General features: G+C 45.1%; 1 protein-coding gene across 1 annotated transcript; it reads right to left on the bottom strand.

Moving 5' to 3' along the window:
• Positions 1-27431: 27431 nt before the first annotated feature.
• On the bottom strand, positions 27432-56024 carry LOC123749794 (uncharacterized). The gene is made up of 3 exons (XM_045731914.2): positions 55800-56024; positions 40136-40206; positions 27432-28145 (listed from the first exon to the last, which is right to left on the bottom strand). The coding sequence occupies exons 2-3, from the start codon at positions 40139-40141 to the stop codon at positions 27432-27434; spliced, it is 720 nt and encodes a 239-aa protein (XP_045587870.2). The 5' UTR covers positions 40142-40206; positions 55800-56024.
• Positions 56025-72089: the final 16065 nt, after the last annotated feature.

Genomic DNA, 72089 nt, shown 5'->3' on the forward strand with positions numbered 1-72089 from the left:
TCTACTGGCATGGGGTTAGTACTGGACCTGTAGCTCCAGCCCCCTCTACTGGCAGGGGGTTGGTGCTGGGCCTGTAGCTGCCGCTCCCTTATACTGGCAGGAGGTTGGTGCTGGACCTGTAGCCCCAGCCCCCTCTACTGGCAGGGTGTTGGTTCTGGACCTGTAGCTCCATCCCCGTCTCTACTGGCAGGAGGTTGGTGCTGGACCTGTTGTAACACGGGTTTGGGTTTTTCTCTCTCTACTTCTCTTATCTTCTACTCCCTCTACCCATATTCATACTTTTTATTCTCTGCCAAGGGACTCCAAAACTTTTACCAAAGCCAACTCCACGCCACGTGGTCCTAAGACGATTGACCGACTTAGGATTCTACACCCAATATGACGTGACCTAGGCTTTGAGCAAAACCCTAGAGTCGCCTCTACGCTGCCACCACCAGACCAATAACACAAGAGCAATGATCGAGGTCTGGATCGATCACGCTAATTAATCAACCTAGGGGCTTGATCCCCACTATAACCGATGACCGTGGAACCTTAAGAGTGTGAAATTAATTACACGGGAATGATTCGATGTTAGAATCGATGTTAGAATCGGCGCCCAATCCAACTTTACCTCGTGTGGACCACGTGACCAGGACAAGTTTACACATAAAACACATGGAAATAATAAAATGCAAAATATTAACAAATTTAATTTATGAAAAGAAAAACTAAAACAAAATCTAAATATGTTCACTCCCTGTCACTTTAACACTCCCTACTTGACCTGAATGGCAATGAAGACTATTCTATAAATAACCATAGCAACTATACCTCTATGTTTTACCAGCTAAAGATGTTGGGCTGGTCTCGGGGAGAGGTAAGATGTTTGACCTCTCCCAGCTGCTCTCGTATTCACACTGATCTCTTCTCGTCTGATCTAGCCCAGACTAGAACATTGTATCCTTCCGCCTAGTCAAAGTTTCACCAAGTTACTAGCCAGGTTTAAGTTATAACAATTAACCTCTGTTGTACTTAATTGATCCAGACTGGTTGAATTATCTTACTGAAATTAAATTACACAAACATCTAACGGCAGAGCTGTTCCCGATCCCCAAAATGGTTAATTGAACTTTGAGAAATAGTAGACATGTCAACCCTGATGACCTATGACCGCCGGTCACTCCGCCTTACAAGTTAGATCTGATTCGTGACGTCACTGATGGTGACTTAAACTCAATAATTAGAATACTCTTGATGTTGTACCCAGTACTATTATACAATACAATTTTAATACAAAATGAATAAAGGCTAATTTCTCAAAATTACTGAATACTATAGGATGGTTCATTATACAAAACTATGAACAAAGCGTCGGTTATTTCCACCGCGAATTCCCCTGGGGGTCAGGTCCCCAGGTCACCACGCGGGCTCAGGTTCCCGTTCTCTTTTGTCGATAAACCACTCTGGATAATTCTTACAACAGCCTAGTTTGTTACAACCCCCCCCCCCCCCCGCACAAGCACTTAGTAAACCTTGTTAATTTGTTAAAAATCACGAGGTTTAGTATCCAAACCCACAATTCAACTCATGCCACAAACAAAAGCTAACCTAACTAATAAAATTTGACAAATATTTGAGTGTCCAACATCAACATGTTCATATTTCATAAATTTCTCAGCTGTCAACTGACAGCAATCCTCTAACATCAGGAAACATACATCCTATCCTTACTGACATAGCTAAATAACATGTCCCTACTCTACCATCAAAAACTAGCTATTAAACTCTCTTGGCTCTTCACTAGCCAAGTCCATGTGTCCTCTAGAGCCGGCCACACCGTGCTCAAACAAACATTAAAGTTATAACTTCAGACTGAACTTTCAGTCATCCGGGAGCGTACTACGGAACTATCAGGTACACATCCGTGTACTACCCACTCCCCATCAATGTCAACCTTGACATGTTAAGGAACACACCTAATGTTTATTACATGTATCTAAAAATATAAAAAAAATTCCTATACTATATCACAGGTTTCAGCTGACTGTACAGCCAAGTGTTCTCACTCACTAGAAGTGTCAATGTTTATATTGGTCCGCCTCTCCTGTGTTCAAACATTCTGCAAAAAATAGCACAACATAATTTTCCATAACCGTTTGTTCTGGGCTGAGACAATTACACAGGGGCTTCGATTTTGATTACTGACCAATTTATAGAGTTAAATTTTCATATATTATACCAGAATTATTTTAAATCTGTTTGTTATCTGTTTTTTATCTGTTTTTTTTTTATCTGTTTTTTTTTTTACCTTCTGATATGGGGCCATTGTTCCTTGCGGGGAGAGCGGGTGCGAGTTATAAAGACCTTGTCCAACAGGCCGCCACAGCCCTAGACAGGCAGACGCGCGCAGGGACATCGGGCACTCAGTTGTCGCCATACGTAGAGGCGGTAAGTAAAGGCGAGGGAGCCAAGCCGAGTCACTGTGGCGCGGGTTCATCAGGCGGGAAGCAGCCCACAGCTGCAAGTTCGAGCCACCCTGCACGGGGTAACAACAGAGATCCGCGGAGGTGTTACTCCTGCGGGATGCGTGGACATATACAGAGGGACTGTAAAGTCACTATTACGAGAGCATGAAAGCAGTCTCCTAGTGATGGTAGGCCTACTTTTGAGGTGAAAGTGGAAGGTGTGAGATTGACAGCTTTTGTTGATACAGGAAGCCAGGCAACGGTAATTAAAAAGTCAGCCTTCAGCAATTTTAAGTATGCACGTCTTCAACGTTGCGCAAAGACATTAACAGCAGTCAATGGGGAAAAGATTGAGATCGTAGGTCAAGGTACAGTTAATTTTGAGATTGATGGGGAATTGCAGCCTCACACATGTACGATCGTAGAGAACCTTGATTTTCCTGGTCACATCTTAATGGGAACTGATTTTCTGTCGCGATTTAATTATTCCTTGTCTGCTCAAAAAGGGGCTAGGAACTGCAGGTTGCAGTTGGGACAGACTTCCTACCCAGTGGAGATGATCGACCATCCCCCAGTTGTAGCTTCAATTAAGAGGAAGCTGAAATATAATGCGCACTATCCAAAATTGATTTTTAAGTCTCTTCCAGACACAGTTAAGAGGTCATGCGCATTGCATGCATTGACCAAACAGAGTTGCCCACCACATTCTGTTAAATTTATTAAAGTAGCCGTGGGACGTCACATACAACCGGGTACCACCCTTCAGGTGGCTGGGAGATGTGATAGTTTATTAATTCCTCATCACTTAGTTGTAGTGCTCGATAAAGGTGCACTCATTCCAGTTGTCAATCTTTCACATAAGACTTTTCGCTTCAGGGCAGGTGATAGGGTATCTCAGGGAACCATGGTGGAGGACACAGAAATCTTTCACCATGAGTCAGCTGAGACGCCAGCCGTCACTGCACAATGTAGTGCACTGAACATGTTGAACACTAAAACACCATCCAAAGTACAATACGAAACGAGAAATGTTGCACAGAATGTAGAGGAAGTGGAAAAATTAATTTCAGCACTTGATTTGCAACATGTTGCACAGGCGGATAGGAAGGCACTGAGAGGAGTTTTACGAAAATTCCCGAAATTGTTTGCGACAGAGGATGACCAGATTGGTCTCCTTGATAAGATCGAGCACACCATTCCAACTGGTGACCATTTGCCTGTGTACACAAGACAGTGGAGGTTGCCGGAACAGGCAAAGAACATTATCAGGGAGGAGTGCCAGAAAATGTTGAGACAGGGCGTGATAGAGCCTAGTACGTCACCATGGCTCTCTCCTGTTGTGCTAGTTCGGAAACCGGACGGTAGTTATCGTTTCTGTGTAGACTACCGGAAGGTGAACGAACTAACTAAGGGTGATGTGTATCCGTTGCCCCGAATACAGGAGATAATAGATCAATTTGGTGCTGCTAAGTATTTCTCAACTCTTGACGCAAAATCGGCGTATTGGGCGATTCCGGTGGCAGAACAAGATAGGGAAAAAACAGCATTCTCGGATGGTAGGCACACTTATCAATTCCGTAGGATGCCGTTTGGTTTGACGACAGCGCCTTCGTCGTTTCAGAGGGCCATCAACTTTATCCTTAGTCCGGTACTGGGTAGGCATTCTTTAGCGTACCTGGATGATGTGATATATTCCAGGACGTTTGAGGAACACCTACAGGACTTGACTGAGACTTTGAAGTTGTTAGATCGGGCAGGTTTCAGGCTGAATGTTCAGAAGTGCACCCTGGCGGCTCAGAAATTCAAATTTCTGGGGTTCCAGGTGTGCCCGGACGGTATCCGACCTGACCCAGATTCTTGCCGCGCCATTGCTGACATGCCTACTCCAAGGACAGCAAAGGACGTGCGTAGGTTTTTGGGGGCGGCCGGATATTTTCGTCATCATATTGAAGGTTTCGCTGGCATTTCAGCACCCCTGACTGATCTGACAAAGAAAAATGCGAAGTTTGTGTGGAAATCTGAACATGACGAGGCCTATCGCAAACTGAAAGACCAACTAATCACGACACCGGTATTGGCTATTCCTGATTTTGAGAAAGAGTGGGAAGTGCACACTGACGCCAGAGGTATTGCTATTGGCGGGTGCTTAATTCAGCGAGACGCAGATAATTTACCCCATCCAGTAGCCTATTTCAGTAGGAAGGTCAAAGGACCTGAAGTTCGTTATTCAGCTACGGATCGGGAGGCACTGGCAGTAGTAGAATCAGTTAGGTATTTCGAGCCTTACCTATTTCAGCGGCATTTTGTAATCTACACAGACCATCGAGCGTTAACACACATATTTAAGAAGCGAACAAAATGCCCACGAATGTCACGCTGGTCTCACGAACTTTCGGCCCACTCGTTCCAGATTTTGTACAAGCCTGGTGCAGCCCATGTTGTGCCAGATACGCTAAGTAGAAATATAGCGGCAGTTCAGATTAATGAAAATATTGAAACCATTCCATCAGATAAAATGAGAGAATACCAGATGAACGAGCCTAGATGGAAAGAGATTATTGAGTATTTAGAGGGAGGAAAATACCCGAAAAAGAAAAAGAATTTACCTATTCATGATTTTGAAATGAAACAGGGCGTCCTGTATTATGTTAATAGCCAGAATGATAGGGCAGTATTTCAGCTAGTTATTCCGGACGCGTTGCGGTCATCAGCGTTAAAGCTTGCGCATGCTTCAAAAATTGCAGGGCATCCGGGGATCTTTAAAACGCACTTAAAAGCAAAGTCTCTATTTTATTTTCCAGGATTACTTTCTGAGGTAATCAATTTCGTGAAGTCGTGCCCTCGTTGCCAGAGGAGGAAGGGTACCCTTAAGGTACAAGCCCCACTTCAGGAATTTCCTGAAATTCGTGAACCGTTAGATCGTGTGGGGGCCGATCTGATTGATTTACACCACAGTCATTCAGGTAACAGATATGTGTTGGTGCTAGTTGACCATCTGTCTAGATACACTACACTAGTTGCATTACCTCAGAAGGATTCTCGTACGGTTGCAGATGCGTTCGTGCGTAGGTTCGTTACTGTATTCGGACCTCCTAAAGTTTTAGTCTCTGACCGGGGTCAAGAATTCAATGGGAATATATTTAGAGAAGTTTGTAAGATTTTAGAGACAACTTCGGCTTTTACAACGGCCTACCACCCACAAGCAAACGGAATGACGGAACGGACTAATCGTTCAGTCAAGGATATGCTTGCAATCCTTGCTGAACATGATGCAAACACATGGGATGAACACCTACCCTATGTTCAGCTCGCCTTGAATACTGCCATCCACCAATCAATTAACACCCAACCACTTCATTTGTTTACTGGTAATTCATGCAATTTCCCTTCAGGTCTGCTTAACAGACATAATGTTGCATACGGGGAGGACTATCCTTCAGAGGTCCTTGGAAAAATGAGAAATGCATGGAATATTGCAGCTGAAGCGTCCAAGAAGGCACGGACTCGGTATGCTCATTTTTATGACAAGAAAGTGCGCCCTCTTGAGTTGACGGAAGGAAGCCTCGTATTGAGAGTGAATGAGGCTGCGCCCGCCAATCATAGCAGGAAACTAGCTCCGAGGTGGCGAGGACCATATAGAGTAATTAAAAGGGCGGGGCCGGTTAATCTTGTTATAAAAGGAGTGTTCGAGGACCAGGTGGAAAGGACAATTCATGTGACTAAATTGAAACATTATCATGCTAGAGAGGAATTAGAACTGCCTTCAGCGGGTCTAGTTCCTGACTCAGCAGTGCTGACTCATGGCTTCACCGACGAGTCAGAAGATGAGGATGACCCTCTGTCATCGCTCATTAGTAGTCAGGTGCAGTCTCGCCACCCTATGGTGACGAGATCTCGCGCTATACAGTAAAGTAACTTCCTTGGTTAGTATAATTTAGTATTCATTAGATTTTCCTGTAAAGGCAATGAGATGTACTATGTCTATACTTGACTCAGGTAGCAACTTTTACCGTGCTCTGGGGTTCCACCTCCACCAAACCCAGAGTATATCTATGCTTCCGCTGTGTTGTGTCTGTCTGTTCCCAGGTCTGATTGGTACACCGACCCAGTTGTTCCAGCCACACGTGAACCCTTGTCTGTAAAGACCGAGGGGGGAGGCACGTTACACAAAGCCCTCCCCCCACCAGACCCAGTAACCCATACATCAGTTACTTTGGGGATGAGTGACTGTCCAAGAGTCACCCGGCCGACGCCTCACGTCATTAACGAGGTTGTCAGGGCCAGCGAGCTGTCCACATTATAGCAGTCACCGGAGGTGCCATACAACGCCGGGGTAGCTGTCTCGAGATCACCACTACCCACCTGCTGCGTCATCAAGACTGCAGCCATTCCAGCAGTGTTGGAGGAGAGGTCAAGAAATGGAAAGCACGTAGCAGTACTCAAGAATTTCGCCGGAAGATTAATGATTACGTCATCTGAAGTAACAAGAAAGCGGAAGTAAGGCGGTCACAGGAGGAAGGCACGGTTTCCCTACAGAGTACCGGGACTCGCCAATAGAAGGTCGCAAAATTGTCTCCTTTGGCCTAAAGTCGGCGGTACGAGGGTATACACAGTTGGTGTTTACGGCCTAGTAACCTGGTGACATCAAGAAACGCCTGAGATGACGTGAGCAATGATGGAAGACGAGATTCACCTGTTCTGCAAACAAGCAACCCGCCTCTACGACCTTCTGACACCACTCCTGCTAAGAGACACTGTTGGTACATCCAGTTCTGCTCTGCTGTGGTCATCTGCGCCGTCAAGTTTAACATCAAGACTGCGGTGTGAACTGTGATTGATACGAAGGCGTGTGGACTGTCGAGAGCAAGATTAATGGCCGAAGTAACAGTATTCTACAGCTGTCACTTGGCACTCCGCTCTACTACACTCTGTCGTCATTCAGGAGTACCGGATGGGAGTACAAGAGGACCAGGTATTGATGTCTACACATGGGGAGAAGCAAGATCGACACAGTCATCGTCAGCGACTACGTTCAGCATCCAGCAGCATCGATTTTTTTTCTCGTTTACTCAATATGAACAATTGATACAAACAACAAAGTTGGCTCTGAACATCTGTGTAAAGAACATCTGGACACTTTTGTTTAAATGTTGAAAAACAGAGTTAGAATCACAATCCTTTTTAAATGTTGAAAAACAGATTTAAAATAATTCTGGTATAATATATGAAAATTTAACTCTATAAATAGGTCAGTAATCAAAATCGAAGCCCCTGTGTAATTGTCTCAGCCCAGAACAAACGGTTATGGAAAATTATGTTGTGCTATTTTTTGCAGAATGTTTGAACACAGGAGAGGCGGACCAATATACACATTGACACTTCTAGTGAGTGAGAACACTTGGCTGTACAGTCAGCTGAAACCTGTGATATAGTATAGGAATTTTTTTTATATTTTTAGATACATGTAATAAACATTAGGTGTGTTCCTTAACATGTCAAGGTTGACATTGATGGGGAGTGGGTAGTACACGGATGTGTACCTGATAGTTCCGTAGTACGCTCCCGGATGACTGAAAGTTCAGTCTGAAGTTATAACTTTAATGTTTGTTTGAGCACGGTGTGGCCGGCTCTAGAGGACACATGGACTTGGCTAGTGAAGAGCCAAGAGAGTTTAATAGCTAGTTTTTGATGGTAGAGTAGGGACATGTTATTTAGCTATGTCAGTAAGGATAGGATGTATGTTTCCTGATGTTAGAGGATTGCTGTCAGTTGACAGCTGAGAAATTTATGAAATATGAACATGTTGATGTTGGACACTCAAATATTTGTCAAATTTTATTAGTTAGGTTAGCTTTTGTTTGTGGCATGAGTTGAATTGTGGGTTTGGATACTAAACCTCGTGATTTTTAACAAATTAACAAGGTTTACTAAGTGCTTGTGCGGGGGGGGGGGTTGTAACAAACTAGGCTGTTGTAAGAATTATCCAGAGTGGTTTATCGACAAAAGAGAACGGGAACCTGAGCCCGCGTGGTGACCTGGGGACCTGACCCCCAGGGGAATTCGCGGTGGAAATAACCGACGCTTTGTTCATAGTTTTGTATAATGAACCATCCTATAGTATTCAGTAATTTTGAGAAATTAGCCTTTATTCATTTTGTATTAAAATTGTATTGTATAATAGTACTGGGTACAACATCAAGAGTATTCTAATTATTGAGTTTAAGTCACCATCAGTGACGTCACGAATCAGATCTAACTTGTAAGGCGGAGTGACCGGCGGTCATAGGTCATCAGGGTTGACATGTCTACTATTTCTCAAAGTTCAATTAACCATTTTGGGGATCGGGAACAGCTCTGCCGTTAGATGTTTGTGTAATTTAATTTCAGTAAGATAATTCAACCAGTCTGGATCAATTAAGTACAACAGAGGTTAATTGTTATAACTTAAACCTGGCTAGTAACTTGGTGAAACTTTGACTAGGCGGAAGGATACAATGTTCTAGTCTGGGCTAGATCAGACGAGAAGAGATCAGTGTGAATACGAGAGCAGCTGGGAGAGGTCAAACATCTTACCTCTCCCCGAGACCAGCCCAACATCTTTAGCTGGTAAAACATAGAGGTATAGTTGCTATGGTTATTTATAGAATAGTCTTCATTGCCATTCAGGTCAAGTAGGGAGTGTTAAAGTGACAGGGAGTGAACATATTTAGATTTTGTTTTAGTTTTTCTTTTAATAAATTAAATTTGTTAATATTTTGCATTTTATTATTTCCATGTGTTTTATGTGTAAACTTGTCCTGGTCACGTGGTCCACACGAGGTAAAGTTGGATTGGGCGCCGATTCTAACATCGATTCTAACATCGAATCATTCCCGTGTAATTAATTTCACACTCTTAAGGTTCCACGGTCATCGGTTATAGTGGGGATCAAGCCCCTAGGTTGATTAATTAGCGTGATCGATCCAGACCTCGATCATTGCTCTTGTGTTACTGGTCTGGTGGTGGCAGCGTAGAGGCGACTCTAGGGTTTTGCTCAAAGCCTAGGTCACGTCATATTGGGTGTAGAATCCTAAGTCGGTCAATCGTCTTAGGACCACGTGGCGTGGAGTTGGCTTTGGTAAAAGTTTTGGAGTCCCTTGGCAGAGAATAAAAAGTAAGAATACGGGTAGAGGGAGTAGAAGATAAGAGAAGTAGAGAGAGAAAAACCCAAACCCGTGTTACACTGTAGCCCCAGCCCCCTCTACTGGCAGGGGGTTGGTCCTGGACCTGTAGCTCCAGCCCCCCCCACCCCCATCTCTACTGGCAGGAGGTTGGTGCTGGACCTGTAGCCCCAGCCCCCTCTACTGGCAGGGTGTTGGTTCTGGACCTGTAGCTCAATCCCCGTCTCTACTGGCAGGAGGTTGGTGCTGGACCTGTAGCCCCAGCCCCCTCTACTGGCAGAGGGTTGGTCCAGGACCTGTAGCTCCACCCCCCTCTCTACTGGCAGGGGGTTGGTGCTGAACCTGTAGCTCCAGCCCCCCTCTAATGGCAGGGGGTTGGTTCTGGACCTGTAGCTCCATCCCCGTCTCTACTGGCAGGAGGTCGGTGCTGGACCTGTAGCCCCAGCCCCCTCTACTGGCAGGGGGTTGGTCCTGGACTTGTAGCTCTAGCCCCCCCCCCACCCCCATCTCTACTGGCAGGGGGTTGGTGCTGAACCTGTAGCTCCAGCCCCCCTCTAATGGCAGGGGGTTGGTGCTGGACCTGTAGCTCCACCCCCCTCTCTACTGGCAGGGGGTTGGTGCTGAACCTGTAGCTCCAGCCCCCCTCTAATGGCAGGGGGTTGGTGCTGGACCTGTAGCTCCCTCCCCCCCTTCTCTACTGGCAGGGGGTTGGTACTGGACCTGTAGCTCCAGCCCAATTCTACTGGCAGTGGGTTGGTTCTGGACCTATAGCTCCAGCCCCCCTCTACTGGCAGAGGGCTGGTATTGGACCTGTAGCTCAAGCCCCCCTCTACTGGCAGGGGGTTGGTCCTGTACCTGTAGCTCCAGCCCCCCACCCCAATCTCTACTGGCAGGAGGTTGGTGTTGGACCTGTAGCTCCAGCCACCCTCTACTGGCAGGGGGTCCGTTATGGTCCTGTAGCTCCAGCCCCCCCTCTACTGGAAGGGGGTTGGTGCTGGAGCTGTAGCTACAGTGCCACTCTACTGGCAGGGGGTTGGTGCCGTACCTGTAGCTCCAGTCCCCCTCTACTGGCAGGGGGTTTGTGCTGGACCTGTAGCTCCAGCCCCCCTCTACTGGCAGGGGGTTGGTGCTGGACCTGTAGCTCCAGTCCCCCTCTACTGGCAGGGGGTTGGTGCTGGACCTGTAGCTCCAGCCCCCCTCAACTGGCAGGGGGTTGGTGCTGGACCTGTAGCTCCAGCCCCCCTCTACTGGCAGGGGGATGGTGCTGGATCTGTACCTCCAGCCCCCCCTCTACTGGCAGGGGGTTGGTGCTGGACCTGTAGCTCCAGCCGCCCTCTATTGGCATGGGTTTGATGCACCTGTAGCTCCATCCCCCCTCTACTTGCAGGGGGTTGGTGGTAGACCTGTACCTCCATCCCCCCTCTATTGGCAGCGGGTTGGTGCTGGACCTGTAGCTCCAGCCCCCCTCTATTGGCAGCGGGTTGGTGCTGGACCTGTAGCTCCAGCCCCCTCTACTGGCATGGGGTTAGTACTGGACCTGTAGCTTCAGCCGCACTCTACTGGCAGAGGGTTGGTGCTGGACTTGTAGCTCCAGCCCCCTCTACTGGCAGGAGGTTGGTGTTGGACCTGGAGCTACAGCCACCCTCTACTGGCAAGAGGTTCGTCCTGGAGCTGTAGCTCCAGCCCCCCTCTACTGGCAGGAGGTTGGTGCTGGACCTGTAGCTCAATCCCCCCTCTACTGGCAGGGGGTTGGTCCTGGACCTGTAGCTCCAACCCCCCTCTACTGGCAGGGGGTTAGTGCTGGACCTGTAGCTCCAGCCACCCTCTATTGGAAGGGGGTTGGTGCTGGACCTGTAGCTCCAGCCCCCCCCCCTTCTACTGGCAGGGGGTTGGTGCTGGACCTGCAGCTCCACCCCCCCTCCCCTCTACTGGCAGGGGGTTGGTACTGGACTTGTAGCTCCAGCCCCCCTCTACTGGCAGGGGGGTTGGTGCTGGAACTGTAGCTCCAGCCCCCCCCCTTCCTTACTGGCAGAGGGTTGGTGGTGGACCTGTAGCTCCAGCCCCCCTCTACTGGCAAGGTGCTGATTCTGGACCTGTAATTTCAGCCCCCCTCTACTGGCAGGGGGTTGGTGTTGAACCTTTTGCTCCAGCCCACCTCTACTGGCAAGGGATTGGTCCTGGACCTGTATCTCCAGCCCCCCTCTACTGGCAGGAGGTTGGTCCTGGACCTGTAGCTCCAGCCCACCTCTACTGGCAGGGGTTGGTGCTGGACCTGTAGCTCCAGCCCCCCCCCCCCCCCTCCCTCTACTGGCAGGGGTGGTTGGTGCTGGACCTGTAGCTCCAGCCCCCCTCTAATGGCAGGGGGTTGGTTCTGGACCTGTAGCTCCATCCCCGTCTCTACTGGCAGGAGGTCGGTGCTGGACCTGTAGCCCCAGCCCCCTCTACTGGCAGGGGGTTGGTCCTGGACTTGTAGCTCTAGCCCCCCCCCCCACCCCCATCTCTACTGGCAGGGGGTTGGTGCTGAACCTGTAGCTCCAGCCCCCCTCTAATGGCAGGGGGTTGGTGCTGGACCTGTAGCTCCACCCCCCTCTCTACTGGCAGGGGGTTGGTGCTGAACCTGTAGCTCCAGCCCCCCTCTAATGGCAGGGGGTTGGTGCTGGACCTGTAGCTCCCTCCCCCCCTTCTCTACTGGCAGGGGGTTGGTACTGGACCTGTAGCTCCAGCCCAATTCTACTGGCAGTGGGTTGGTTCTGGACCTATAGCTCCAGCCCCCCTCTACTGGCAGAGGGCTGGTATTGGACCTGTAGCTCAAGCCCCCCTCTACTGGCAGGGGGTTGGTCCTGTACCTGTAGCTCCAGCCCCCCACCCCAATCTCTACTGGCAGGAGGTTGGTGTTGGACCTGTAGCTCCAGCCACCCTCTACTGGCAGGGGGTCCGTTATGGTCCTGTAGCTCCAGCCCCCCCTCTACTGGAAGGGGGTTGGTGCTGGAGCTGTAGCTACAGTGCCACTCTACTGGCAGGGGGTTGGTGCCGTACCTGTAGCTCCAGTCCCCCTCTACTGGCAGGGGGTTTGTGCTGGACCTGTAGCTCCAGCCCCCCTCTACTGGCAGGGGGTTGGTGCTGGACCTGTAGCTCCAGTCCCCCTCTACTGGCAGGGGGTTGGTGCTGGACCTGTAGCTCCAGCCCCCCTCAACTGGCAGGGGGTTGGTGCTGGACCTGTAGCTCCAGCCCCCCTCTACTGGCAGGGGGATGGTGCTGGATCTGTACCTCCAGCCCCCCCTCTACTGGCAGGGGGTTGGTGCTGGACCTGTAGCTCCAGCCGCCCTCTATTGGCATGGGTTTGATGCACCTGTAGCTCCATCCCCCCTCTACTTGCAGGGGGTTGGTGGTAGACCTGTACCTCCATCCCCCCTCTATTGGCAGCGGGTTGGTGCTGGACCTGTAGCTCCAGCCCCCCTCTATTGGCAGCGGGTTGGTGCTGGACCTGTAGCTCCAGCCCCCTCTACTGGCATGGGGTTAGTACTGGACCTGTAGCTTCAGCCGCACTCTACTGGCAGAGGGTTGGTGCTGGACTTGTAGCTCCAGCCCCCTCTACTGGCAGGAGGTTGGTGTTGGACCTGGAGCTACAGCCACCCTCTACTGGCAAGAGGTTCGTCCTGGAGCTGTAGCTCCAGCCCCCCTCTACTGGCAGGAGGTTGGTGCTGGACCTGTAGCTCAATCCCCCCTCTACTGGCAGGGGGTTGGTCCTGGACCTGTAGCTCCAACCCCCCTCTACTGGCAGGGGGTTAGTGCTGGACCTGTAGCTCCAGCCACCCTCTATTGGAAGGGGGTTGGTGCTGGACCTGTAGCTCCAGCCCCCCCCCCTTCTACTGGCAGGGGGTTGGTGCTGGACCTGCAGCTCCACCCCCCCTCCCCTCTACTGGCAGGGGGTTGGTACTGGACTTGTAGCTCCAGCCCTCCTCTACTGGCAGGGGGGTTGGTGCTGGAACTGTAGCTCCAGCCCCCCCCCTTCCTTACTGGCAGAGGGTTGGTGGTGGACCTGTAGCTCCAGCCCCCCTCTACTGGCAAGGTGCTGATTCTGGACCTGTAATTTCAGCCCCCCTCTACTGGCAGGGGGTTGGTGTTGAACCTTTTGCTCCAGCCCACCTCTACTGGCAAGGGATTGGTCCTGGACCTGTATCTCCAGCCCCCCTCTACTGGCAGGAGGTTGGTCCTGGACCTGTAGCTCCAGCCCACCTCTACTGGCAGGGGTTGGTGCTGGACCTGTAGCTCCAGCCCCCCCCCCCCCTCCCTCTACTGGCAGGGGTGGTTGGTGCTGGACCTGTAGCTCCAGCCCCCCTCTTCTGGCATGGGGGATGGTGCTGGACCTGTATCTCCAGCCCCCCTCTACTGGCAGGGGGTTGGTCCTGGACCCCTGTATCTCCAGCCCCCCTCTACTGGCAGGGGGTTGGTGCTGGACCTCTAGCTCCAGCCCACCTCTACTGGCAGGTGGTTGGTGCTGGACCTGTAGCTCCAGCCCCCCCCCCTCTACTGGCAGGGGGTTGGTGCTGGTCCTCTAGCTCCAGCCCCCCTCTACTGGCAGAGGGATGGTGCTAGACTTGTAGCTCCAGCCACACCCTCTACTGGCAGGGGGTTGGTGCTGAACCTGAACCTTCAGCCCCCTCTACTGGCAGGGGGTTGGTTCTGGACCTGTAGCTCCAGCCCACCTCTACTGGCAGGGGGTTGGTTCTGGACCTGTAGCTCCCCTCCCACACCCCCCCCCCCGTCCTTACTGGCAGAGGGGGGTTGGTTCTGGACCTATAACTCCAGCCCACCTCTATTGGCAGGGGTCTGATTCTGGACCTGTAGGACCAGCCCCACCCATCTACTGGCAGGAGGGATGTGCTGGATTTGTAGCTCCAGCCCCCCCCCCCCCCCTCTACTGGCTGGGGGTTGGTGCTGGACCTATAGCTCCAGCCCCTCCCTCTACTGGAAGGGGGGGATGGTGCTGGACCTGTAGCCCCAGCCCCCTTCTACTGGCAGGGGGTTGGTGCTGGACCTTTAGCTCCAGCCCCTCTCTACTGGCAGGGGGCTTGGTTCTGGACCTGTAGCCCCAGCCCACCTCTACTGGCTGGGGGTTGGTGCTGGACCTGAAGCTCCAGCTCCCCTCTACTGGCAGGGGGTTGGTGCTGGACCTGTAGCTCCAGACCCCCTCTATTGGCAGGGGGATGGTGCTGGACCTGTACCTCAAACCCACCTCTACTTGCAGGGGTTTGGTTTTGGACTTGTAGTTCCAGTGCCACCTCTACTGGCAGGGGGATGGTGCTGAACCTGTAGCCCCAGCCCCCTCTACTGGCAGGGGTTGGGTTTGGACCTGTAGCTCCAGACCCCCTCTGCTGGCAGGGGGATGGTGCTGAACCTGTAGCCCCAGCCCCCTCTACTGGCAGGGGGTTGGTCCTGGTCCTGTAACCCCAGCCCCTTTCTACTGGCGGGGGGTTGGTGCTGGATCTGTAGCTCCAGCCCCCCCTCTACTGGCAGGGGATTGGTGCTGAACCTGCAGCTACAGCCTCCTCTACTGGCAGGGGGTTGGTCCTGGACCTTTATCGCCAGCCCCCCCCCCCTCTATTGTCAGGGGGTTGGTTCTGGTAATGTAGCTCCAGCCCACCTCTACTGGCAGGGGGTTGTTGCTGGACCTGTAGCTCCAGCCCCACCACTCTACTGGCAGGGGGGTTGGTGCTGGACCTATATCTCCAGCCCCCCTCTACTGGCAGGGGGGTAATGCTAGACCTGTAGATCGAGCCCCCTCTACTGGCAGAGGGTTGGTACTGGACCTGTAGCTCCAGCCCACCTCTACTGGCAGGGGGTTGCTGCTGGACCTGTAGCTCCTGCCCACCTCTACTGGCAGGGGGTTGGTTTTGGATCTGTAGCTCCAGCCCCCCTCCACTGGCAGGGGTTGGTGCTGGACCTGTAGCCACAGCCCCATTCTAGTGGCAGGGGGTTGGTGCTGGATCTGTTGCCCCAGTGCTGATAGTCAAAATAGAGATCCTAAATGTAGTTGTTGTCCTTGTATATAAGTCACCGGAGGCAAACCCTCAGCAGTTTAAAGACCAACTAATGAAAATAGAGCACTGATTGGAAAACCTCACAAATCCAGCTCTGAACATCATCTTGCTTGAGGACTTCAACCTACGGCACCTGAAATAGAAGCACCTGGCTAATACAGTAATATCAGAAAGAATACCAGGAAGTAGCCTAAATCAACAGGCACATGCAAATGACCTGCTACGGATGTGCGACAGGTTTGCCTTAAACCAGCAAATAGTAGAACCAACTAGGAAGGAGAACACGCTGAACCTCATTTTCACTAATAATGATGGATTGATCAGGAACATAATGATTACAAATACCTGTTACTCAGATCACAACTTAATTGAAGTAATGACAACCATGGGAAATGGACCTTCAAAACCAGTCCAGATTCCCGGTGGAGGAGATTTCAGCAAATTCAACTTCAATAATAAACAGATAAACTGGTAGCAAATAAACCAGGACTTCACAGAAATAAACTGGGAAGAACAGCTAGAAAATGCAAACCTGAACCAGTGCCTGGAAGAAATAAGCTCAGTAGCACTAGAAATATGTTCAAACCGCATACCCCTAAGAAAAAAAGAGAAAGACATGCAGATTGGAACGGGAACGTCATTCCCTATATAGGCGAAGAAAACGAATCGCGGAACAACTTGAGAGTCGCACCTGATCTCAAGAATGGCGAAGAAGGTTAGGTAGAGAAATAGAAACAATTGAACTCAAGCTACAAGAATCATACAAACCCAGGAGAGGCAAAGAGTTCAAAAGGCCATCAGTGAAATAGAGAGAAATCCGAAATATTTTTTCTCCTATGCAAAATCAAGATCAAAAACCACATCTAGTATCGGGCCCCTGTGAAAGGGAGATGGAACTTTCACCGATGACAACAAAGAAATGAGCGAGTTACTGAGGAAGCAGTACGACTCTGTTTTCAGCGAGCCATTAAATGCACTAAAGATTGATAACCCAAATGAATTTTTCATGGATATAATACCAACATCAAATCATATATCAGACGTCGCCCTATCCCCACTAGATTTTGAAGAAGCCATAAACAGTATGCCTATTGTGACGGTAAAGCGTTGGTGTTCGGCTGTTTCAAAAGCTAGGGGCAGGGCCTCGTCACATAAAGAAAAAAAAAGAGAAAAGCTGGAACTTTCGTCTGTGGTAAGGTAATGGGAAGACACACAAAACACAAGTAAATTTAAAAATGAAATTTTAATTACGTTAGAAAAGCAAGACATGAATAAAATTGGGCATAAAATGTAACAGACAAGTCAACAAACAAAATAATAAGAATAATCACTGGCAAATGAAAAGTTACGTTAAGACAAGTGGATAATAGCAAAATATATAATAGTGATGCCGGAATATTGCTTCGAGCTGCCACCTCCCTTAGTACACGTAAGCCAAGGCTTAGTCTACCAATGAGACGTGTCAACTGCAAGGAGCACTGAGATATTCCGCCTTCTCTGGGTCGCTGCAGCCCAGACATCAACTCGTGGCGGAGGGTGGTGGGGCAGGTGCGACTGGACACCAGCCAATCAGCGACCGGCAGGCGATGGACAAGCAGTTTGCCGGTTAACGGTGGCGGGAGCGAGCAGGTGTGCTGGATACGTTTTGCTCTCTGGGCAAAACGTTTTAGAGATACTTGTTGGATATATCTTCTATATTATTTGTTGATGTGACGTACTTTGGAGGGAAGAGCAGGCTCAATCTCTCTTGAAAGAGATTATCGTCACAACTCTCCCCAGAAGCCTGCGGTTCTGGAAGAAGTACGTCGTTATGTGGTGGAGTAATAGGTGGAGTTGCTTCTACTTCATAAACTCTGGAGAGGGCATCGGCTATGATGTTGTCAGACCCCTGGTATAGTGGATCTCCAGGTTGAATTTCTGCAGTTATCAAGCCCATCGTAGAAGACGTTGAGTTTAGAAGTGGGCTTGCTGCAGGAGGTGTAGGGTGGTGTGGTCTGTGGTGATGGTAGACCGAGCACTTTTCAGGTATGGAGTAAAGTGCTGGAGATTCAGGATGATGAAGAGTAGCTCCTTGCCAATTGTTCCGTAGTTCCGTGTAGCGGTGGTCGCAGACAGGTGTATTCTCTTCGCCTCGTTGCTGTACTAGGTCACCCCCCGATGCCGGTACCACTGGCGGCGACATGGAGGATGAAGGGCTTATCTGACGAGGTGAGAGTGGAATTAGAATATGGCAAAAGAGCACTATTATGGTCCTGAAAATGGTTGCGAATATCAGTAAGGATTTCTGAATTAGAAAGCGCTGACTTCTTGTCAGGGCTTTCGGGAGGAGAAGCAGGGAAGGTCTCACTGTGGATGTATGGTTCTGTAAAAGCAGAGTAGTTAAACATGACAGTGGGAGGAGTACCGTTATATAGCTTCAGGAGGTTGACGTGGCACAGCTGGGTCTTCCACCGCCTATCTGGAGTCTCTAGAACGTAGTTATGGTTGTTTCTGCACTCCTTGATGCGGTAGGGTCCTGAAAACCTGTTTTGTAAAGGAGAACCTGGGATTGGGAAGTAAGCAAGGACGAAGTCTCCCGGCTTAAATTTTCTTACTTTGCTGATCTGGTCGTAATGAGTCTTCATCCTCTCCTGTGCTTTCAATAGATTATCTTGGGCAAAACTGTGGACTCTCTCTAGAATGTGTTGAAGGTTTTGAAGAAACTGGGGCACATTCTGATGCTCACTGAAGGTGGCATCACGTAGAGAGTCTTTGAAAGCCTTGAGGGGAGTACGGCACTTACGGCCGTAGAGCATCTCATAAGGAGATACTCCTAGGGACTCATTGGGAAGACTTCTAAAGACACACATTATCAGATCTTTTTGCTTATCCCAATCCTTAGAGGTTTCACTATAAAACTTTTTCAGGAGTGCTTTAATAGTCTGATGACTACGTTCAAGAGAACCCTGTGAAGCAGGATGATAGGGGCTGGACAATACCTGTTTGATGTTGAACTCCTCCAGTGTCCTTTTGAAGAGATCACTGGTGAAGTTGGTACCACAGTCGCTCTGAACCTCCCTGGGAAATCCATACTGGGTGAAGATCTTCAATAAGTGCTTCACAACCGTAGCAGCCGTAATGTTCTTCACTGGAACTGCTTTGGGGAATCTGGTGGTAGGACACAGGATGGTTAAGATATAGGCGTTACCTGAACTGGTCCGAGGTAAAGGACCAACACAGTCTATAATAAGTCTGTGGAAAGGTTCCGCAGGCACCTGTATGGGAATCAGTGGCGCTCTGGGAATAGAGATGTTCGGTTTACCTGCCATCTGACATGTATGACACTGTTTGACGCTATTTACCATACCTGGCCAGTAGTAGTCGTGACGGATTCCATGGTAAGTCTTGTTGAATCCGTAGTGGGAGAGTGCTCCGTGGGCCAGGTGTAGAATAGTGGGCCGCAGGCTGGCAGGAATCACAAGTTGTTCGACGTTGGCCCAATCGTCCTCCTCCTTCAGTTTACTGGGTCTATATCTGCTGTAGAGCAAGTCGTTCTCTAGGAAGAACCCAGGAATACTGTCGGGTTGAGTCTCAGCCTGGAAAAATAATGGTGTCAAGGTAAGATCTTCCCTCTGTAACTTACGGAACTCCAACTTGGTCAGATTCGGGGGTAGTTTCTGAGGGTCTTGAGGGACAGCGGTAGCAGTAGAGTCAGCTGGCTGTGGACGTGCGGCTTGTGCACGGGTGGTCACGAGAACCGGAGGAGAAACTTCATCACTCTCTTGAACCTCTACTGGAACATACTCTAGAATAGGGTTACTTGGCACAGAGTTACACACCTGGGGTTTGTCCATGACGATCAGGTTGGTCGGTTGCAGGGCTTCTGCCAAGTCGTTGCCTAGGAGAAGTTGCACTCCAGGCATGGGAAAAGGCTTTTCCCTGACGGCGACTTGGACTTCCCCGTTCACGTAGGGACAATCCAGGTGGACTCTGGCGAGAGGGTATGGAGTGGTAGCAGTGAGGTCAGTGATGAAGACAGTTTCTCCGGTGTAGGTGATGTTGGGCACAGCCGACTTCAAGATGATCGATTGAAGAGCCGCTGTGTCCCTCAAGATCTTCAATTTGAAACGTCCCTCCGGAATTGAACCGTTGGCAGAGACAGTTCCAGTATACAGGTGGTTACTGAAAAGAGAAAGATCATTAACATTAACACCAACATTCATCACAGGCTTACCGGACTTAGGAGGAGTTGGTTTGGGTTTTTGCGTGTCGGTGGTTCCTTTGTATTGAGACTTACCACACTTATCTATGGTATGTCCATAGAGTCTACAATACTTGCAGTACAATTGCGAGCCAGCTTGATCGGTACTCACTTTCTCGTAACTGTACCACGACTTCTTACTGGAGGATGGTTCTGGTGTCAGCCGGTGGATGAGGCTGTAAGTGTCAGCCGACTTAGCACACTTCAGGTAGTCGGTTTCTTCTTTATCTGCTAAATATAGACGGACAGGAGGCGGCACACGCCTCAAGAATTCTTCAACTAGCATCAGGTTGACGAGTTCTGCAAAGGTAGAGACATGTGCTGCTTCCAGCCATTTCATAAAATATCTCCTTTTGGTGTTAGCAAACTCGAGAAAGGTAGTGGTACTGGCCTTCAGGTGGTCACGGAATTTCCTTTGATAACTTTCGGTGGAGAGAAGGTAGGCGTCCAACACTGCTTGTTTCAGAGTCTGGTAGTCATTCTCAGACGCCAAAGTACTGAGTGTGACTGCAGCTCTACTTGTAAGATGTACTCTGGGAAGGGTGGTCCATTGGTCGGCAGGCCAACTAAGTTGATTAGCAAGGGTTTCAAAGGTGGTGAAAAACACGTCAACTTCTGTTTCTATAAATGATGGCATTAACTTACTTGCATGTGATATATTAAAACTGATGGGAAGTTTGGCGGTAGCTTGCTGGCGTTGAGCGAGGTGTGAAGTTTCCAACGCGAATTCTCGTTGACGACATTTCATAGTCAGGGATGCTTGTTGCTTGTCATGTTCGTGTTGCATCTCCAATTGGCGTTGTTTTGTTTCAAGCTGTATTCGTTCCCGCTCACGGAGCATTGCAACCTCACGTTCCTGGAGGGCGATTTCACGTTCGTGTTCTTCTTTCCTCAAGGCAGCTTCACGTTCCTTGAGGGCGATTTCACGTTCTTGTTCTTCCTTCCTCAAGGCAGCCTCACGTTCTTGTTCTTCCCTCCTCAAGGCAGCCTCACGTTCTTGTTCTTCCCTTCGTATGGCAGCTGCTCGTTCTTGTTGCTCGAGGGCTTCCCTTTGCTGCTTGCGTTCAATCTTGGCCAGCTCTACTTTGAGTTTCATCGTTGCCAAATCAGTTTTATCTGCAATAAAGTAAGTTTCATGAGTTTCCGAGTCTATCTTACCTTGCTCTAAGAAATGATCCAGTTATAGGTTGTGTATTTCACTCTTGTTGGCTTGGTAGGGAACTGTTAGTTGATACTCATGTGCAAGAGTTTGTAATTCAGCCCTCTTGGCATGACTTAAAGTCCCAATTGCACCTGCTGGATCTGCACGGAAAGCTTGGAGACGAAACATGGTGAAATTTGCAAATAAATGTACAACGAATATACCGTTGTGATATAGTGAATGTCAGAAACAGGACAACGTGGCAACTGGTACCTATCCTGTGGAATCTTTAACAATTAAAGTTAAGTACAAGATGTTAAATGATCAATTAAATCAAGGTCGCAGGAAATCTTGTACCCGGTACTCATGTAAGAGGATAAGGGCAAGAAAATCCTACTATACAAGTGAAACTGAGTTTCTAAAACAAATGAAACAGTTAATTGCCTCAAAAGTAAAATTGGTAGTCCAAGGATGTAGGCATACCTTGCCGACTCTCTATAGGACATAAGCAAGTTTTCCCACTGAAATTAATATGATACTTACAGAATTAGCGAACTTTTGTGCTCTGAAAAAGAAAGCTAATTCCCAACCAATGTATGTATCATCATCTCTGACTGACGTGTAGGGATGCGAGGTGTCAACTGGTGACGAGAACTGCTGCTGATGTCCCAATTCAGCAACTAAAGTTCGTGCTAGAGGAACTATGGCCCTCTTTATCCTCCTACTGTCAGATTGCAGAAGATTAGGTGCACTTGACCCAGGGGCAGAAGACAGTACCAGGGTACCAATATGATGATCTGTCGAAAATATGAGAAATATCCAAGGGACAAAAGATGGTAAACACGAGTAATAACAAGGAGGGAGAGATGACCAATTAAGAGTATGACTGAGGCCTACAGTCACCACGTAATCCAAAGTTGTCTCACCTTCACCATATGCTACTCTCGGAATGCACAATACACACACAGCACCATATAAAATTGAATATGAAAAATAGTAAAAAGCTACGTTACCAAAGCCAAATATGCTTACCATAAATTACTACTTGGCACCAGTACCTGAGTGAAGCTCCTAGGGCAGGCCCCCACTTTTATGTGACGGTAAAGCGTTGGTGTTCGGCTGTTTCAAAAGCTAGGGTTAGGGCCTCGTCACATAAAGAAAAAAAGAGAAAAGCTGGAACTTTCGTCTGTGGTAAGGTAATGGAAAGACACACAAAACACAAGTAAATTTAACAATGAAATTTTAATTACGTTAGAAAAGCAAGACATGAATAAAATTGGGCATAAAATGTAACAGACAAGTCAACAAACAAAATAATAAGAATAATCACTGGCAAATGAAAAGTTACGTTAAGACAAGTGGATAATAACAAAATATATAATAGTGATGCCGGAATATTGGCTTCGAGCTGCCACCTCCCTTAGTACACGTAAGCCAAGGCTTAGTCTACCAATGAGACGTGTCAACTGCAAGGAGCACTGAGATATTCCGCCTTCTCTGGGTCGCTGCAGCTCAGACATCAACTCGTGGCGGAGGGTGGTGGGGCAGGTGCGACTGGACACCAGCCAATCAGCGACCGGCAGGCGATGGACAAGCAGTTTGCCGGTTAACGGTGGCGGGGACGAGCAGGTATGCTGGATACGTTTTGCACTCTGGGCAAAACTTTTTCGAGATACTTGTTGGATATATCTTCTATATTATTTGTTGATGTGACGTACTTTGGAGGGAAGAGCAGGCTCAATCTCTCTTGAAAGAGATTATCGTCACACTATGCACCAGGCCCGGATTCTTGGAACTCCATATTCATCAAGAACTGTAAAAAACCACTATCGCAGGCCCTTCACATTCTGTGGAGACAAAGCCTAGATACTGACATACTAAAAACAGCAGAGATAGCACCACTCCATAAAGGAGGAAATAAGGCAGAGGGAAAAAGTTACAGACCGATAGCACTAACATCGCACATCATAAAAATTTTTGAGAGAGTGCTAAGAAGTAAGATCACAAAATACATGGAATCACAGCATCTCCATAACCCCGGACAACATGCTTTCAGAACAGGGCGCTCTTGCCTGTCACAGTTGCTGGACCACTATGATATGGCATTAGATGCTATGGAAGACAAACAAAACGCTGATGTAATTTACACAGATTTCGCAAATGCTTTTGATAAATGTGACCATGGTGTTATTGCACATAAAATGCATTCAAAAGGAGTTACCGGGAAAATAGGCAGATGGATCTACAATTTCCTGACTAACAGAACCCAATGTGTAATAGTCAACAAAATAAAATCCAGCCCATCAACCGTGAAGAGCTCAGTCCCCCAGGGTACTGTGCTTGCTCCAGTACTTTTTCTCATCCTCATATCGGACATAGACCAGAACACAACCTATAGCACTGTATCATCCTTTGCAGATGACACTAGGATTTTCATGAGAGTTGGCAACATAGAGGACACGGCAAACCTCCAATCAGATGTAGATCAGGTCTTTCTATGGGCAACAGAAAATAATATAGTGTTTAACGAGGATAAGTTCCAGCTCATGCGCTACGGAAAAATTGAAAATATAAAAGCAGAAACCACGTACAAAACTCAGGCAAATCATAACATAGAAAGAAAAGGCAATGTAAAGGATCTGGGTGTACTCATGTCGGAAGACCTTACCTTTGAAGAACACAATAAAATAGCCGTCACAACTGCAAGAAAAATGACAGGTTGGATAACAAGAACTTTTCACACTAGAGATGCTATACCGATGATGATACTTTTCAAAACGCTTGTGCTCTCCTGAGTGGAGTACTGCTGCACAATGACAGCCCCTTTCAAAGCTGGAGAAATTGCTGACCTGGAGAGCGTGCAGAGATCCTTTACTGCTAGAATCCACTCAGTAAAACATCTAAATTACTGGGACCGACTAAAGAGCCTAAATCTGTACTCCCTTGAGCGCAGGTGGGAGAGATACATAATAATTTACACATAGAAAATAATTGAGGGGCTGGTCCCAAACCTGCACACAGAAATAACATCACATGAGACCAGAAGACATGGCAGGATGTGCAGAATACCCCCGTTGAAAAACAGAGGTGCAACAGGTACCCTGAGAGAGAACCCTATCAACATCAGAGGCCGAGACTGTTCAACACGCTTCCACTACACATAAGGGGCATAACTGGCCGACCCCTCACAGTGTTCAAGAGAGAACTGGATAAGCACCTCCAAAGGATACCTGATCAACCAGGCTGTGACTCATACGTCAGGATGCGAGCAGCCGCGTCTAACAGCCTGGTTGATCAGTCCAGCAACCAGGAGGCCTGGTCGACAACCGGGCCGCGGAGACACTAAGCCCTGGAAGCACCTCAAGGTAACCCTCCCCCCTCTACTGGCAGGGGATTGGTGCTGGACCCGTAGCTACAGCCCACCTCTACTGGCAGGGGATTGGTCCTGGACCTGTATCTCCAGCCCCTCTACTGGCAGGGGGTTGGTTCTGGACCTGTAGCTCCAGCCCACCTTTACCTGCAGGGGTTGTTGCTGGACCTGTAGCTCCAGCCTCCCTCTACTGTCAGGGGAGGTTGGTGCTGGACCTGTAGCTCCAGCCCCCCTCTTCTTGCAGGGGGTTGGTGCTGGACCTGTAGCTCCAGCCTTCCCCCCCTCTCTTCTGGCAGGCGGTTGGTGCTGAACCTGTAGCTCCGGCCCCCCCCCCTCTACTGGCAGGGTGTTGGTGCTGGACCTGTATCTCCATTCCCCCTCTACTGGCAGGGGGTTGGTGCTGGACCTGTAGCCCCCCCCCCCCTTTACTGGCAGGGGGGATGGTGCTGGATCTGTAGCCCCAGCCCCTTTCTACTGGCAGATGGTGGGTGCTAGATCTGTAGCTCCAGCCCCCCCTGTACTGGCAGGGGGTTGGTCCTGGACCTGTAGCTACAGCCCCCCTCTACTGGAAGGGGGTTGGTCCTGGACCTGTAGCTCCAGCCCTCCCACCCTCTACTGGCAGTGGTTGATTCTGGACCTGTAGCTCCTGCCCCCTCCCCTCTACTGGCAGGGGGTTGGTGCTGGACCTGTAGCTCCAGCCCCCCTCTACTGGCAGGGGGATGGTGCTGGACCTGTAGCTCCTGCCCCCCTCTACTGGCAGGAAGTTGGTTCAGGACCTGTAGCTCCAGCCGCCCCCCCCCCCCACTCTACTGGCCGGGGATTGGTTCTGAACCTGTAGCTCCAGCCCCCCTTTACTAGCATGGGGTTGGTGCTGGACCTGTACGTCCAGCCACCCTCTACTGGCAGGCGGTTCGTGTTGGACCTGTAGCTCCACCCCCCCCCCCCCCCCCCGCCTCCTTACTGGCTGGGGGTTGGTTCTGGACCTGTAGCTCCAGCCCCCTTCTACTGGCAGGGGGTTGATTCTGGACCTGTAGCTCCAGCCCCACCACTCTACTGGCAGGGGGGGTTGGTGCTGGACCTGTAACTCCAGCACCCCTCTACTGGCAGGGGGTTGGTGCTGGACCTGTAGCTACAGCCCCTCTCTACTGGCAGGGGTTTGGTGCTGGACCTGTAGCTCCAGCCCCCCTCTACTGGCAGGGGGTTGGTGCTGGATCTGTAGCTCCAGCCCCCCTGTACTGGCCGGGAGGTTGGTGCTGGACCTGTAGCTCCAGCCCCCCTCTACTGGCAGGGGGTTGGTGCTGGATCTGTAGCTCCAGCCCCCCTGTACTGGCCGGGAGGTTGGTGCTGGACCTGTAGCTCCAGCCCCCCTCTACTGGCAGGGAGGTTGGTGCTGGCATTGTCTGGGAGTTTGTTGGCAGTTTCAAGCCTTCAGTCTCTTCGAACCCAGCAGTGGTCTGTTTTGGTTCACTGTCTTCCTGGATGCTTTCCCGGTAGGTTGGTGGAGTGTCACCTGCTCTTTGCGCCTCTGTGAGGGGGGCCAGGATCCCGGGTTCAATAGAGGATCACAGGCTCAATCACCATGCAGGACAGAAATTATTCACATGTTTCCTTTCACCTGTTGGGCCTGTTCACCTACCAGTAAATATTTATCCCAGAGGTAGGAAACTATTGTAAATTGTATATTAAGGAAAGTCAGTAGTTGACCTTGGGGAACCTCAATAAACCTAAGAACAGGCTTCCTCTCCTCAAAACGCAACTCAATATCTTGTCATATGATGTATGAGAGAAAATAAAAAACTTACTGTTAATTGCTTCTGGTGGATCTCTCCAGTGATTTCCTGAACTTTATTCATGATGCTGGAGGTTGAGTCTGCCAGGTGTACGGGGTCAGCTGTGGCACCTGTCTCTGTGGTTGTCATCTCCAGGGCCTCCCTGATGGTCTCCTGCACCTGTCATTACCAACACAAACATTAATGGTGGAGGCTGAGTCTCCCAGGTGTACGGGGTCAGCTGTGGCACCTGTCTCTGTGGTTGTCATCTCCAGGGCCTCCCTGATGGTCTCCTGCACCTGTCATTACCAACACAAACATTAATGGTGGAACCTGGACTATAATGAAGCATCAGGCTCTGAGTAAAGTAACTGGACTATAATGAAGCATCAGGCTCTGAGTAAAGTAACTGGACTATAATGAAGCATCAGGCTCTTGGTAAAGTAACTGGACTATAATGAAGCATCAGGCTCTGAGTAAAGTAACTGGACTATAATGAAGTATCAGGCACTGAATTAAGTAACTGGACTATAATGAAGCATCAGGCTCTGAGTAAAGTAACTGGACTATAATGAAGCATCAGGCTCTGAGTAAAGCAACTGGACTATAATGAAGTATCAGGCACTGAATAAAGTAACTGGACTATAAAGAAGCATCAGGCTCTGAGTAAAGTAACTGGACTATAATGAAGCATCAGGCTCTGAGTAAAGTAACTGGACTATAATGAAGCATCAGGCTCTGAGTAAAGTAACTGGACTATAATGAAGCATCAGGCTCTGAGTAAAGTAACTGGACTATAATGAAGCATCAGGCTCTGAGTAAAGCAACTGGACTATAATGAAGTATCAGGCACTGAATAAAGTAACTGGACTATAAAGAAGCATCAGGCTCTGAGTAAAGTAACTGGACTATAATGAAGCATCAGGCTCTGAGTAAAGTAACTGGACTATAATGAAGCATCAGGCTCTGAGTAAAGTAACTGGACTATAATGAAGCATCAGGCTCTGAGTAAAGTAACTGGACTATAATGAAGCATCAGGCTCTGAGTAAAGTAATTTGACAATATAAGTAATGTTTCTCTACACTGACCACAGTGTAGAGAAACACCAAGATGACAGTTGACTTTATTAATAAAAGTGTTTCAGGTGATAAAGCAAAAAGTTTCCTATCTATAAAGTCTACTCTCATCTTGATGTGTCTCCATGTCAAAAGTGTTTATATAGAGGCAATACTACACTCAGTTGGGTGAGAACAATGTGACCTTCAACCGCGTACCTTCACTGAGGTGTCGACAGTCTTGACATTTGGGAAGAGTTCCTGGCACTTCTGGAGCCAATTTTCTACCTCCATGTTGCATTGGTCAACTTCATTGATGGTCATGAATACTTCCTTTGCTGTGTTGACTGTGTCGAGGTTCCCCAATATGGCCTGCAGCTGAATCTTCCCTTCCTCTCCTTGTGTTGTCATATCCACCACACTGGTATCCTCCAGTTCCAAGAGCTTCATTGCTGACTTATTCTGCTCCACCAGAGCATAGAGTCTGTCCTGAAGCTGGAGGTGGTGAGTCTTCCAGTCCCCCAACTGCCCCCGGTACTCCCCCAGCTGGGACAGTACCTCTTCACAGCTAGTAATGAGGCTGCTGATGCTGCTCTTCTGCTCCTCCACCATGGAATGTAACTTCTTGCTGATTCCTCTTGCAGGAGCTTTAATGGGTTTTGCTGGTAACGTTTTCTCTGGTACAACCTCGATACCTTTTAGTTTTCTGATAAGGGTCTCCATACCATAATTAATTGGGAACTGAGTAGCAGCTGTGGCAGCATGCTCGGCACGGCAGCTGGGGCAGGTCAGCTGCCCATTCTTGATAGCATTGTCAATACACTGGGAGCAGAATGTGTGGCCGCATGGCAGTGTGCGAGGCCGTAGCTGATTGCCATCATAATTGTTAAAACACACTGAACATTCCTCTGGGTTGTTATCCTGTGGAAAAAATATTTGGTTAAGCTAGAAGAATTTACAACAAAAAGCAATACAGTATTACAGTATTGTACTGTATTTACCAATACAAATTACATAATATTTACATAATTTCTTTGTACAGAGGAGCCTCAGTGTTTGCACTGCTAATAATTCGCACTTTTTGGTATTCAGACGCTGTGTTCATGTTTGGTATTCGTCTGCTTGCTCGACATTCAGATGTAAACACGCGCCCTGGCGCATCAGTTTCACCATAGCTGTTGTTCAGTGCACAACCTACTAAACTTTTCTCTTGGATATTTTTTATATTCTTATTGTAAATAAGTCACCATGACACCTATGAAAGTTTGTAATATGAGCCTAGCAAAAGAAAAAACGGTTAGAATCATGATACAGATGAAGAAAGAACTCACAGCTAAATATGAGAGTGGTACCTGAGTGTCAGCTCTTGTTACAGAGTTTGGTATGCCTAAATCTAGTTCTCTATTAAAAGAAATGTGTGCAAAATGAGGGAAAGTGCAAACGTTTTCTTGAAATTATCACCTCGACAAACTGTGTTAAAAATCTGTTGAATGACAATGCTATGTCTCATTTTAAAAACATTTTAATGCATAGGCAAAACCAATCATCCTTGGACAGGTTTCTTGTAAGGAAAACATTCAGTGAGTGTAATGAGGGAAACAGAAAAAGACAGAAAAGAGAAAGAACCTCAGAAGCACAACTTCCAGAAGTTTTAATGCTAGGGAACTCTCCTGCCAAAGAACATCTCTCTTCCTCTGCCTCATTAGTTTCCACATATGCCATCAACTCTCCGAAGTACAGGTAAAGTGTAGTGTGTTAGCATTTATTCCACTTAATTATTGTATAACTATACAGTATTCATTTTTGTGGTTTGGAACTGATTAATCCAATATACATTATTCCTCACTAGCTGTACTTGGCCACACGTTGTTGTGGCTCTGCAACGCATGTGCGTTGTTGAGCCACAGCAACCTTTCCCTGTCTCCCAGTCCTCCCCACCATTCCCCAGTCCCCTCATCCTCCCAACAATTCCTCACTCCCCCGTCCCCTTGTCCTCCTAACCATCTCTCACTCCCCCATCAACTCATCCGCCCGACAATTCCCCTCTCCCCCGTCCCCTCAACCTCTTCTCCATCACCCACTCCCCCTGTCCTCCCCACCATTCTTCATTCCCCGGTCCCCATGTCACCATCCCCAATTCCCCCATCCCCTCATCCGTCCCATCATTACCCCTCCCCTGTCCCCTCCTCACAATCCCCCCCCCACTCCCGTCCCCTCGTCCTCCCCACCATTCCCCACTCCCTCGTCTGATGCATTCCCAAATATCTGATGTTCCCATTAGAAAATTGGGAACATCAAATGATCTGATGTTCCCATCACTGAAATATAAGAAAAACAGTTAAAAAAAACTAAATGAAAAAACAAAAACAAAAAAAAACAATCTATACTCACAAAATTTAGGGTATGATAAAAACACAGCTCAATTCCAATGCCATGTCACACAAAATAATTACTGTAGACACTCGATTATCCGGGATTCGAATATCCGGAAAACACCCTTATACGGTCAAAATCGTGACCGGATAAAGTTATCTCAATATCCGGCCAAAATGTCCATAGGAGCCGGAAAATCAGGTGTTTGTCCGGATAAAAATCTGGGCCGGTTAACTTGCTGCCAATGTTGCAATATCCAGTCAGCCAGACAAGGAGTGAATTGTCCGGATATGAAAGCCAGGCCGCGGGCCGTACCATATTAATCCAGTACGGCTGTGGCTCGAGGCGCATGGTGTAGGAGAGGGTGGGGTGGGTGGGTGGTATCGGGAGAGAGGGGAGCGTTGAGAGGGATAACCTGGGGGGATAAGGGGGATGTGGAGCGGCCTATACACTACAGTACAGTAATTACCATTAATTTTAGAACAATTCATCATAGCCAAAAACTAAAGAAGTACAGTGGTACCTCGCATAATGAATTTAATCCATTCCATGTTCGTCATGTGAAACGGACGTCATACAAAACGAGTGTCCCCCATGTAACCAATGTGATGCACTGTGTTTATTGTGAAATTCCCCCAGTGTGCATGACATCAAATGTTCCACAAAACATCATTTTTCTTTGCAAAATGATAAATTACCTTCCCTGAACATGTCTATGTAAAAATAATTACCAAATTACACTTACTTTGGCTGTGAGGGCGTGGACAAGGTGCGCTGTGACGTCATCAGGGCCTGGTCGCCCGTGTGTGAAGCTCCCAGACACGGTCGCGCAGGCCATTCAAGCACCGCGTGTGCCACAAATATATTTTCAAGTTGTTTTTTCTATGCATTTCCAATGCGGTTTTATTTGTTTCTTTTATCGTATATGATGCATATTTGTGACCTTTACAATATGTATACAGTAGAATGTTCATAATTTTCCATGAAACTGTGATACATGTGTCAGTAATGTGTCCACAATAAATGTTTATAGTCACAATATTACGTGGTAAAAATTCACTAAAATTACAATATGTACAGTTTCACATACTATTTACACAGTAACACACGGTATTACACACTCAGTACTTTGGAGGTGCGTAATAGTCAACGAAGTAGTCCATGGTACACAGCGCGACTTTGCTCTCCTTGCACCAGCTACAGATAGATTTTCGTTTCCTGTTTCATCGTTCTGTGTGCTTGCAAATAACGCACTCGCGTGCACCCTTGGCTTTAGTACTTGTAGGTGGTATGTAGCCAAGCTTGTAAAGCATAAGGTAGTATTGAAACGATTATAGGAAAAGCTCAATTTGTAAGGTAGTCTTGAAAAGATCGCTTTGTAAGGTCCCACACAGGAAGAAATTCAGCTAGCCTCAAAGAGTGTCCATCAGTCAGGAAGAGATTCAGCTAGCCTCAAAGAGTGTCCATCAGTCAGGAAGAGATTCAGGTATTCTTGAAAATATCAATGAACAACACCACCATGGAAGCCGCTAACACTGTTCATCTATGCTACTTGTATCAGATGCATCATCACTGAACGCAGAAAACGATTCATCTATGTATCATCTATATAAATTCGAGATGGCAAGGGTGGGGCTCAGAGCTACACCTGGATACACTCGCTGTATCATCCTCATAGGTGCTGTATCCCTGGCATCCGACCGTTGTGTTAAGCCCTTATTGCGCCTAGCTTCACCAATGTTATGACCATTATGTTCTTCAAACAATAGGGTCTGAATTGCACCGACTGAGCGCAGTCTTTCAACACCGTGTGGGACAGGTGTTTGAGAGCCAGAGGCACGTGTGCCACAAATGGTTGCTCACGCAGTACTAACCCAGCCAGCAGCCCTTGTCTTTCATATTTGTTATAGCAAAAGGTTCGTTCAGTGTTTGTTGGATAGGCTGCTCCATTATGACAATCATTCTTTGTTTCAAATGTGTTCCATTTGTTTTGTATTTGTCACTTACGTCTCAATAATGGAGCAGCCTACCCGACAAACACTGAATGAACCTTTATGGCATTTGTCCATTTTTCAAATTGTTTCAACATTTCTTTTATTTTTCGTTTTTTTTATTGAAGAAACATGGAGCAGCCGACCTGTAGACCACAGAATGAACCTTTTTGACATTTGTTCTGGTTTTCAAAATTCTTCATTTTTTTTATTATTTACGTTTTATGTATGTAAGAAACATGGAGCAGCCTACCTGCCGACCACCGAACGAACCTTTTGCTATAAGACAAATGAAAAATAAATATTAAACACATTTGAAGAAAGGAAATTGTCATAATGGTTTATTCAGTGTATGTAGGGTAGGCTTCTCCATTATTGAGACGTAAATGACAAATACAAAACATATGGAACACATTTGAAACAAAGATAGATTGTTATAATGGAGCAGCCTACCTGCCGAACACCGAACGAACCTTTTTGACATTTGTTGTATATCAGACATTTCATTTCTTTTTTTCCTACAAAAACGTCAATGCTTTGCAACATCTCAGCAGTCATCCTTTTATATCCCAGCATCATTAGCATCTTTAAACAAGAACAACATAATTTATGTGCATCGTCGGAGGCGTCTAAGAATGTGCAAAAAGCAGCGCGACCCCACCTGGCCCACCATGTGGTGTTGACGTTACTCAAACCAGCGTTCGTCATACGCGACGATTTGACACCGATTGGGCCGTTCGTTACCCAATATGTTCGTCTTTTGGGGCGATCGTTATGCGAGGTACCAGTGTACTAGAATACTGTACTAAATATTTTTTCCAGTGTTCTGACATCAATTTTCGTGTTACGTCTTTCATTTTGGTATCAAATTGTGCGCAATCTAAAGGGGCGTATTTTAAAACTAGTCCCATAATAATAAAACAATAAATAGAATTTTAACATATTTTAACTTTTGGACACTTTTTGATGCTCATCACCACAAAATTATTTATATCTTTCCAGTGTTCTGACATCAATTTTCATGTTACGTCTTTCATTTTGGCATCAAATTGTGTGCAATCTAAAGGCGCTCATTTTGAAACCACACCCAGATTGATCAGTTAAAATTTTAATTTTTAACAAATATTTTAATGGATGATTTCAGACCGCGTCATTCGAGACGGCCCAGGAAAAAAACGGATGTCACTGGAAAGCGACATCGAAGCGTGAAAGTGATATTAATACACTCACCAACACAGGTTAGTGACAACTGTAATAAGCCATCAGTTGCTCATAATATCCACCCCACCCAGTATGAGAGTTATAGTATTTCATACTTATACCCCTGTTTGGACTGGCTTATAACCCATTAATATGCAATACAACATGTGTAGTTAGGTAGGTAGTACTGAATTTATAAGTGTTTCAGGCTCTCCAGACAACAGTATTAACAAAAACTCCATGATTTGCTCATCATCAGCTCTACTGAACTGCCTGAAGAACAAGAAGGTCAAAACTGTTCAAATGTAGCCCATCAACTGATTACATCAGAGATAAACTTTAATGATACTATTAAATCTATCAGAATAGATAAAAACAATCACCACAGCACCAGACAGATGCTCACTAAACTAGCTTATCCCAATGATAAGTAAGACGTCATTCAAGCAGCTACAAAATATAAAACCAATCTTTATAATAATGAGTGTCTTACCAAGCAGTGTTGATCCTCCTCTACAGACTGCATCATATTCATAAACAAAACCCAAATCTTATCAAGCAGTGCTACACCAGGAATGGAACGATCATTGCTAAGAAAGAACAGGCAAAAGACATGAAATCAAAAGTGTCCAACAATTACTGGTTTTCTTTGTTGATTGTGACATAACTGGAAGTCAGTGAACTTCCAATGTCATTGCTGAGAGTAACACATGAGTGACCAAGCCTTACCTAGCCTAACCATATTTAAATTTTGTTTTTTATATATATATATTTATTACTAAATGCTTCTTTTTTATATTAATGGCTTTAAATACATATAATTTACCCTCTTATAACTATTACTACAAAGACTTCAATTTTATAAAATGTAATAATTTTTTGAATGCTTAATTTGTCTAGTTATCAGATTCTTAGTTTACAATATTTGCAACTTACCCATTTATCTGTTGATACTAACACTTCAATTTCACAAAATGTTATAAACCTTGAACTCTTAATTTGTCAAATTATCTGAATGTTTAATTCATTACTTTGTGAATTAAAAATTAATAATTTAATTTCTCACTTATATATCTGCCCATTAATATTAGCTACTAGTCTTGTTTGTTGTCTAATATTCCAGTATTGTTAATGGATTCTTAAGCTTTAAGTACATCAGTGTTTCCAGACCATATGTGTTTGTTTCTATTGCATACCCTTATCCAACTTGTCTTATTACCATATGATATTACTGTATTACAATCTTAAGGGATTACTGAATTTTTAATTTGATTAATTATCTTTCCTTTTTTATTAATTATTTTGAATCTGAATCCATTTATTTATTCATAATCTTAATCTAATTGTCTAATTCTCACTTTTTTTTTTTTTTTTTGCCTGTTTATATTGCATATTCTTGCCCATCTTGTATTATTACCATATAATATTCATGTACAGTATTACAATAATAATGTAATTCTTAACTTAGCTAATTATTTGTATTCCATTTGATAAATTATTTGAATCTCAGTTCGTTTACTCTAGAAATCTTAATTGATTAATTATCTAATATCCCACTCTTCTGTTCTTTATTATTTTTACTTTTATATCTGGTAAATTTTATTACTTATATACAGTATCTGCTAAATTTTATTACTTGCATATCTGCTGAATAATATTTGCAATCACTTCTCTATTCCTGCATGTTTTCTTTTCAAATACAGTGCATCATCACTCTAACAGACCCCGCTCTAACGAATTCCCGGATGGTCCAAATGAATTGCATTTGGCACTAAATGTTCAGTGGAACATACAAAAATTCATTTGTGTTGTTCCACTGATGGTGATGACCTAGTCCGGCATGGCAGGGCTGTGAGAGCTGTGTACTGTACACACTCTCCACATCGTTCACTTCAATATCCATATCACTAGTAGCAGACACCTGTGTTAGGTCTTTTTCCAGATTTGGGTTATCAAAATCATTGGCATGCTCATCTTCAAGCAATATGCCTTGTATTCCAACATCAGATGATGTTTTCTAAAAAACATAGCCGACTAGGGCTGGGAGCTCGATATGGATGAATATGACACGGTTTCTACCTTGAATATGAGCCTGCCCATGACTGTGGGGAATGCTGGGAATTTTTTCAATCTGGCAAACACCTCAGGAATCCATCTTGTACCTAAGTCAACACCGCGTTGGACAGGTGTTTGGGAGCCAGAGGCGCGTGTGCCACTCATTGTTGCTCACTCAGTACTAACCCAGCCAGCAGCCCTAGGACATTCTGGAAATTTTTTCCAAGATGGCTGCCTCTCACTGGAGGTCCTAAGAGTCCATTTTGTACCCAGCCTACCGCGAGCGCACTTCGACTGTGTACGAAGAAATAAAACATACTTTTGTCAGTTGGCGCAGTAATTGGCGAATGACATTTGTCGTTTGGCACAGTGCAGTGGTTAAGGTGTTATGCGCACCCCTGATTGAGCAAAATTATACGCTATTTGCATTTCAGAGGGTTAATACACTCAACATAACTGGGTAATAACACCGTGATTAACCCTTAAACTGCGCAACACGTCATATGATGTGTTGAGTAACTTGCTATAAATTGTGCATCATGTCATATGACGTGATGGAATACCACACAAGATTTGAATGGCCAGCGGGGTAGGGGGCCCTCATACGCTGCCCAGGGGCTATAGTAAACCAGCTGCCATTTTGTAAAAAATATCCAGCTCATGCTACCAATGCGTGGGAGGCCCCAATTACGCAGCGGTCACCATGGCGAACGCTTGGCCAAACGCCTCCTGAGCACGCACCACGCAATCACTTACTCAAGAGCAAATAACTAGTGAATTATTTTCTGATGGTGAGGAAAGTGATATTTGATGACCCTGACATTGATAAGGACTACAGACAATTGTCCGATGATAGTAGCACAGACAGTGAATATGAGATACAGTACAGTCTCCTCCCATGGCGAGGCCTACATGCTCACCCGTGCCTCCTCACAAAGTGTCTACTCCAATTCACCCACGACCACACAGTTCTTGTACTTATTTAGAGTACGAGGATATTTTGGGCGATGAGTCAGCGGAAGGTGACTCATTTTCTGGTTTTAGTGAAGTGGATTCAGAGCATAGTGTTACCGAGCCTGGTGCTAGTACCAGTGGTGTTACCGGGCGAGAATTTGTCGTGTCAGCAGCGTCTCGCCCAGCCAAGCGCCGCCGCATGGCACCACATGAGGAACCAATACCCTCATGTTCACGCCTCACGTTCACATAGCGGCCGTACTTTGTGTAGACGGGCTTCAGCTCCTGGTCCATGGTGTGCAACGCTTCCTCGCTGTCATGCCACTGTTGCGCCTCGCAGGACCCCAGGTGTCCTTGTGTGGAGTGATAGTGACGATTTTATTCCTCTAATTCCTGCCTTTGACAATAAAGAAGTTGGGATTACAGACCTTTTCCCTGATAATGGTGAGGACATGTGTGAAATGGATTACTTTACAGCATTTTATGATGAGCCGCTCATGGAATATAATGTACACCAAATGAACCTTCATGCGACTCATCTCATTGGAAAAGAGATAACAGAATATTCACGATTACAGCATTGGAAAAACTCTACTGTAGGTGAAATGTATGTATTTTTGGCAATATGTATGTTGATGAAACATTGTGTCAAACATGCTATCACAGATTATTGGAGCAAAGACCAGACTATTCCAACACCTTTCTTCGGGAAATATATGTCCTGAGACAGGTTTCAGATACTCCTCAGGTGTCTTCATTTTGCAAGTAATGAGGACCGGACAGAGGATGATAGATTTTAGAGAGTCAGACACTATATGAATGAAGTGACTGGAAAGTTCAGAGATTTCTACGTACCAGCACAGAAGCTGGTGATTGACGATTCCCTTGTGCTTTTCAGAGGACGTGTTGCATTCAAGCAGTATATTCCCTCCAAACGCAACAGATTTGGATTGAAATTCTTTGTTCTTTGTGACTGTGAAACAGGATACATGTTACACACGATTCTGTATTCTGCTAGCGATGTAGACATTCCCGGTAACGACCAACATGGTTTCTCAGGTAGTGTGGTGAAGTCACTGATGGTACCATGGATGAACAAGGGCCACATTTTATACACGGATAACTGCTATACAAGTCCCTTGCCAGCTAGGTTCTTGATTTAAAATAGAACTGGATTGTTTGGTACAGTAAAGCCAAGAAGAAGGGAAATGCCAGTGTTTGACAATAAACTTGAAGTTTATGACTGCCAGCTAAGAAAAAGTGATCAAATACGCTCAGTTACGTGGAAAGACAAAAGAGAAGTGAACTTGCTGACAACCGTTCGTGATGGTACAATGATGAACAGTGGCAAGGTGAACTGAGTAACGCAAGAACCAGTATATAAGCCAGATTGTGTTCTTGACTATAATATCAACATGCGTTTGGTTGATAAATCTGACATGATGGTGGGCACTGTCGAGTGTGTGCAGAAAACATTGAAGTGGACGAAAAAAGTGTTTTTCCGTCTTGTTGACATAAGCATGCTGAATAGCTATAATATGTATCTGGTGAAAACTGGACGTAAACCAAGTTTCCGTTCGTTTGCTTTTACACTTGGGACACAGTTATTAGCAAAGTTTGGCAAAGATGTTCCTGGCATACAAAGACCCATCATGAACCCAGTGTTGCAGCATGCTACTACACCCAGGCATGCTCACATGGAGGTCATTCAAGCACACAGACTAAAACATTTGCCACCAGCTGGAAAGCGTGCAATAGGCAAGCGTGATTCCTTAGTTTGTAGAACAAAAAAAAAAAGAGATCAGAAACGTAAACATGTGCAAACATAATGTGAAGCGTGTGCAGTTCCATTATGTGCTGTCAACTGCTTCAATGCCTACCACTCTCTCCAAGACTTCTTAAATGTGCAATAATATTACAAAAACCTGTAAATAGTGTGTGCATGTGTGTGTAAATATAATAATGAACAATGTGAATACATATTATATTGGCATAATGGGAAAACATTTTTGTGCGCATGTGTATACTCAATGTATGCAACATTTATTACCATTGAACATGAAGTAACATTATATGCAACAAAATTAGTGAATATTTGTGATAAAATATGCGTAGACACTATAAATAATGCCGCGAAAATAAATTCGTAGCAATTCTGGCTGCTTGAAGACTGCGCGCGATGCCTCTGGGCCGCACCTTGCATAAGCAAGCATGCAGGGTGTGACATCATCGCTCATATTGTCGACTCATTTATGCCATTTGTATGTACGATTAATTTTTTTCTCTCTTGTGGTCAGGGAACACAAATTAACAGGTTAGGAAACAATTTTTTTTCTTTTTTGTTATGCACCTGTGGGTGACAAGGTGCAAATAGCCCTTAGCAACACAAGGGTTAACCCTTAAACTGCGCAATGCGCCTGCAGGCCCACGTCTGGTTTGCGCAACGCGCCTCCGGGTATTTTTATTTTTCACGTTCCATTCAAAACTCCCGCGGCTACGTGGGGTTCACATCAGCTTCCTCAGGGCTCTTGTAAACAGACACCATCTTTAAAAAAAATCGTGGTCCACATTCCCGGGTGTTGGAGCCTCAGTAGTGAGTGAGCAACCAAGGCCGGCGCATGCAGTATGAGTGCACAGCACTGCTGTTCAGCGTGTGACCACAGCATCACCTAATAATGTCAAAATATATATATAATCTGTATTATTTAGCCATGATAGTATTATAGAAGAGCCTGAGTGTGATAATGACTTGGAACAATGTTCAAATATCAGTGATTCAATGCTGTTCACGATGTTCACAGCACCACAGCATTATTTCGTCCATTTGGAATCTTCAAATGACTTCTTAGGGTGCTTTTCAAAATAAACGTGTGGTCAATTATTCATTTACAGGAATTAGTGACCAGGATTGTGGTTATAATTAGCATTGTGCGTAGTATTGTGGAAAGAGGAATTTTGGTGAGGGAGGGAGGGAGAGAATTGAGGTAGCCTCCACTGTGTGTGGGAGCCAATCTTGTTTTGCTCACCATACTAGCTTAGTGGTTCACTACGGGGAACACATATGTACATGGGTATATACAGTGTGTGTATATAGTATAATAACAGCAACAAGAGTATGTTGGGAGGAGCTATTTTTGTGAGGGAGGTGACGTCGTAATCGCAGCGTCATCTGCTGTGTGATTTCTCATGCAGTGTATGGTAGCAACTGTACTGTTAGGACACAATACCGGCTAACTTGCATAGTTCTGGTGAATAAAACATGTAGATAGGTATACATAACATATGTAAATAGTGTAATATAAACAGTAAGAGTATGGTGGGAGGAGGGGTGATGGCGAGTACGATGTTGGAGGAGAGAGGGAGGACTGGCTGGCTGGGTGTGGCAGCTCACACTCGCTGAATTCTGAGTGTGTTTATGGTGTGTGACAGTGCAGAGTGTGTAAATGTGTTGTAAATATACATAAATGAACCTGAAACATTGGTGTGAATAACAGTATGGTGGGAGGAGGAGTGATAGTGAGTACGATGTTGGAGGAATAAGGGAGGACTGGCTGGCTGGGTGTGGCTGCTCACACTCGAGGAGTTCTGTGTATGTTGATGGTGAATGTATATACTGTGTGACAGTGTATAGTGTGTAAATAGATTGTATATATACATAAATTAGCATGATACATGGTAAATATGTGCAACATACGTGTACACATGTGTCTTGCACGTAACACAGTGTCTTCGGACAGTACGGATGTTTTACTGCCATAATATAGTGTACGTGTTCATTATACATAGAATTAGCACGTAAAAACAAATAAAATGTATTTGGAACTGTGCGCAAAAAATGAAAAAAATATATATTTGCGGCAACTCGCGCGCCCTGCGCCCCACGCCCCACGCCCTACTGGCCTCGGGAGCGTACGTCACGGGCGAATGGGGAATGATGACGTCACGCCCCAACTTATGGACCCCATAGCAGCCAAAGTAAGTACAATTTTGACTTTTTTTTACATACCCATATTCAGGGAAGGGTTTTTGACACTTTAAACAAAAAATTCCAGAGAATTTATTTCCTGCGCACTGCGGGGGTGTCATATTTGGAGGCAACGCAGTTAAGGGGTTAATACACTCAACATCACTGGGTAATGCCAATATGATTAATACACTCACCATCACTGGGTAATGATTATAATTAATACACTCGCCATCACTGGTAAATGACAACACCAACATTAATACACTTGTTAATGAAAATATCTTGATTAATACACTCACAATCACTGGATATCGACATCAACATGATAAACACACACACTGGTAGTACAGTAAGAATAAAATTGTCCTTACCATCATTAATGGGCAAGAGTTGTGTTTGCTATCGTCCTGGGTAGCCGAGCAGAGACTGGAAGCAGTATTACCTATTAAGGCAAAATAAAACAAATTTAAGGTTTCTATGACTAAATTTTTCCCACCAAAACACAGTAAATATTTAGAAAAATTAAATAATTTTTTTTAGGTATTGTGCTTTGAGCAAAAGTAAGGAGGGTGGGCAGGAGTAAGGAGGATGGGCAGGAGTGGGGAGGATGGGCAGGAGTAAGGAGGGTGGGCAGGAATAAGGAGGGTGGGCAGGAATAAGGAGGGTGGGCAGAAATAAGGAGGGTGGGCAGGAATAAGGAGGGTGGGCAGGAGTAAGGAGGGTGGGCTGGAGAAAGGGGGGTAGCCAAGAGTAATGAGGGTGGGCAGGAGTACGGAGAGTGGGCAGGAGTAAGGAAGGTGGGCTGGAGTAAGGAAGGTGGGCTGGAGTAAGAAGGGTGGGCAGCAATAAGGAGGGTGGGCAGGAGTAAGGAGGGTGGGCTGGAGTAAGGAAGGTGTGCTGGAGTAAGGAAGGTGGGCTGGAATAAGGAGGGTGGGCAGGAGTAAGAAGGGTGGGCAGCAACAAGGAGGGTGGGCAGGAGTAAGGAGGGTGGGCAGGAAAGGGGAAGGGGGTATGGGCGGGTTCTTGGCTGCCTCCCCTCCCTCTCTAACAGCCTACGTAATACAAACCACGTGCATTAACCCTAAAGCTGCTACAGCCTGGGCTGTAAAAGCTGGGGCTGGGCAAAAAATATTTGAATTATGTGAAAATTAATATTAAATGTTAAACAAATCTCCAACTTATTGGCATAAGCATCATGAAAGTTTCATTCCAATATGTTCAGAAATGTATTTTAGACAATTTTTTTTAAAAAGGAGAACATTTTGTTGATAAGAACAGCTCCTGTTAACTGGAAATGAGGGATAATGCAGTAATAAAGAGATGCAAGCACTTGTACAATGTACAAAGAAGAATAGTAGCAAGAAGTGTCGACAAAGTGGATATGCAGCTGGTGCCTGTATAGCATTGCTGAGTAATACATCATAATACCAATAATAATGAGTATGTTATCATGCTCTATTTTGTTATATATCATAAAAATGCATTGCCTAATGTTAATATCTGTTACTTTCACCAATGTCCATTTTTTTGTCTCCTTTGTTTATTATCAGATTTTGTTGTAACCTCTACATCCTGGAGAGTGCATACCCATCCCTAACTATGTCAAGATAGAATGAAATTGATCACCAAATGAATCAGTCACAACTGGCAGAACTTAGGACTTTGAATTTTTATATTTTGTTTTTTTGAGGGTTATTTTTTGTTGACATCATTCCAACACACATTGACCTACAACTTTCACATACTCGAGTACGAATGTCGAACAACGTTTATTAAAACATACAAGTAAATTAATGAATTAGAACTACCTTATTCATTGTCGATAACTTCAATTATCTAAATAACTAAGAGTTTCAACTTTGAATCAGCTTCAAAAATATCCAGTTTCTGACCAATTCTCACCATTTTTACAAATAATGTGCACAGCTGTCTGTTCTACAATCCTATTACAATGGACTTTTCACAAACCCTAAACGATTAAAGCTATCCTTTTTTTCTAAATTTGGCGCATAATTCAAATGCCACATTGACAATTTTTTTTACAGTAAACTAAACTGAAAACATATATTCTAAATCTATGAAAATGAAGATCCTATACTATTCTGAGAGCATAACAACACCAAATGAACAATTGGTGATAGTTTATATTTTTGCAGCTGATTTAAAAATCTGAAGTTTTCAATATTCACTTTTATAATTATTATTTATTTTCTTAATTTTCAAGTTACGTTTGTGTTCATTTAGACAAAGTTGCAGGATTTGCTAGTATGCACAAAAAATTGGAAAGCATTAGAGCAAATTTGAAAAACTGAACTTTGCCATCAGGTCCTGTTGTATATGTATGCCATGGACAGCTCAAGTGTAATGAAAGTTTCATCCCAATATTTTCAGAAATGTATTTAAAAAAAAAATAAAAAGGAGAACAGCTCCATTTAACTGGAACTGAGGGATAATGCAGTAATAAAGAGATGCAAGCACTTGTCCGATGCACAAAGAAGAATAGTAGCAAGAAGTGTCCACAAAGTGGATATGCAGCTGGTGCCTGTATAGCATTGCCGATTAATACATCATAATACCAATAATAATGAGTATGTTGTCATGCTCTATTTTGTTATATATCATAAAAATGCATTGCCTAATGTTAATTTCTGTTACTTTCACAAATGTCCAAATTTTTTTTTTTTGGGGGGGAGAGGAGATTTGTTTTTTCTCCTTTGTTTATTATCAGATTTTGTTGTAACCTCTACATCCTGGAGAGTGCATACCCATCCCTAACTATGTCAAGATAGAATGAAATTGGTCATCAAATAAATCAGTCACAACTGGCAGAACTTGGGACTGATTTTTTTTTACTGAGTTTTTCAGATTTCAAATTCTATTTTCTTTTTCTCTTTAGGCGGTTTTGATGATTAGGGACCAGATTAGGGCTTTATAACTTTTATACAGAATACATTTTTATCCCTAAATTAAATCCCTAGTTAATAACTATATTTTGTTTCATGGGGAGGGGGGTATTTTTTCTTGACATCATTACAACACATATTGACCTACAAGTTTCACATATTCGAGTACGAATGCTAAACAACCTTTAATAAAACAAATAAGTAAATTAATGAATAAGAACTAAATTATTCATTGTCAATAACTTCAACTTTAATTATCTCTAAAACTAGAGTTTCAACTTTAGAGTCAGTTTAAAAAAATCCAGTTTCTGACCGATTCTCACCATTTTTACAAATAATGTGCACAGCTGTCTGTTCTATAATCCTATTAGAATGGATTTTTCCCAAACCCTACATGTTTGGAGTTATCAATTTTTTTCTAGGTTTGGCGTATAATTCAAATGCCACATTGACGATTTTTTTTACAGTAAACTAACCTGAAAACATATATTCTGAATCTATGAAAATGAAGATCATATACTATTCTGAGAGCATAAAAACACCAAAGGAACAATTGGTGATAGTTTATATTTTTGCAGCGGATTTCAAAATATGATGTTTTCAATACGTATTCAATTTTATAATTATTATTTATTTTCTTATTTTTTAAGTTACGTTTGTGTTCATTTAGACAAAGTTGCAGGATTTGCTAGTATGCACAAAAAATTGGAAAGCATTAGAGTAAATTTGAAAAAATGAACTTTGGCATCAGGTCCTGTCGTATATGCTCCCGAAATATGGCGTATATGTTCCCGAAACGCTATACGTGCTAGTGGCTTTACAAGAATGGTAATTTAACTTAATTTCTATATTCTCTGTTAACCCCAATGTAACTTCTTTTATATAAATAAATAAATAAATATGTATGCCATGCACAGCTTAAGGGTTAATACAGAACTGTACTGTATAAAATGTATAAAACTTCAAACTAACAATAATAATATTTTAAATAAAACAATTTGTAAGTTGATTCTATTAGAAATGCAGCTGAGAGACTTACTGTAAAGTTAAACATAGACAATTTCAAGGCTAGCACTGAACAGTATGTCGATTTAAAGAGAGGCAATGCATCATTAACAAGAAAATTTGTGGCGAGGCATTAAGTGCAGATGTTGGAAGTGCTAATGCATATAAGCATAAACTTTCTCAGCACATTATATCTAATAATCAAAGCTGGTTTTAGGTGTACAAAGCAGATAAAAATGGCTTTATCTGAAAGATATGCATATGATAAGATATATGATAAGATATTTAGCTGAAACTATATATTATGAAAGATATTGTAATGAAGCTCACAACAAAGAAACAAACTAAGATTCAAAAGTTTTGGTACGGTTTCACAGTAGGCCTACAGGACCAGCACCCAGCACTAGCAAGGACTCACCTTCCGAGGATGCCCAGGCAACTGGACCAGCAACCAGCTGGTCTCAAGCAAGGACTCACATTCCGAGGATGCCCAGGCAACTAGACCAGCAACCAGCACTAGCAAGGACTCACCTTCTGAGGATGCCCAGGTAACTGGACCAGCACCCAGCACTAGCAAGGACTCACCTTCCAAGGATGCCCAGGCCACTAGACCAGCACCCAGCACTAGCAAGGACTCAACTTCCGAGGATGCTCAGGCAACTGGACCAGCACCCAGCACTAGCAAGGACTCAATTTCCGAGGATGCCCAGGTAACTGGACCAGCACCCAGCACTAGCAAGGACTCACCTTCTAAGGATGCTCAGGCAAGTGGACCAGCACCCAGCACTAGCAAGGACTCACCTTCCAAGGATGCCCAGGCAACTATACCAGCCCCCAGCACTAGCCATAACTTACCTGGGAGTACCAATTGAGCTGTACAGCACAGTTCTAATGACATTAAATGTACAAAGTGTAGTTTATATGATACAGTATAAGTGTACTGCAGTAGTGTGATTCTAGTGGTCTGTACTTTATGTACAGACTGTAGTGTATAATGTACATTTGTTAGAAAAGTTACTGTTCTTTAAACAATTTATATTCATATGTGTGGCACTCTCAGGATATTAAGGCTAACAAAGTTTGCACTACAAAACTCAACTGGTAGGGTAAGTACAGTACTGTAACGTGCAATATCATTTTATTTCATTGCAATTCAAATTCTTTGTTGTTTAAATTATTCAAAAGGCAAATGTGTACTGGCATATGTATTATTAATTTTTTTTTTTGGGGGGGAAGGGGGATGCTGGGGCCGGATTGATGGAATGAATTCCACACATGAATGAATCGGCTACGCACCCATATAGTTCGTTCAAGCGAGGGCACATTGTATTACTCATATAATTTCTACATTTACTATCTACATTTAATGTCATTTAATTTCATGCATTTCTTTGATAAAGTGTTTACTCGTGTCCTTTATTATCTTGGTTACTTGTAAGTGTTGACCCCATTAACCTTAAATTATAGTATATTTATGTTACTCTATGTTCTGATATGTTCCAAAAAAATGTCATGAGGAGCAGTTCTAAATTACACCTTGTATTTCCATTCTGTAATTAATGTAAATAAACTACTGTACTGTTGCTAGAACTACTGACTCCATAATGTAATAATCTATGCCTGTACTCTGACTATACTCTGTACCTGTAAAGTAAGGCTGTAAAGTACCTGTACATATTTTTTGTCAATTTTACTGTAAATTATCTACTTAAAATTATCTGTTAGTTTAAGGACTTCCCCAAAACTCTATGTGTGCTAATGGCTTTACAGGAATGTAAAATCAACTTCATTTCTATGTTCTCTCTTAACCCCTAATGTACCTTCTTGTATATAAATAAATAAATAAATGCTTGTCATCCTTATGAATCACCTTTGTATTAATTTTTTATTTTCTTTGAACATTCTCATTTTGTTAACTTATTTCTCTTATAGTATTAAGTGTTTTACCCCGTCACAACATTAAAAAACCAGCGTTGAATGTAATGAAACGCCATTTTCTGGGTGAGTCCCGGAGGCTCCCCGGAGCTTTACCGGCTGATATGCTAATGTCAGACTTTGGCATCAGTCATGTGTATGGAGTTCTAGGGCCTACCGGGGACCACGAGCCAGAACCTGGCCCCCTCAGAGAGGCAAGGGGAGCAATGTCCTATAGAAACCCCCGTGTGGTTGGAAGCATTCTATGTCTGCCATCGACCGGGTCAAGCATCCAGAAAGGTAAGCATTCCAAAACAAACCCCTATTCTGGTTAAAATTGCTACCTAAGCCGAACTAGTGGATAGAACTCTTCAGCAGAAAACAAGGAAACTAGTATGACGTCATACGTCACCGCGCCGCTGTCTGCGCAGCTCTCCCCTCCCCGGGAGGGGGAAGGGGGAGCCCCAGACCTCCCACGCCGGCTATCCACCCATCATTTCTGAGGCTGGATGTCAAAACACGCGAAAAACGCCGACCGGAGGGAGGGAGGGTTGCCAGGGAGCCTCCGGGTCTCACCCAGAAAATGGCGTTTCATTACATTCAACGCTGGTTTTCTGGGGGGAGCCCCGTCGGCTCCCCGGAGCTAACTACCCACAGAGGAAGGTCAAAGGGACAAAACCGGGAGGCGGACACCACGCACCCCCCAAGGAGGCGAGACAACCGGCAGCAAACGCCATCTCAAGGCGCCACAGCCCCGAAAATCCCGGGAACAACACGAGAACCACGAGCAGCAAGGCCCCTGCACGAACACCAAAAATCCATGCCCGAAAGACTGCAAGGCCACGTCGCCCAGACGGCAGCGAGAGCAGCGAAGCCACGAACGCCACAGGCATGAGGGAAGAACACAGGCAGCTTAGCCGCAACAACACGGCTGACCACCCGGGACACCATCACCCGCGAACCGGATCAACGAAAAACGCGCTCCGGACCCAAACGCCGTGGCACGCAAACAACAGCGGAGCACAAAAACGACACACCCCCGGCCCGACCAACGAAGCACCAACAAACCCTGGACCCCTCCAGAATGCAGCAGCCCCACCCTGCGCCAGAAAAGATGGAGACTGCTGCCATCAAACAACCAAAACGCTAAAACCGAAGGAGCAAGAAAACTCAGCGAACCGACCCCCAGAGGCAAAGGCCCAAAGGAAAGAGCTGACGAAAAAACACACCGGAACCGAAGGGGCACTACCAACCGAGGAGAAGATAGAGCACGCTGACCAGAGACCAGGATGGTGCAAGCGGCGCACGAACAGGCCGGAGGTGAAACGACGCACAAGACAGCTGACTAACGGTGCAGAAGCAACACCAAGACCGAAAGCAAGCTGAAGCGGCTCCGCCTGCGCCGCACAAAAAGAGGCGACAGTATGTGGCAAGACGACGGCCCCCAACCCCCACTAGAAAACCAAGCCGAGAGTAAACCAAGCTAACAAGAGTAACCACCTAAGAAGGGACAGGAAAAGGAAGGACCGCCAAAATACCCCATACTGCCGCCAAGAGAAGCACGCAGGTGGGACACCTACCACGAAGCCACCCGACCACCAACCGGAGGCGAGACCACGAGGCAGAACATAAGCAGCCCCGACAAGGCCCCCCCCCCCCGAGCCCAGGAAAAAGGCGGAGCCGTGGGAAAATCTTGGGCGCGACCACCGAAACCCAGGCGGCACAAAGGAGATGGAACGTCTGCCGAACAGAAAAACTCCCCAAAGCATGCAAGCCCGCCAGGAGTTCAGAAACGACGGGTCCGATGCGAGACATCGCATGAACCCCCCCCAATAAAAAAAAAAAAACCGGCAGGGCAAGCTAGGAAAACCAAAGAAGGCGGAAGGATCGCCGCCAGAACAGGACCCGAACCAAGGGGCACGAACAACTGCAATAGACCGAGACAAAGAAGCACATCACAGGACACAGGCTGACCAACGCCTAAGAACACACGCAGAACATCCCTGCTGCAGAGGAGGCAGGAAGAAAGAGCAGAAGCACAAAAAACCCAGGAGAACAACCAAGGGTGGACAATCAGGCAGGGACAAAAACCCCACGCAATCCCCAGGCACAAAACGGCAGCAAAGTGCCACTCCACAACCGGACACAGGAACAAGGACACGCCACTGTGAAACACGGTACCAATGCACACGTGCAACAGCAGCAACAGGCACCACTGCAACATGCAACATGTAAATAGCAACTCCCCTCTGCAAAGGCAGAGAACGGTGCAGGCAGACCCCAGACAGGGCCAACGGAAACACGACAAAACCCTGCAGGCCCAGAAACCTCTGAAGCCCGGCCCAAGGTCAGGCCAGACCGGCCAGAGGATGGCCCACCAGGCAGCTGCTAGGAGCAGTCCACCGGCCCACATACCCCCACAACCAGGACGGGCCGGAACTGCCATACGAAAACAGGCCAGTGCGCCACGGACGAACCAGCAAGAAGGCTTATGCTCGCAAGTAGGTCGTGTAACAAGCACAGACCACTGATGGTAATACAGTGTTCCCCAAAAGTGCCAATAGCACCACTGCACTCCACTGGTACTATCCCGCAAGTTCTACCAGACAGGCGGGACCCAAGAGCCAGAGCTCAAATCCTGCAAGCACAGCCAGGAGCCTCACCAGGTGAGTACAGAACCAACCCTACAACCCCCACACCTCACAACATTAAAAAAGGAGGGTCCCCTGAATGACTCCAGCATGGGTTGGACATGCACATGAGGGGGACAGGAAGGGGTGATAAAGGGAGTCACTGGTGTGCGAACGGTCTCAGTCGTACAAAAATATACCTAAATAAAGACAGGTATATAAACACCGCTGCATCCAGCGCCCGGCCAAAAGACGCCAGACTGCAGAAACTCACCTGGCGAATGGTGGCACGAACTTGACACGACTCAACCGTGCCCAGAAGAACTTGGGAGCACCGCCAGAGCCGGACCCTGCCGGATCCGCAGGAGAACAGGGAGAGGCGAAGGAGGCGGTCCACACCCATGACACAGGGAAAACCGCAGTGTCCTCCCCACAACCGGGAACCAGGACACCCCCGGCGCGAAGGGGCACATACCGCAGCCAGGGAGAAGAACGAGAGGCGAAGCACTGTAGCAAAAAAGGGCGCAAAACCCCAGCACTGAAACACCGCCCAGACCAAAACAAACTCCACGGCGCATGCGCATAACACGCTGGCCAAACCGCACACCCTCCCCGCGGGAAGGCGCCAGCCAGGACTACTGCACGAGAAAAGGAGCCAAAAGAGGAAGCAGGAACAATAAAACCGGCCAAAGAAGCAAAGAGCCCAAAAAGGAACCCAACCGGGCGACAAGTAGCCCAACCGGGCGACAAGTAGCCCAACCGGGCGACAAGCAGCCCAACCGGGCGACAAGCAGCCCAGCCGGGCGACAAGTAGCCCAACCGGGCGACAAGCAGCCCAACCGGGCGACAAGCAGCCCAACCGGGCGACAAGCAGCCCAACCGGGCGACAAGTAGCCCAACAGGGCGACAAGTAGCCCAACAGGGCGACAAGTAGCCCAACAGGGCGACAAGTAGCCCAACAGGGCGACAAGTAGCCCAACAGGGCGACAAGGAGCCCAACAGGGCGACAAGGAGCCCAACAGGGCGACAAGTAGCCCAACAGGGCGACAAGTAGCCCAACAGACGTTCCAATAATGCGGGAAGTAGCGAAAAACCTTCCCGTACCCTCGAGAACACAGAAGCCAACACTAGTCCCGAAGGCACACGAAGGCGCAGGCGCACCCGAGATCAGAAGTCACGCAGAACCCCATCAAACGGGGAAACATGACAAAAACACCGTCCCAAAAGGGGGGGGGAGGAAACATCCACCCACAGGACGGAACCAACCGACTCAAAGGCCAAGGAACCGAGCCCGGGGAGGGGCCGACGTTCAACAGCACGTACGGCGAGTGGGGAGACCCCACTCCGCGTAACCACAAGCCCCGCCTAGAGGGGGATAAAAACCCCCACGGGGTCTAATGGTGCCAAGGCCCCCCAAGTCAGCCCCTCCCCAGCCCCGGGAACCTACACGACAGGCCCCGGGGCCGAGCCGTTCCCCCAAAGCCCTGGCCGTACCAGAAAACCGGGGCAGCCGTGAAAACACTAAGGAAGGGAGCCCACTGGCAGACTCAAACAACACGGCTGGAGGAACAGGCCCAAATGCCCCCGTCACTACCCCGGAAGGGGAATTCCCCGAGACTGCCCGAGTCTCAACACCACCAAAAATCCCGCCCCGAACCTACAGACGGTAAGGAACCGGATGCAGGCAGGAAGGGTGAACCTGGGGAAAGACAAGGGAGCGTGGATGGAACCGAAGCAACCAACACCCCCAAGTCCCAAAACGAACTACAACGGGGCAGCCCCGGGGCTCCCGGGGAGGAAACCACGAGGACGTTACCACCACCAAGGCTCAAGTGCAACGCCCCTCCTGCCCGCACCCGCTTTGTTAGCACAACTGGGTAACCGAGCCACAACGAGCAACCAAACTCGCAGGACTCCGGGTCGAAGGTGTCACCGACCCCACAGGCAGCAGACGGAGGCAAAACAGAGAGTCACCCAGAGACAAAAGGTGAGAGCAACCCTCAAACTCGCTGGAAGCGAGGGGGGGGGGGACTCTGGGGTCACATCCATCGGACCCGCGCGCCCCCAGGGGTTTCCCAGGGTCCCGAGCGTTTACTTTAAGAGGACTCGCGCTCAGGTAATCCCAGGCGGGGTACTGCTAACCGGCACCCAAAGCTACCAAACAACTTTCTAAGAGCTGAACCCCCGGGACGTGTACACTCACGGGGACCTAGCAGGGGGTACCACCAGAAAATACTCAGAACACAAGGGACACAAGGGGCAAGAACGAAGGCAGACCCCCCCCCCCCCCACCAGGTAGATAAACAAAAAGAAAAAGAAAACCCCGCAAGAGGACAGCGTACCCAAGCGGAACAGAGCCGGCCGCTATGATTGGTAAAGACAAGCTGCACAGTACCCCGCGCCCCACCAGTGCAAACACTGCCCCTTACTCTAAGGCGAACAAGGGAGACAGAACACCCGAGCACACAAAGAGCAGCCGAAAACCAAGCAGTAAACGGCCAAGCAGGGGCAGGACCCAAGGAACTTGTGGAAGGTGGCCCCAAGCCCCAAGGGCAGTACTTACAGGGCACCTAGGGAAGGGAACCCTAGGCGCATGCAGCCCGAGTACTGAAGAATCACTCCCGGCTCACGCACCACCTAGAAAACAGACACCACACTCTAGGTACAGTGCTGAAACAACCACTGGAGCCGGAGCACATAACCATTGCCTATAGCATCAGCCGAAGAACTGATGGGTGGATAGCCGGCGTGGGAGGTCTGGGGCTCCCCCTTCCCCCTCCCGGGGAGGGGGGAGCTGCGCAGACAGTGGCGCGGTGACGTATGACATCATACTAGTTTCCTTGTTTTCTGTTGAAGAGTTCTATCCACTAGTTCGGCTTAGGTAGCAATTTTCACCAGAATAGGGGTTTGTTTTGGAATGCTTACCTTTCTGGATGCTTGACCCGGTCGATGGCAGACATAGAATGCTTCCAACCACACGGGGGTTTCTATAGGCCATTGCTCCCCTTGCCTCTCTGAGGGGGCCAGGTTCTGGCTCGTGGTCCCCGGTAGGCCCTAGAACTCCCTACACATGACTGATGCCAAAGTCTGACATTAGCATATCAGCCAGTAAAGCTCCGGGGAGCCGACGGGGCTCCCCCCAGAAAATTTCTATATTACTATTAATTTTGCCCGAAACGCTTTGCGTAATAGTGGCTTCATTAGTACAGTATGTGTAACTGCTGTCCCTTCAATTGAACAATACTCTTATTACACATAGAAATCACAATAGTGTTATCTTGAGATCTTGAGATGATTTCGGGGCTTTTAGTGTCCCCGCGGCCCGGTCCTCGACCAGGCCTCCACCCCCAGGAAGCAGCCTGTGACAGCTGACTAACTCTCAGGTACCTATTTACTTCTAGGTAACAGGGGCATTCAGGGTGAAAGAAACTTTGCCCATTTGTTTCTGTCTCGTGCGGGAATCGAACCCGCGCCACAGAATTACGAGTCCTTCGCGCTATCCACCAGGCTACGAGGCCCCCTAATTAATAAAAGCAGAATTAAGCAGAATTAATATAATGATAACAGATACATTGCAAGAAAAAAAATGAGATGAGAGAGATTAGTAGGAATATTAAAGCACATTGGTATATTAAAGTTCAGATTGATTGCATTGACAGCTTGATTGGTAATTTAAACGAAGATTAATAGGCACCATACAGCAAATTGAAAGCACATATAAGAAGACAGCAATGATCACAATGGTAAAGTTGTTTGGACCGGGTACATGGAGATTGGGTAGCACTAGATACAGTGCAATTTTAAAGCAACAAAGTTGAAAACTATGAAGATGAAATGAAGTACTTTTTAAGTTTTGTTTTTGAATGATGCACAAGCTGGACATCTTTTCAATTCATTAGGAGTGAGTTCCATACACTAGGTCCCTTTATTTGCAAAGATTGTTTGCACGGATTAAGTTTGACTCTGGGGATATCAAAGATATACTTATTTCTGGTGTGGTGATAATGGGTCCTATTATATCTGTCCAGGGAGAGTTTCAGAACATGATTTGCATTTAAGAACAGGGTTTTGTAAATGTAGTTGACACAAGAGAATGTGTGGAGTGAGATTATGTTTAGCATGTTTAGGGAGTTAAACAAGGGGGCTGAGTGTTGTCTGGAAACAGAATTTGTTATTATTCTGACAGCAGATTTTTGCTGGGGAATGATGGACCTGAGGTGGTTTGCAGTGGTTGAACCCCATGCACAGATACCATAATTAAGATAGGGATAGATTAGTGTATAATATAGTGAGATGAGAACAGAGTTAGATACATAGTATCTGATTTTGGAGAGTATACCAACTGTTTTAGAGACTTTCTTAGTTATGTGTTGTATGTAGGTGCTGAAGTCGAGTCTCTTATCTAGGAATAGGCCAAGAAACTTTCCATAATTTTTATTACTAATGTTAACATTGTCTATCTGAGGCTGAATTGCATTTGTTGATTTGCTTCCAAATATGATGTAGTAGGTCTTTTCTATGTTAAGTGTTAGTTTGTTGGTTGACATCCATAAGTGGACATTTTTTTAGTTCATTATTAACAGCATTATTTAGTGTATGTGTTTTGGGGTTAGAGTAGATGAGGGTAGTATCATCAGCAAACAATATAGGTTTCAGAATGTTGGTGACATTAAGCAGACCATTGATGTATATAAGAAATAGGAGAGGTCCCAAGATGCTGCCCTGTGGCACCCCAATGGTTATTGGTAGAGTGGGAGAGGTTATATCATTTATGGCTACACATTGGTGTCTATCACTAAGATAGGATTGGATCTAGTCCAGGGCATGACCTCGGATTCCATAATGATGCAGTTTACGTAAGAGGTAGTTGTGATTAACAGTATCAAAGGCCCTTCTCAGGTCAATGAAGAGTCCAATCGGAAACTCATTTTTGTCAAGGGCTGAGTAAATTATATCAAGGAGACTAATAATTGCGGCGTTAGTACTCTTTTGGGAGCAGAAGCCAAACTGACAGGGGCCGAGTATGTCGAATTTTACAAGGTAAGAGTACAGCTGTTTGTGGATAATTTTTTCAAATATTTTTGATAGTACGGGTAGGTTTGATATTAACAAATTTGAAATAAGTTTGTTTGTTTCATTTCAAGTTTGAAATGAACAAATCCACAAGGGCCGTGATGAGCGTTCAAATCTACGTCCGAGAGTGTGTAATGAAGGAAGGGCGAAGAGGTAGAACAGCTTATTGACAGAGCTCAGGTGCATGGGAGAATTGTGTAAAAACCTAGTTTGTGTCTCGGAGAGACTGCAGGATCCGTGGTAGGTCAAGTTGATTTCTTGGTTGCAATTCTTATCCATGTCGTAGCTCAGTCGATTAACCACCATGCTGCACCGAGCTTATTGTGAAATTCCTCGTGCGCATGAAATAAAGTGTTCCCTAAAAATTCTTTTTTTTTCGTAAAATGATAAATTTCCTTCCCAGAACATGTCTATGTAAAAAAAAATACCAAATTCCACTTACTTTGGCTCTGGGGACGTGGACAAGGTGCGTTGTGATGTCATCAGGGGCTGGTCGCCCGTGCGTGACATGCCCAGACACGGTCGTGCGGGCGATTCAAGCACCAGATGTTGGCACAAATATATTTTCAATTATCTGTTTTATGTATTTCCAATGATGTTTTATTTCTTTGTTTTTTTATCGTATATGATGCATATTTGTATCCTTTACAATATGTATACAGTAGAATGTTCATAATGTTCCATGAAACTATGATACATGTGTCAGCAATGTGTCCACAATAAATGTTTATTGTCGCAATAATACTTGTTAAAAATTCACTAAAATTACAATATGTACAGTTTCACACACTATTTACACAGTAACACACTGTATTACACACTCAGTACTTTGGTAGTGAGTAATAATCAACGAAGTAGTCCAGGGTACACAGTGCGACTTCGCTCTCGTTGCACCAGGTACAGATAGAATTTCGCTTCCTGTTTCTTTGTTCTGTGTGCTTGCAAATAAGGCACTCATGTACACCCTTGGCATTAGTACCTGTAGGTGGTATGTAGCCAAGCATGTAAAACATAAGGTAGTCTTGCAAAGATTACAGGGAAAGATCAATTTGTAAGGTAGTCGTGAAAAGATCGCCTTGTAAGGTCCCACACAGGAAGAAATTCAGCCATCCTCAAAGAGTGTCCGTCAGTCTGGAAGAGATTCAGCCAGCCTCAAAGAGTGTCCGTCAGTAAAGAAGAGATTCAGCTATTCTTGAAAATATCTATGGAAAACACCACCATGGAAGCTGCTAACACTGTTTATCTATGCTACTTGTATCAGATGCATCATCACTGAACACAGAAAACGATTCATCTATGTATCATCTAAATAAATTGGAGATAGCATAGGTGGGCAAGGGTGGCGCTCAGAGCTACAACTGGATACGCTCACTGTATTGTCCTCATAGGTGCTGTATCACTTGCATCTGACCTTTGTGTTAGGTTCTTATTGCGCCTAGCTTTACAAATATTATGACCCTTATATTCTTCAAACATTAAGGCTTGAATTTCACCGACAAAGCGTGATCTTTCAACTCCGCGTCGGACAGGTGTTTGGGAGCCAGAGGTGCGTGCGCCACTCATAGTTGCTCACTCAGTACTAACCCAGCCAGCAGCCCTAGGGCATAAGGGGAATTTTTTCCAAGATGGCCGCCTCTCACTGGAGGTCCTAAGAGTCCATTTCGTACACAACCAACCTCGCACACATTTAGAATGGGTACAAAAAAAATCAAACCGAGTATTCTCGGTTGGCGCAGTTAAGTGGTTAAAGAGTGTCTGGGATCTTCTCGGATGTAGGTTCGAACCCTCGTCATGACCCCTTGTGGATTTATTCATTTATTACTCTTATGTTCTTTGTACACACACTCTTTTGAATAAATAATAATAATATTATTACTGTATTAATATTATTATTATTATTTACTCACAGAAAATCACACTAACGTGATATACTTCAATGATTAAATTCACTCGGGCTGTGAGGCGATGCGAACCTGCAATGTTTGCGTCACCTCACAGCCCCAGTGGATCGTTCATTGATGTATATTTCCTTAGTGCGATTTTCAGTGTAGTATCTGAAGTTGGGCGTACAGTGTTCAACTACAACACTTTACTCCTTCACCTGAGTGCTTGGGGGGGTCTTACGTAAAATTTGGACCGGCTTCAAGTCTTCCTGTGATATAAGGATATCACAGACTTCCTGTGACATCAGTAGAAATCTGATTGTAAGACTTTTAGGAAATCAGTGGTGGTACAGTGGTAGAGTATGCGGCTGGCAATGCCTTGGTCGTGGGTTTGCAACACCACACAGTCCCAGTGGATTTTCTCATTATTATTCTTATTCTTATTCTTATTATTATTCGATAGGCCAATGTCCACACCCCAACAATGCCATAGGCTTATAATTTACCTCAACAATTCCATAGGCCTATGTCTACATCCAAACAATTCCATAGGCCTATTTCCACACCTCAACAATTGCATGTTGGGGTGTAAGACAATGGTGGAGCAGAAAGTACTCCAGTACTTACGGAGGATGATGAGAGTGCGAGGAACAAGGTGGTCAGGTGGAGCCAGTGACTCCTTCCTTCAACAGTTTTGTCTCTCCCTCGTGGTATATCCTCAATGTCTTCAGTGGTGTGGCCTCACCACACACTCACACTGCCATAAGTGTCCTGAGAGTACTGTGGGAGGGACAATTTGGCGGGTATTGTGGACACAGGTCTTTAAGACAGGCGAACTTCACGAGTCGTGGAGACGTCTATAGCAACCTTTGTTATGATGACGTCACTCGCTCGCTTACCCGCCACGGTGCTCTTCCCATTTTCTTTGGTTACCGATCTGTGCCGACCTTTAATTAATTTATTTATTTATTTATTTTATTTATTTATATAAAAGAAGGTACATTGGGTTTGTGAGAATACATAGCATAGTATTTACAATCTTGTAAAGCCACTAGTATGCGCAGAGTTTCGGGCAGGTCCTTAATCTTAATCTAATCTAATTTTAAGTTCACCCCAACGATTAAGTTCATTAATTAAGTTCATAATTAACCTGAGAGCCACTAATACTGGTGGCCTCAACGAGGACAGGAAGTTGGCGGCTTGTCAAAGGTCCTACCCATTTGCCTGGACGATCTTTTCTATCTGTATTTTAAAACCCAGTAGAGTTTTGGCGTTTACCTTACCTACTCTTTGGCGGGTAGGCTGTTCCACGGGTTTACCACCATACGGGTGAAAAAGCCTCTCCTGTTTTCTGTCCTACATTGTGGCTTGTTGAGCTTGAACCCGTCGCTCCTCGTTCGTGTTACATCTGACCTTTTGAAGAAAGTGTCCGGATCAACATCGTCCAAATTGTTGAGTATTTTAAGTGTTTCGATGACCTCCGCCCTGTCATGCCTGGTTTGCTGTGTTGTTTGGCCAGTGGCCCTCAACCCTTCCTGATACGAGAGATGACTAAGCTCTGGTATGATTTTTGTTGCCCGGTGTTCCATTTTCTCCAGAGCACCTATGTCTTTCTGAAGATAAGGTCTCAATGCCTGTATGCAATAATCCAGGTGGGGGCGCACCAGAGACTTATACAATTGAAGGACTACTTTAATTTACTTGAAAGTAAAGGCACGCTTGATTATTCCCAAGGTTTGGTTCGCTTTTTTTTTTACTGCCGCTCCCACTTGTTGTGCAACTTTTAGTGAATGATGGATTCTGATTCCAATGTCGCATTCTTCATCTATCTGTTGTAAGGTAAATCTGGCAATTTGGTAGTTGTGACGTGGAATGTTATGCCCTACAGGCAAGGTCTTGCATTTACCGACATTAAAGAGCATTTGCCAGTCATCTGACCATTGGTGGAGTTCATGTAGATCTCTTTGGAAGGTCTCAATATCACTTTCACTTCCTTCTTTATCATAGATCTTAGTGTCATCTGCAAATGTGTCATCTGCCCAACATTCCATCTCCCAGGATGAACAGGACCAGCAAAAGCTGCTTGACTATGTTATTGTGTCGTCCCAAAATATTCCTGTGGAACGTGAAGGTGAAAAGTGTATTGAAATAGTTCATGCTCTCATAAAAGACGAATTGCGTGTCACTCTAAATAAAACCGACATTATTGCTGCCTACAGAGTAGGCAAAAGGAATCCATCAGGTCTAACCCAGCGAAAAATTCGCCTCAAGCTAGCTTCCCAGTTCATAAAATCGCATCTTGTCCGGACAGCTGCATCCCAACGAAAGGGAATCTACATCAACGAGTGCTTGACTAGAAAAAGACAGCAACTCCTCCACCGCCTGCGTCAAATCCGTAATCAAAACCCAGATGCGATTCATCAGTGCTTCGTTAGAGATGGCGTGATTAAAGTGAGAAAGACCTCAGAAGGTAAAATGTTTACAATTGCTAATGAGGATAACCTCAACACTTTCCTCTCCCAATGTGGTTTGTCTCACCTTATTATCACTCTCAATGAGTCAACATAATTAACCCCCCTTGTCACCTAGTGCGGGCTACGTATCCTACCTTGAGGTGCTTCCGGGGCTTAGCGTCCCCGCGGCCCGGTCGTCGACCAGGCCTCCTGGTTGCCGGACTGATCAACCAGGCTGTTGGACGCGGTTGCTCGCAGCCTGACGTATGAGTCACAGCCTGGTTGATCAGGTATCCTTTGGAGGTGCTTATCCAGTTCTCTCTTGAACACTGTGAGGGGTCGGCCAGTTATGCCCCTTATGTGTAGTGGAAGCGTGTTGAACAGTCTCGGACCTCTGATGTTGATAGAGTTCTCTCTCAGAGTACCAGTTGCACCTCTGTTTTTCAACGGGGGTATTCTGCACATCCTGCCATGTCTTCTGGTCTCATGTGATGTTATTTCTGTGTGCAGGTTTGGGACCAGCCCCTCTAATATTTTCCACGTGTAAATTATTATGTACCTCTCCCGCCTGCGCTCAAGGGAGTACAGTTTTAGGCTCTTTAGTCGGTCCCAATAGTTTAGGTGTTTTACTGAGTGGTTTCTGCACGCTCTCCAGGTCAGCAATTTCTCCAGCTTTGAAAGGTGCTGTCATTGTGCAGCAGTACTCCACTCTAGAGAGCACAAGCGTTTTGAAAAGTATCATCATCGGTATAGCATCTCTAGTGTGAAAAGTTCTTGTTATCCAACCTGTCATTTTTCTTGCAGTTGTGATGGCTACTTTATTGTGTTCTTTAAAGGTAAGGTCTTCCGACATGAGTACACCCAGATCCTTTACATTGGCTTTTCGTTCTATGTTATGATTTGCCTGAGTTTTGTACGTGGTTTCCGTTTTAATATTTTAATTTTTTCCATAGCGCATGAGCTGGAACTTATCTTCGTTAAACACCATATTATTTTCTGTAGCCCATAGAAAGACCTGATCTACATCTGACTGGAGGTTTGCTGTGTCCTCTATGTTGCCTACTCTCATGAAGATCCTAGTGTCATCTGCAAAGGATGATACAGTGCGATAGGTTGTGTTCTTGTCTATGTCCGATATGAGGATGAGAAAAAGTACTGGAGCTAGCACAGTACCCTGGGGGACTGAGCTCTTCACGGTTGATGGGCTGGATTTTATTTTGTTGACTATTACACATTGGGTTCTGTTGGTCAGGCAATTGTAGATCCATCTGCCTATTTTTCTGGTAATTCCTTTTGAACGCATTTTATGTGCAATAACACCATGGTCACATTTATCAAAAGCTTTTGCGAAATCTGTGTAAATTACATCAGCGTTTTGTTTGTCTTCCATAGCATCTAATGCCATATCATAGTGGTCCAGCAACTGCGGCAGGCAAGAGCGCCTTGTTCTGAAACCATGTTGTCCGGGGTTATTGAGATGCTGTGATTCCATGTATTTTGTGATCTTACTTCTTAGCACTCTCTCAAAACTTTTTATGATGTGCGATGTGAGTGCTATCGGTCTGTAATTTTTTGCTTCTGCCTTATTTCCTCCTTTATGAAGTGGTGCTATCTCTGCTGTTTTTAATATATCAGGAATAACGCCAGTATCTAGGCTTTGTCTCCACAGAATGTGGCGGGCCTGCGATAGTGTTTTTTTTACAGTTCTTGATGAATATAGAGTTCCAAGAATCCGGGCCTGGTGTAGAGTGCATAGTGTTGGGGTTTCACCTCTCTATTATTCTCTACCCTTACTCTGGGGTAAGCAATAGTTATGCTCAAGGTAACTCACCGGAGCCCTGCGGGTCTTCCCTCGATCCTCACGGCGCCACTGCACGCCAGGAGAGTCTCCCAGTCAATCTTAACGGCCTCTTATTAAGAAAGAGTGAGAACACGACTCGATCACATCGACCGTCGTGTGCCCTCCCCAACAATAGGGCTCTACGGTTATCCACAAGATCGCCAACTGGTGTTTAAGGTGGCCAGTAACACCCTCAGTGGACTGGTGTATTCAGTGGTAGCCTTGGCAAGGTCACACTCAAAGATCAGGAATCAGGCAGGTACTTATTGTTATCACTCTATGCTTACAGGTATAGTATAGCCACAAGATCAATGGAGGGGATGATAAAAACACAAAGAGAGTTTTGTATTTTACTTAAAATGTATGAAAGATGTCACAAAGCCAAACAATAATCAATAAATCAACTGATCCTGACTCGGCCGGTAATTCCCACGGATATTATGCGACCGCTAGAGGGCAACACTCTCCCCTCCTCATCAAGTGTCAAGAACAGCTGATCGCAATGGACTCTCCGCGCGAAATTTGCTTGTTTGCTAGATTCACGCGCTCGGTTTCTTTAAATTCTCCAATATTACTAGAAACTCGCACACTCGATATTGGCACAAATAAACCGAATTACTTAGTTACACTGTACTCAGGCTCAAACAGTCTTTTCTACAATCAATTCTACAATGATTCACTGTAATGGTCTTACACTGTTATTTATCCAACAATATATTATGAAATATTAGCACGGGAGTTTTCAGTACTTTCTCTCGTGGGCGATAACGCAATAATTCACTGTACTCACAAATGATTATTCACTGAATGAACATAGACATATATATGGTATATAAACCAATCATCAATACATGGAAAATAAATAGTTTCTGGGCACATAGCCTAACCTCCAAATACTGGCATAATATTATATATAATTCACCACTATATGTTCATATCAAAATCTATAGAAAGATATACACAACACAGTAAATTTATCACTGGTTCCTGGTGCCTGTACACACCAATAATCAACATGAATATTACAAGTACTCTTGATAGTACTGTCTAGCACACTGGTGCTTTACCGTGACATAGGTGAGACTTGCTCACGACATATAAAATCTTCGGGCTAGATAATATAGCCAAATAACACAGCTAACTAAAGGGGAATGGGGAGGGAACTAGAACCACCTACTTCACCCTATCCTCCGATGAGAGTCGAGATGTAGCTCCTGGTCCTCGTGTCGGGAACGCCCCCACACTACACGTCGTCGTGTCCTACCAGAGCCTCTCGTCGTCCCACCGTTTAGCGCGTCGTCTCCGTGCCTCCTCACTGCAGGTCCGTCCTCCTTCTTGACTTCTTGAAGGTTGGAGTCGGTCTCCTGGCCGTCGTCTTCTCCCAGCAACGGCTGTCGCCTACGTCTCAGCTACAGTCGTTCGGTTTCCCCAAATAGTCCTCTCTTCCTCAGCTACCCAGTGGCTCTGTCAGCCACTACGCTGTCACAAACTGGTGAATTGCCACAGACGTCAACATACGTCACTGCACGGCTTCACTGCTACTGGCACAGTACCTGACTGGAGCACTTGTTGCTCAAATAACCGTCAATTCCCTCTTCTGGTTCAACACATGAACTAGGGAAGACTTCTCAGAGTACTGGCGGACTTCAGGTGACGCGTAAATCCACGGTAGTGGGAAACAGCTGTCCGCCAGACAGGACCACTCGTCGCACGTCCGACCTCTATGACGTGTCGTGTCTGACTGCTGGCGCCAGCCCGGCGCGCTGGCCGGACCCCCTTCCTTCGTGACGTCACTTTCGCCACGGGAGGTTTTCATTGGCTCCCAGTGCCACATTGCTGTCGGTGACCAATCCGGTGCCACTGACGTCACACGGTTTTGGCGGGAGATCAGGGAAGCCAGCGCCATCTTGGCTCCCTAAAGGGCCTAAACCACAGGCCAAAATATCACTATTTCACAAATTTCTCGGCTCCCCGAGAACACTTCACTCTCTCCCATATATCAAATTGTAGCCTGCAACGTAGAGAACGCTTGGGAAAAGTAGACATGACTCTTACTGCAGGCGCGGGAGAATTATAAGGGGGGGAACTCCGTCACAATAGGCATACTGTTTATGGCTTCTTCAAAATCTAGTGGGGATAGGGTGACGACTGATACATGATTTGATGTTGGTATCATATCCATGAAAAATTCATTTATCATTGATTAGTTTAGATTGATTAGTTATCAATGTTTAGTGTGTTTAATGGCTCGCTGAAAACAGAGTCGTACTGCTTCCTCAGTAGCTCGCTCATTTCTTTGTTGTCATCGGTGAAAGTTCCATCTCCCTTTCGCAGGGGCCCGATACTAGATCGGATAATACAATTAGTATTAAGCTTGTCATTTAAGTTTATCATGCCCGAAACGCTTTGCGTAATAGTGGCTTTAGGCATTGTATGTACTAGCTCTACCTATAAGTCAACCAATCCTTGTAAAAATTTATTGTATGTATGTACCTTACCTAAATAAAATTGTATTGTATTGTTGTATTGTACTGTAGATGTGGTTTTTGATCTTGATTTTGCATAGGAGAAAAAATATTTCGGATTTCTTTCTATTTCACTGATGGCCTTTTGCTCTCTTTGCCTCTCCTGGGTTTTGCATGATTCTTGTAGCTTCCGTTCAATTGTTTCTATTTCTCTACCTAACCTTCTTCGCCGTTCTTGAGATAGGGTGCGACTCTCAAGTTGTTCCGCGATTCGTTTTCTTCGCCTATATAGGGAACGACGTTCCCGTTCCAATTTGCATCTCTTCCTCTTTTTTCTTAGGGGTATATGCGGTTTGAACATATTTCTAGTGCTACTGAGCTTATTTTTTCCAGGCACTGGTTCAGGTTTGCATTTTCTAGCTGTTCTTCCCAGTTTATTTCTGTGAAGTCCTGGTTTATTTGCTCCCAGTTTATCTGTTTATTATTGAAGTTGAATTTGCTGAAATCTCCTCCACCGGGAATCTGGACTGGTTTTGAAGGTCTACTCCCCATGGTTATCATTACTTCAATTAAGTTGTGATCTGAGTAACAGGTATTTGTAATCATTATGTTCCTGATCAATCCATCATTATTAGTGAAAATGAGGTTCAGCGTGTTCTCCTTCCTAGTTGGTTCTACTATTTGCTGGTTTAAGGCAAACCTGTCGCACATCCGTAGCAGGTCATTTGCATGTGCCTGTTCATTAAGGCTACTTCCTGATATTCTTTCTGATATTATTGTATTAGCCAGGTGCTTCCATTTCAGGTGCCGTAGGTTGAAGTCCCCAAGCAGGATGATGTTCGGAGCTGGATTTGTGAGGTTTTCCAAGCAGTGTTCTATTTTCATTAGTTGGTCTTTAAACTGCTGAGGGTTTGCCTCCGGTGACTTATATACAAGGACAATAACTACATTTAGAATCTCTATTTTGATTATCAGCACTTCCACCATATCATTTGAGGTGTTTAGTAGCTCAGTACAGATGAAGGAGTCTTTGATGTAGAGGCTGACCCCACCCTGAAGCCGGTGTTTCCTATCACATCTGAAAAGATTGTACTCTGAGATCCATATTTCACCATCATGGTAGTCCTTTGTGTGGGTTTCTGTTAGGGCTGAAAACACTGCATTTGCCTCATGAAGGAGACCATCAATAAAGTGAACTTTGTTGGATTTGCGTGTTTTTATACCCTGGATGTTGGCAAATATAAATGATGTTATCGTGTTAGTGGAAGTGCTGAATGCCTTACTTGGTGCTAATATCTGAGGCTCTCGTAAGGAGGCCACTGTGTTTGCGTCCAGGGTGTGTTGTTTTATAATAATAATAATAATAATAATTTTTATTTAGGTAATGGTACATACATAAAGAGATTTTACAAAGTTTGTTGGCTTTATAGATAGAGCTAGTACATACAATGCCTAAAGCCACTATTGCGCAAAGCGTTTCGGGCAGGAAAAAACACTAATGACTAAAGCTTAAAACTAAAGGGTAAAAAGAATAAAATGTGTTGAGTACAAAAAAAAATAGAGGTAAAAGAGGGGGGAACATTGTTGAAAAAGCAGCACAAATACAATTACAAATTATTACAGAAAATTACATTCAAACAGCGTTGAATTGAAAAAAAAAACATACATGGGTTGACAACAGAGGGGTAAGGTAGGTTACAGGGAATTTATTAGGTATAGCTTCGTTTTTAACTTAAACTGGTTGAGAGAGGTACAGTCTTTAACATGGTTGGGAAGGTCATTCCACATTCTGGGCCCCTTGATTTGTAGAGCATTTCTGGTTTGATTAAGTCGTACTCTAGGAATATCAAAACTGTATTTATTTCTGGTGTGGTGCTCATGGGTTCTGTTACAACCTTCTATGAAGCTTTTGAGATCAGGATTGGCATTATAGTTTAGCGTTTTATATATGTATAATACACATGAGAGAATGTGCAGTGACTTAATGTCTAACATATTCAGAGATTTGAGTAGGGGTACCGAGTGATGTCTGGGGCCAGAATTGGATATTGTCCTTATAGCAGCTTTGTGTTGAGTAATTAGAGGACGTAAGTGATTTTGGGTAGTAGAGCCCCAAGCACAAATACCATAGTTGAGATATGGATAGATAAGGGAGTAATAGAGAGTCACCAGGGCAGGGCGTGGTACATAATATCTGATCTTAGAAAGAATGCCCACAGTTTTTGAAACCTTTTTTGATATGTTTAGAATGTGTCCCTGGAAACTCAGCTTGTGGTCAATGAGAATGCCAAGGAATTTGCCATCTAATTTGTTACAAATTTGGGTATTGTTTATTTTGAGATTTATTTGATTAGAGGATTTATTGCCAAACAGAATATAGAAAGTTTTGTCAATGTTAAGGGTGAGTTTGTTGGCAGTTAGCCACAGATGGACTTTATTTAGCTCAGTATTTACTGTGGCATTTAGAGCAAGGGGATCAGGACTGGAGTAAATGAAGGTTGTGTCGTCAGCAAATAGAATTGGTTTGAGGTGTTGGGAGGCATTTGGAAGGTCATTAATGTAGATCAGAAAGAGGAGAGGGCCAAGTATGCTGCCCTGGGGAACACCAATGTTGATTGGTAGGGTGGGAGAAATTGTATTATTCACAGAAACACATTGGAGCCTGTCAGTAAGGTAGGATTTGAGGTATTGTAGGGAGTGTCCTCTGACACCATAATGATGTAATTTAAGAAGAAGGTTTTGGTGGTTGACAGTATCGAAAGCTTTACGCAGGTCCACAAATAACCCAACAGGGAACTCATTTTTATCAAGAGCTGTATGAATCGAGTTAAGCATACTAATAAGTGCATCGTTAGTGCTTTTTTGGGGCCTGAAGCCATATTGGCAAGGGCTAAGTATATTGAGTTTGGCTAGATATGAGTAAAGCTGCTTATAGATTAGTTTTTCAAAAATTTTTGACAAGTTTGGCAGGATTGATATAGGTCTGTAGTTGTTAACATCTGTGAGATCACCACATTTGTGGACAGGCGTTACTCTCGCTTTTTTTTAGAATATCTGGAAAGGTTTGGAGTTCAAGTGACTTGTTGAAGAGCAAAGCAATAGCAGGGGCTAAAGATCTGGAGGCTTTTTTGTAGATTAAAGTTGGTATCTCCTCAAGGGCACCAGACTTGGTTTTAAGGGAAAGGATTGTCTCATTGACGTCAGTGGAATTAATAGGCTTTAGGTACAGAGACTGTGGATAGTTCCCTGTAAGATAGTCCTTAATGTCAGTACTGGAAGATGGAATATCATTAGCAAGTGATTTTGGAAGTGATTCGTCCAGTTTTGGTAGTAGGACGGGTGTTGTCTGGTGTAGTACCTGTGTGCTTGTTGATAATTTGTATTCCAGTCTTGTGGGTATGTCCGTTCCCCTCTGTAATCCTGTAGTGGTTCCATCTGACTGTTCCTCTCTCTTATATTTACTACTCTGTTTCTGCCTTCCTCTAAAAAATTTCCAGTAGTGTCATATTGATCTTCCCGTCTATAACGCTCTGTACCTCTCACGTGGAATTCCGGACACTGAAGATTTTAGCATTTTTTGTCCCTAATTGAAAATTTACATAATTTAGGGTGGAAGTATCTACACCCTGTTCCAAAACGGCATGTACCCCTCGCCAACATGTTCCTGCATTTTCGAGGATGCAGAAAATGGCATTTTGCTCCTAATTTTCCATATTTGCATATTCCTTTAGCGTAGAATTTTCAAATGTGTTCCGGTTTTGCGTTTTTTAAGGTATTTATATCTCCGTCTGTCTTGTCTACCTCTTTATTGGAGCCATCTCCGTCTTTCGTCCCAATTCCTTCATTTATGCACTCTGTCTCACTGTTGCTCTCATCGTTTATATTACCTGACTCTGCATTATTGCTGTTATTTTGTACCACAATAGCCTCTTCCTCCACACTACTGCTGCGGTTCTCTAAACTATCTGTTCTTGAGTTTTGGTCGTTATCCAATGTTGTTTTTTCCCAGTCCGCATATATCACTGGTAGCCTGTCTGTGAATGATAATCTCTGTGACTCGGGAATGTTTTTCATCAGTTTAGTTATGTTCTCTAACATTAATCTGTCATCTTTGCAAACCCAGTAAATTCCTTGCCTTTTTGTGCACCATGGAGATAATTCTGTACAGCCCAGGTGAAATCTTATGTTACAGATGCAACACTTGACGCCTATATTACGTCTTCCCAATACTCCCGAACACTCGTCACACCTCTCCATTGTCTGATGTATTGTATTGTATTTGAGGTTCACTGTATGGATCACTTGTTGATGTCAGTCCTTTTAATTCTTTATAAAATTATACGTATATATTTATATATTTAATATTTATAATATTATATGTATACCGTATATTTGTAATATTATGTATGTTATTTTGTTCAAACTTTATGACCCAGATGACCCAAGGGGGAGGTCTTCGCTCCTCGCTCTTCCTCTCGGGTAACGCGGAAGTGCGTTTTCTGGTGGTATGTGGACTGTGCTCGGGCTGTCCGCTGTAAGTGTACAGCCTGGAAGAGACATCGTCGCCGGCAGACACCTGAATCTTTTCTTTTGTTTCGGAAGACAAGTGCAGTGGCCCGTAGGACCATCCGTATGGCTAAACGTTCATGTTGCATGTCTTTGTCGTCATTATCACGTCCGAAATTCCTCTCCTGCTGATTTGGAAGCGTATCCGCAACATCCTTCCTCTCGCTTCTGTCGTGCTTTGACTTTTACCCCTCCTGTAGTTCCTGTTCCTCTTCACCACCTCCCTCTTTCTGTCCGGCTATCTTGCTTACAGGACTCTTTTTTTTTTCATTCGTCTTTCTCTTATTTCTCCTCGTATTGTTCCTTCCTTGACCCCATGGAGGATCCCCCTTCCAAAGTTTTGTACATCTTTGACCCGCATTACTAAAGCTTTTACTCCAACGGTTCTGAAACGCATTTTTCTTGAGCACTTTTCTTCACACTCCCGCTCCGTTTCCGTCTTCACCGATGGGTCTAAGTCTAAGAGCGGTGTGGGCTACTCTGTTGTTTTTCCTGACCACACTTATATGTGTCGCCTCCCTTCAGAGACTAGCATCTTCACAGCGGAACTTTATTATATTCTCCATGATCTCTGTCTCCTGCTTTCTCGTTGTCAATCCTCCTTTGTGATTGTAGTTGACTCTCGTAGTGCCCTCATGGCTCTCGGGTCCTTTAATCTTGTCCATCCGGTAGTCGTCGAGATTCAACATTGGCTGTTTCTTATCTCTTGTAAATTAAAATCCGTGGAGTTTTGCTGGGTTCCCAGCCATGTTGGTGTTTCTTTAAATGAGCGTGCAGATGCTGCCACTAGGGACGCTATCCGTTCTTGTCCCGTTTCCCGTAAAGGTATTTCCGACTTTTTCCTTTTTCAGCTTTTATCCAGTTATTCATTCCTCCATCCTTGCCCGTTGGCAGGGTTATTGGTCTTCTGTTGTTGGTAACAAACTGCGTACTCTTAAGCGTTGTGTGTCCCCGTGGCCTTCCTCCTGCCACTGTAACCGGCGGTGGGAAACGACTCTGGCACTGTTGCGTCTTGGCCATAAGCGCTTAACTCACGGTCACTTAATTGAACGCCACCCAGCTCCTTGTTACCCAAATTGTATTGTCCCTCTTACCGTCGTGCATGTCCTTGTTGAATGTCCTGACTTCCAGGACGAGCGTGTGTCTTGCTTTCCGACTGTCCCTCGCGGTCACTTGTCCCTCGATAGAATTCTTGGTTTATCGAATACTTTTGATATCGTTCGCCTTATGCGTTTCTGTTCTCGTATTGGCATCCTTGGTGATATTTAGCGTCCTCTGATTATTCCGCACATTTGTGGTGCTACATAGCCTTTCCGGTTTGGTGCCTTCTTTTAATAATTACTTACCCTGACTGTCAATATTAGCTTGAATTTGCCAGTTACATTATTCTTAGTTGACAATTATATAACTCATGAATCTAAAAGTTAAATTAAACTAATTATGGTAACTATACTAGCTTACACCTGACAATTTTATAGGTGAATCTGGCAATTATATTAGCCTGAACCTGGCATTTGCGTTTTCCAGAAACTGGACTTTTATAAACCAGAACTTGGCATTTATATTAGTCTAACTACAACATTGTTGTTATAATATGGAGTATTTAAGAACATAAGAACATAAGAACAAAGGTAACTGCAGAAGGCCCATTGGCCCATACGAGGCAGCTCCTATTCTATAACCACCCAGTCCCACTCATATATTTGTCCAACCCGCTTCATATATTTGTCCAACCCGCAACCAACAACAACAATTTAATTGAAGGCTTAATTACTGCTAGTATCATATTTATTTTCTAAGCTTTTATAAACTAGAAACAGATTCCTATTTGATAATCCAATAGTGTAACTTAACCAAACTAGAAATGCTCTGCAAATCAAGGGACCCAGAATGAGGAATGACCTACCCAATCATGTCAAAGGCTGTACCCCTCTCTACCGTTCAAGAGTAAAACCAAGTACTATCTAATAAACTCCATGTAACCTACCTTACCTCCTAAATGTCAACCTGTATCATGGTATTTTCAAACATTATTGATTATTGATCAACTTATTTAACTGCTGATATCTACCATGTATAAACTTTACGAAAATTTTAATCTTCTGTTAATTTAGGTAAAATTTCTTCTGTTATTTTGTTGTGTTTTCTGCTGCTCTATCCATCATGTAATTATTGGCATTCTCTTTTTCTTTTTTCCTTTTTTTCAATTTAATTTATGGTTTTTATCTCAATTAGTATTAAGTTTTTGTATGTTTTTTTCCCCCACACCTTGCCCGAAATGCTATGCATATTAATAATGACTTCAGACATTGTATGTACTAGCTCTATTAATCCGACATTATGTTTGTAACTCATTTTCAATGTTTGTACCTGTACCTGAATAAATATCTTATCTCACATTTACAAGTGCCTAAATCTGACAGTATATTAATATACAAGGATGTCTCCATTGAAGTTTGTGATTTTAAATGTTTATGTAAAGGTCTAAATTTGAATATTGTTTGTTTGGTAGGTATGGTCATTATAGGCCTGTATTATCAGGTATAGGAATAGCCTATAATATTTTGATCAGTTGTACGTATAACATATTGTTGGCTTGATGCATGTGAATGATGTGTCATTATTATTTGTTTAGGTTCTATCATTAGTTTATATTATTTATAGATAAAATAATGTGCAACACTTGTCTCTTACTTAAAACCTGTTATTACATAAAAATGTCTAAACAAATCTGTTTACAGTGTCATCATCCACACTGTAACTAGGAATGTTTTAGAACTTAGCAATTGTCTCTACATACAAGGTAACTTTAACCATAATTTTTTTTTTTTTATTAGCACATAAATAAGTTTAATGTAACCTTGTTTATTTACTCAATGACAATGCTTCGGTATCTGTAAAGTCATAATTCATAGTTATTAGCCACTGCACTGTACAGAGCACCTGTAGGCGCTAGATCAGGGGTGTGCAGAGCGCCTGCAGGCGCTCGTATATTTAGCATAGTATTCAAAACTGGTGTGCGGTGACTTGGGTACGAAATGAATGCCTGAGGCCTCCAGTGATCGTCAGCCATTTTGAAAAAAAAATTCCAGCATGCCCCAGGGGCATGATGACCGTAAGTTACAAGGAAGCAAAAAGTCTGATGCATTGTCTACGAGCTCCCAGTCCACGGTCAGCCGAGGTGCTCCAAAATGACTCTCAGAGGAGAAAATACGGGTCATATTGTATGATGATAGACCGATTGTTGGCGATTTAGACTACAGTCTAGAAAAATACCTAACACAGATCTTGACATGAGTGATGGGGACACTGGGGTGGACGATGTCAAAAGTGTGTACAGTACACGTGCCTCGCTCAGCTTCCCATGCCGCCCTTGGTCAACACCACTAGAGTTACCATCACCAACTATGTTACTCGACGTGCCTATCCAGTTCTCTTTTGAACAGTGTGAGGGGTCGGCCAGTTATGCCCCTTCCACTACACATAGTGGTAATAACTGGCCGACCCCTCACAGTGTTTAAGAGAGAACTGGATAGAAACCTCCAGAGGATACCTGATCAACCAGGTTGTGATTCCAACAGCCTGGTTGACCAGTCCAGCAACGAGGAGGCAGGCCTGGTTGACGACCGGGCCGCGGGGACTCTAAACACCGGAAATACTTCAAGGAAACAAGGTAAGGTCTCGGACATGATATCGTATTCAGGTACAGACATTGACATACCAAGTCAAGATCCACATGGCTTCTCAGGCAGTGTCGTGAAGACACTCATGGAACCACTGCTAGACAAGTGGGGCATATTCTGTACATGGACAACCAATATACCAGCCCCTTGTCGACAAGATTTCTCCTTCATCACAACACTGGCGTATGTGGCACTGTCAAGGCCTACAGGAGGAAAATGCCAGTGTTTGGTATTGGTATTGCAGTGCGGGAATGCCAGCTGCGAAAGTGTGATAAAATGTTATCCATGTGGTGGAGGAACAGACACGAGGTGAATATGTTGACAATTATTCACACTGGTGCCATGCTGGACAGTGGCAAAGTGAACTTTGCAACAAGGTTGCCAATGTATAAACCTGATTGTGTCATTGACTACAATGTAAATATACGGTTAGTAGATAAATGTGTCATGATGGTTGGTGTCGTCGAGTGCGTGCAAAAATCTGTGAAGTGGATGAAAACAAAAATCCACCTCGTTGACGTTGCAGTGATGAACTGTTTTAACACGTCTCTCATGAAATCTGGCAAGAGACCACCAATCCGTACATTCAGTGTTGCTCTAGTGTCACAACTACTGGTGAAGTATGGGGTGGAGGGCAGTGCTGTGCCGCGTGGAGTGCCAGCAACAATGCCTCACGCAGTTCCTGACAGATTCAGGGGTAAAGCAATTCTGGCTATACACAAGCTTGGTTATATGCTGTTGGGATCGAACTGTTGACAACCCAACACATTTAATTTAGGTTTATTCTGAATGTTTTATCCTAATGCTTCGTTGTACTACAACGGGGTACATGAATCTGAACAGGTGTCAGCCTCAGCCGGACCTGTTGTCAGGTGCGACACACTTTGTGCCGAGGTCTGACAAAGGACAAGAAAATAAGATGGTATAAAACTTCATCATGGATATATTGTGATATATCTCTAATCACCTTATATACAATATTTTACATGTATATATATATATGTGCATTGTACACAAGTACATTTAAATATATATATAGAGAAAGATACTACGACCATGCTACGGTCGTCTCTTGTCCGATTGATCTTCCCACTTATAAATCATCTACTTTCCTGCAATGTGTACCGCTATCAGGAAAATCGTTACCTCCACGCCGACCTCTAAATCTCACAGCTGTTATCTTCCATAACTTTCAAGAGCGTCGACCATGCCTCGAGGTCCTCTTCCTTCATGAGGGTGGAGCACACTAACAGTTGGGTCGGTTGGTCACACATCCAAACGCGACGACAGCCTGTTGACTCAATGGAGTGGAGTAGATGTCTGTCTCTCCACATGCTCCGGCCAGCACACGTTACCTCGCCCGGTGGTTCTGATTGGCTAACAGACATTCCCACCACCGGACGAGCCACACCGTGCTGACAGTTAACGACCTCCATGGTTGTTAACCTCGTTCTTCCTGTAATAATGAACGTATGACTTAAATAATCGTGCCTTTATGCGATGAAATAACACGAAATACGATATACCGTAACAATGCCAAGCAGAGGCACACGAGAAAAGGGTGCGTTGTTTGCATGAACACGCAATGTAGGGAACAGAAGCGAAGATCCGTCTACATATGGTGCGTTGAGTGCAAAGTTGCCTTGTGCCCCGTTGACTGCTTCACTGATTATCACACATTCGCATAGTTCTAAGTGTGTTGATAGGTGATGTATATAGTCTGTGATAGTGTACAGTGTGTAATTAAGTTGTAAATGAACATAATTGAACATGTAATATAGAAAATATAAACAATGTTTGTGGACACATTTATGATATATATAACAGTTTCTTTGAGCAGTACGGATGTTTTACTGCCTGACTTGAGTTAACCCGTTCAATATACATAGGATTAGCCAAAAAAAAAAAAA

The sequence above is a fragment of the Procambarus clarkii genome, unplaced genomic scaffold, assembly GCF_040958095.1.
Source record: "Procambarus clarkii isolate CNS0578487 unplaced genomic scaffold, FALCON_Pclarkii_2.0 HiC_scaffold_103, whole genome shotgun sequence".
In the NCBI taxonomy this organism is placed as follows: domain Eukaryota; kingdom Metazoa; phylum Arthropoda; class Malacostraca; order Decapoda; family Cambaridae; genus Procambarus; species Procambarus clarkii.